The sequence below is a fragment of the Drosophila persimilis genome, unplaced genomic scaffold, assembly GCF_003286085.1.
Source record: "Drosophila persimilis strain 14011-0111.01,24,50 unplaced genomic scaffold, DperRS2 tig00000572-arrow-pilon, whole genome shotgun sequence".
NCBI lineage: Eukaryota > Metazoa > Arthropoda > Insecta > Diptera > Drosophilidae > Drosophila > Drosophila persimilis.
The window spans coordinates 1,960,685-2,032,773 of NW_020825321.1; the positions used below are offsets into that span (position 1 = coordinate 1,960,685).

A 72,089-nucleotide genomic window follows, 5' to 3' on the forward strand; every position below is an offset into this window, starting at 1 on the left:
CTATATAACAAAGACTCTCTATATCTCGCTTGTTCGTCCGACCTTAGAATACGGCTCCTGTGTATGGTGCCCTCAGTACAAAGTATACCGTAGGACCGTATAGAATCAGTACAGAAAAACTTTTTACTCTTTGCTCTGCGGGGCCTTAACTGGGATGCGGGAGTAAGACTCCCATCTTACTCTAGTAGACTACTATTAGTAAGCCTCCCATCCTTAGTTAACCGTAAAAAAATCTGATCTGTTGAGCTGCATAAACTTCACGATTCCTATTAGACTGACTGGAAATTTTATACCGTTGTTTCTTCCACTTTGTAGATCGAATTATTCCTTGCATGAACCGTTTAGGGTCTTATGCTCGGATTATAATTCCCTCTACCATATTATATCCACCACTAATTCTCTTCCTCTTATTAAATTACTAATCCTTACACACCTTTCTAGTAATAAGTAATTGTTGTGGTATTTGTATTTTGATTGCATACTTAGTTTCCTAGTAAGTTTAGTGCTAATTTTCCTCGAATGTTAGTCTAACAGCTATCTTTCCTGCATGCTCGCGTTCGGCTCGGCTACGCGCCGCGCGTTATGCGGCAGCGCCCCTCGGTCAGTTGGGATCCGCGTGAAACAGCCTTCCGTTGGTTTCACACGGGCCACTTGACGGTACAGTAACTGCATCGCCTCTTGAAAGATGCAGTCATTGCATGTCAACGTCCAAAGACAAGATACTTACTTGGCATTGTTGCTAAAGACTAGCGCTTCCCCACAGAGATTTGGGGGAGTCAGTACCGGAAATTTGTAATTCCTAGTGAATAGTACAAGTTCGCCGTCCGGGAGTCAATCCCCAGGTCCGTCAGTGCGTCCGTGATGACGGTCGGAAGGATGTTGTGAAAGGCGCCTTCTATGTTGAGGAAGGCTACCAAGGTGTCTCTTACAGCTAATGGACGCTTCGATGGTCGATTCCGTTTCGTTGGATCTTCCCTTCCGATAGGCATGCTGGTAGTCTGAGATCAGACTGGGCGGAATACTCGCCATGAGATGCAGCCCCAGGAGCCCAGCTCCATCGTTTTCAGTTATGCTCTAACAATGAGAAAATTCTTAAAAAAATCCCCAAAGAGGAAATTGTAAGCGATGTCAAACTATGAGAGACTCTAGAGCACTAAAGCGTGAAAACTATGAACCTCATCTGGATGCCGAAGAAGGACAAATTGTATGGACGAACACAAAAGAAGACAGGCTAAACGTATCACCAAACGGGTGGTATGTTCAGAATTGGCCCAAATCTTTGACCTACTAGGACTCTTTGCTCCGTTGGTAGTAAAGGCAAAAACTTTGGGAGCTCAAGCTGGATTGGGATGACGAATTTCCATTACAACTCCAAAATGAATGGAAAGAATACTGGGAAGATCTACAAATATTGAACAAGATGCAAATTCCCCGGCATATCTATGATAGTAAAGTTCCAGTTACCCAGGAACTCTACACGTTTATAGATGCATCAGAACGAGCATATGACGTAGCAGTAAACGTACGCGCAACATAAAAAAACAACCAATTGTCAGTAAGACTGCTCTGTTCCAAATCCCGTGTGGCGCCGACAGCCAAACAATCACTACCACGGTTAGAACTGCGTGCTGCAGTCCTTGGTTCCGAACTCACAAACCGAGTCCGACAGGATCTGCACATGGACATTAATACGGTTTCATGATGCCATTGGAGTGATTCCACCATTGTGCTATCCTGGATAACACATCATTATGAACATACCATACTCGAATAGGCAAAATCCAGGAGTTCACAAACCAGTCACAATGGCGTCACAACCAGTCACACATGTGCTATCGGCCAGCAAAGCACCCGATGTCCTGTCGAGAGGGATCGCAGCAAGCAGATTGGCAGATTTCAATCTTTTCTTATATGGACCACTATTCCTGCACGGACCTCGAGACAAATAGATGAGAGCACTCATCATAGAACCCAGCAATCTTAAGAGAAAGGCTAGGCATTTAAGCCATCGCACCTGGCGCACTTGGGGACGAATTATATACATGCAGACCTCGTTTTACAAGCTCCAACGCATTGTAGCATATATTTTACGCTTCTGCTACAAAACCAACAGAGCGCATACAACGATACTCTGCGCAGGAAAACTGAATCAAGCCCCAAAAAATCGAGTTTACAGCAGATTTAAAATAGTTACAGCGCTATAAGACTGTGAATAAAAAAAGCTCAATCATATCGTTAGACGATGAGCTCATCCGAGTTGGTGGTAGACTTGAAGAAGTTTTGGTACCATACAATAACCCAATAGTCAAAATGATTTTGCGTGAACTCCATGAATAGAACACGCATTGTGGAGCCCAATCATGAAAGGCGATTGCAAGACAACAATATTGGATCATCAATAATAAGACAATGGCTAGAAGAATTACTTACAGCTGTGTTAGATGCACCAAAGCTAGACCGAAGCTAATGCACCAGATCATGAGCAATCTTCCAGCACAGAGTCAAACAAGCACGCCCAGTTCTTAATGCAGGCGTCGATTACTGTTGACCAATTTCATTCCACCATAAGATAGGACCAGATAAAGCATATATCGCCGTGTTCTGCTGCTTTTCCACAAAGGCAGTGCACCTGGAGCTGGTAAGCGACCTGACCACAGATGCGTTCTTGGCAGCCCTGCGTCGATTCTTAAGCATTACAGTCACATTATTCATTGCGACAATGCAATGGGTGGAAATAACCAGCTCAAAGAAGCTATATCAAGCTCAAAGCCACTTGCTCTGATCACGCATCATTGCTTCAAAAAACAAGTAGAATTTAAATTCATTCCCCCAGGGGTCCGTCGTTTGGCGACTTCTGGGAAGCCGCGGTAAAATCAGAAAAAAATATGCTGATAACAATCATCAACACAGCCTCCTTGCCATTTGAAGAACTGAGCACAGTGATAATCGAAATTTAAGCGTTTCTCAATTCTCGACTAATTACTCCAATGCCAAATGATCGAACTGATCCAACAGCGCTTACTCCAGGATACATTTTGACTCGATGTCAAAACTGATTATCATGGAAAAACATTGTTAAAGCGCTGAGAATTGGTATCGCGCTGAAAACATTCATTCTGGAAACAATGGTCTACGGAATACCTCCAAAAATTGCAAGCTCGGCATAAGTGGAAGACCGCTTTACCAAACGTACCTGAAGGATTATTAGTTTTGGTGAAGATAGAAAACCTTCCAGTATTGAAGTGGCCAATGGGTCGCATCATTAAGACATTTCCTGGACAGGACAACCAAGTAAGAGTGGTTGATGTTAAGACAGCATCTGACGTAAACAAGCGCCCGATGACTCGTCTAGCACCGCTATTTCCACAAGATGTGGCAATAATACTTTCCAGCAACGTGATCAATGACACCACGGAAAACTATGAAACACCCACATATTGTTACCTATATTAACATCAACATTATTAGTGATGTTGTTCGTGCTTCCATTAGCATTTTCACAGTCTATAAATTCGCCATAAGCGTTCTCGGATGCATCGCAGAATCCATGCTGTTCGACCTTTTCGACTGCTGGTTGGGAGCCAATCCATCTTGTAATATGGCTTTGGTCGAGAACGGAGTAAGCCCGCACGAAACTTTGCCGGTGCTGCCACATCTCGCTTGGCAGCTCATCGTCCCATCCCAGGCCCTGCAACCAGATTTCTTGCATGAAGATCTTGGACCGGACAGTGAAAGGGGCCAACCACCCCGCGGAGTCGAACAACCTTGCGATCTGGGACAGAACTGATCGCTTGGTGTATGACGACTCAGGCGCTAACTCGGGAGGGACAAAAAAAAACTCGTCTGAAGTCGCTTTCCAGCGAATCCCGAGAGTCTTAGCCGTGCTCTCTTCATCAATCTCCAAAAAATAGTTGTGGAGAAGATGAGCACTCGGATTTCCTGACAGAATAGCTTTGTAGTTTGAAGTCCACTTCCTCAGTGGAAAGCCTGTAGAGCTAAGTGCGGCCTGCAACTCGCGGACCGCTATTCGTGCCTCATCTGTAGGATCCGCACCGGCTAGGTCATCTTCGACATACCTCAATGACCGGATAATGTAACTTGCTCTCGGAAATCTGGACTGGACCTCGCCTGCTAGCTGTTGCATTACTCGGATGGCAAGAAAAGGAGCACAACTGACTCGACGAAAATAGTTTCCTGCCCGAGGACAGGGCCAAAGATGTTGGTCTGTGAGCCTCTTAACAGAATGGACGGAAGGATATTCGCTCCAATCAAGACATCTAATTTGTGAACTCTCATAGAAGGTCGGGTCCGCACATGCAAGGTTCGACAGGTCTCGCAACGAATTTTACGAAATCGGATAGAATGGCAGGATACCCGCTAGTTCAGGCAGAACGTAGGCCGTGGCGTTTAAGTGCCAGTCTGGCCTCGTCGGGGAATGGATAGCAAAATGACAGAGCTTCGTGGACTGAGCGGATACGGTCTGACTGAGGCCCGAGACTTGTGCCTAGATAAGTCGGGACGGAAATTTGATTATATTAAAGAGACCTTCTGTAATTAACGTCGCCTCGGATCCCGGGTCGGAAAGAGGGCGGGCCAGGTGGCAAATATTAATGATTGCCGTTCTCAGAAGGACAGCTCTTTGGCCGGAGGCGAAATAATTTCGAACGCTGGGTGGCGCGTCATAAGAGCTCGGACTCGGTACGACTGTGGAAGTGGACTCACGGGCGATTGGAGTGCCACGGTGCAGCAGCGTGTGGTTTCGGTCCCCACAAATACTGCAGTTATGGGAAATTTGGCATTCCCGGATCTGATGGCCTCGAGCGAAGCAGTTGAGACAAAACTATTTTTGCTTGATGCAGCTGGAATGAGCGACATCGTTTATTTGGAGAATGTGCGTGCATAGCCGGATTGGGTGGTTGTCTCGAAGGAGTGAATCCTCCGGGGAACAGTACTCCCTTGGGAACGGAACGGGTTACTTTTGAAAGGTGCCGGACTCGGATCACTTTTCGGACTGTGTGAAGCGGACGGGTTGCCCTCGATGGCTTCGAGCGTCAGATATCTCTGGTTGAAGAAGGATTCCATCTCCTTCCACGAAAGCATTTCTTTCTTTGTGGTGACGGAATCTTCCCACAAAGCCCGGGTCAACCTCAGTAGTTTGAAGGCACAAATAGTCACCAGCAAGCTGTCCCAATTTTCGGTGGAGACCTTTGAGTGTGCCAGTGTGGATAAAACCCCTTTGATGGTACTGAGAAGCTCCTTTAGTGCGCGACTAAACTCGGAAACCAACGAAGCCAATGGAATGGAATCCAATGAAAGGGGAATATTTATTTGGTTGGTCACCAGGAGCCTGTTATTTTCGTACCGGTCCCGAAGGGCATTCCAAGCAGCCTTGAAACGGTCATTTGTGAGTCTATGGCCTTCGGAATCAACCCCTTCCCGCCTACTCGTCGGAATAAAATGCAATCTACCAAAAACCTAAAATCAAACAACACAGCAAAGGAGCTCAGTAGTCCTTTTAAAGTACCGGAGGGACAAGCCAATCTCTCTGCACCAGCGCCTGGGAAACCAGGTCCAAAGAAGACGGGGAAGGAGACTGAGTCGGTCCACCGTCTTCAGGCAGCAGCCGCATCGAGAGGGTGCCCGAAAAGCCAATCGGGTCCTTCCAAGTCGGGTGGCTCCAAGGGCGAATCGGATACCGGGGTGGCTGCCAGGCAGAGCGTAATCGCGGCTGGTAAGCGCACCGGGACCGAGGAACCCATGGGGGCCCCGGCCAGCAGCGTCTCTGCACCACGGGGAGGAAAGCCGTCGTACCAGGACAGGAGACGAGCGGCTTTCATCCTGTCCAACGAGGACCCGAACTACAGGTCGTCAGCCGAAGGAAAGGAGCTTTTCTCCTTCTCAGTACCGAAGCCAGTTCGTTTCTGGAACATCAGGCGGACAAACTGGACTCGGTACTCTGATTACCTGTCGTATTCTCCCTGAGCCCCCATTTGAGGAGGAGTTCTCCACGGAGGTCACGACCCGTCTTCTTAAGATCTTTACCGACGCCCGCAATAAGGCGCTCGACAAAGCCTGCCCCTCTGGCAAGAACAGAAGCCGGAGGAAACCTGAATGGTGGAATCCGAAACTGGGTGAACTCCGGAAAGCCTCCCGGAGACTCTTCAATAAAGCTAAGGCTGAGAACGTTGAGCAAAACTGGGCCAAATACAAGGCCAACACCCACCCTGGGCTAATTGAAGAACACCGACCAGTCGTGGACTACGTCCAGCGATGAGGCGCTAAATCTTCTCCTAAATACTCACTTCCCTGGCTGCGATGAAAACAGACCCAACTACTTCGCGCCGCCTTCTGTCGTCTCAAATGCCATCCTGAGCCTGCTTAGCAGGGAGAACTTTTCCTGGGCGATCAGGAAAAGCTTTAAAACTTACAAGTCCGCGGGGCCAGACGGCATTTTCCCTGCCCAACTGATTCACGCGGGACATAGAGCCATTAACTGGCTCAAAATAATTTACGAGGGAATTTTCTCCCACGGGTGCATTCCTGACACCTGTCTTCAGACCAAAGTCGTATTCATACCCAAGGCAGACAAGCCCTCGCACACTGCCCCAAAAGATTTCAGGCCCAGTAGTCTATCGTCTTTTCTTCTAAAGGCGATGGAACGTCTCCTGGGGCTGCATCTCACGGCGTGTATTCCGTCAAGTCTTATCTCAGACTCCCAGCATGCCTATCGGAAGGGAAGATCCACCGAAATGGCCCTACACTCGATCACATCGATCATCGAAGCGTCCCTTAACTTTAAAGAGTACACCCTAGTAGCCTTCCTCGACATAGAGGGCGCCTTTAACAACATCCTTCCGACCGCCATCACAGGCGCACTGACGGATCTGGGGGTTGACTCCAGGACGGTGAGCCTGATCGATCAGATGCTACAATGCAGGACGGTTGAGGCATCCCTGGGGGACGTCAACGTGCACCAGATTTTTCAGCAGAGGCACACCGCAGTGCGGAGTCCTCTCGCCCCCCCTATGGAACGTGGCAGTGAAAACACTGCTGCCGTGGCTGCCGTGGCTGCCGTGTGGTGGCATATGCGGACGATGTTGCTATAGCACTCTCCGGAAAATTTCTGCAGACGTTGTGTGAGTGCATGTCAAGTACTCGCACAAGTACTCTCACGCCAACCCGTCTAAAACGGAACTGGTGCTTTTCACTGGGAAGTACAAAGTTCCGGTACGGAATTCCCCTAGACTATGTGGGGAAGCGCTAGTTTTCAGCAACAACGCCAAGTATCGTGGCCTAATCCTCGATAGAAAGCTTGACTGGAAATTGAGCATAGAGGATAGAGTAAAGAAGGCCACAGTGGCCCTCTATACTTGCAGGAAAGCCATCGGACCAAAACGGGGAATGACCCCCTATATAGCTCGGTGGCTTTACACCGCCATCATACGACCGATCATGCTCTATGGAGTGGTGGTATGGTGGCCAGCATTAGAATGAAGGACATGCCTCAATAAACTCAGCAGAGTTCAACGCATGGCAGAGCTATACATAACTGGCGGCCTACTGTGCTGGACCTCCTCCCTGTAGATCTCATGGGAAAGAAGGTGGCAACACTTTCTGCCCTCAGAATGAGAGAAGCCAGACTGTGGAAAGCATCCGCGGTTGGGCACTCGGGAATCCTGATGAGACTCCCGCAATTACCAGAGAGGACAGATTACTGTATTCCTAGTGATCACCTCTCGACGCCCTTCCAGGTATCAATCCCACCTAGGGAGGACTGGGAGATGGGCGAACCAGGACCTGCAAATGCGGTTCACTTCTACACTGATGGCTCAAAGCTAGACGGCCGCGTGGGAGGCGGAGTCTACTGCAGCGAGCTGCAAGCGGCGCTTGCATTCTCGGTTCGTTCGCTTTGCAGCTACCTGCTTTGGTCCATCGATCAACGCATTCTTTCTATTGGAATTCCACCGCTTCTCTTTCGTTTTGCTTTCGTTACCGCTGCTGGAACTTTTGCTTTTGCTTTCACCGTTGGATTTGTGCTCTAGCTGCTGCTGCTTGCTGCGTTTTTTGTTGTTGTTATTTTTGGAAGCTCTAGTTCTGTGTCAACGTAATTACACTACACAACAAAATGACGACGCTCGAAGACTTAAAACGCCAACGGAGCAATATAAAACGAAATATGACTCGGATCAAATCTGTGGTAGATGCTAAATCGGAAACCCCGATATGCAATGATGAGCTTCGCTATCGGTTGAACATCTTAGAAACGTATTTCAAGAATGTTTTAAATGTCCAAGCTAATATTGAAGACCTTAGTCCGAATGATGAAGGACGGGCAGATTTGGAGGATACATACATAGCAATCAAGCTAGCCATAAAGGAAAAAATGGGAGGAGATCTGAACGCCACCATTGTTGCGCCGGACTACCACCCACCGCCAGTGAAGTCATCGTTACCAAGGTTGTCGCTACCCACTTTCGACGGAACATATGCAAACTATAAGAATTTCATTCACTCGTTCGAGCAAATTGTTGTGCGTGAGTCTGGATTGTCTAATATAGAAAAGTTTAATTATTTTCTGACCTGCCTCACCGGGCCGGCATTAAATACAATTCAGGCATTCCAGGTTACAAGCGAAAACTATCCGAAGGCCCTAGCAAAACTCAAAAGCCGTTTTGATAATTCTACTCTTATATTTTTAGAAGGTATTGAGGCATTGTTTGCACTACAACCTGTGGAAAGGTCAAACAGTCAGCAGCTTCACAGCCTAGTGGATAAGGCATCCGCTATATTAAGCTCGCTGGAGTCCATCGGCAAACCTGAGAACATTGTTCACGCTATGGTTATATATATTATAATGGAAAAGTGTGATCAGCAAACTCGGAACAAGTGGAAGGAATTGCAGGACTACAAAACTCTGCCAACCTGGCTAGCATGCACACAGCTTTTGGAACGCCACTGTTAGTTTCTCCATTCGTCTGGAAACTCGGCTGCTACTTCGTCACAGCGAAGGGCTGAATCCAATAAGTCAAATCGTCATTCTAATCACCAAATAAACTCGTCGTTTGCTATCACTAATCCGTCTTGTACACTTTGTTCTAGTTCTGGCCATAAGATCTCTAATTGCGCTCAGTTCAAGGCTATGAACAGCAACCAACGGTACGACAATTGTCTTGAAAATGGTCATAGAGTGGCGCAATGTTCATCGACTCATCGTTGCCGATCCTGTAATCGGAATCATCATTCATCTTTGCATCACTCTCAGCCGCAACAGCCACCCCAATCATCAGCAGGACAACCTTCAACTACTGAACCGGTACTCCAACCAGCGCAACCCTCCTGGCAAACGGCTCATCAAGCTGCTTCACACTCTCATATGGAGATCGCAGCAGATGACCAAATTTTGTTGGCAACAGCTATGGTTTTGGTAAAGGATGCCACAGGTGAATACAAACTCGGTAGAGCGTTGCTTGATTCATGTTCTCAGGTTACTTTTGTAACCGAAACCTTTGCACAAAAGCTTCGCCTTCGTCGTGAAAAACACCACATTGGAATTCGCAGTATAGGAGACTCCCTTACTAGTTTGAAGGCTCGTACGACTACCTCTATTAAGTCACGTACTTCCGGCTATCAGCTCACTCTCCAGTTTGGAATCACATCCCATATTGCCTACCAGCCAGATAGTGAGATCGATATATCGAATTGGAACCTACCAGCTAACACTCCATTGGCTGACGAATCGTTCTATAGGACTAAACGTATTGATTTGTTACTGGGGACCGAAGCCTTCTATGGAGCTCTAGCTGTTGGCCAGACTCGCATTGGTCCAAATCTTCCCACTTTGCAGAAGACTCTTTTTGGGTTGGGTTGTTGCTGGGAGGCTCATTCAGGATGAGTTGTACTTGCAATTGCTGCGGTTCCGCATGCATAGGTTTGGCATCACAGCCGACGTCACAAAGCTGTACAGGCAGGTACTTGTGAGTGAGAAGGATAGAAAATTCCAGTACATTTTGTGGCGAGCATCTCCAAATACGGATCTTCAAACCTACCAACTCAATACAGTGACATATGGGACTGCGTCTGCCCCATTTCTCGCAACTCGTAGTTTGCATTACTTGGCTGAGGATTGTAAGGATGCATGGCCATTAGGGGCTGCTGCTGTTAAAACTGCATTTTATGTTGATGACCTTTTGTGTGGGGCTGATGATATAGATACACTCTTCAAACTAAAAACTGAAATCACATCAACTCTCGCTCGTGGTCAGTTTCCATTATGCAAGTGGCATTCAAATCATCCAGGCGTGATGGAAGACGAATCTACCAAGGAATTAAACATTTCAGAAAACTCAGTCAGCAGCACACTCGGCGTAACTTGGCATCAACGAAGTGATGCATTTAGTTTCACATTTAATCCAAAGGAAGACTATCCCACTACCACAAAACGAACAATTTTGTCTACTGCTTCGTCGCTATTCGATCCAATCGGTCTGCTATCACCGTAAGTCATTGTCTCTAAGATCATTCTTCAGGAGTTGTGGCTTTTGAAACTCGACTGGGACGAGTCTGTCCCCCAGAATTTAAGCCACGCATGGAGCAAGTGTTTGGAATCGCTGAATTCACTGTCGTCACTAGCGGTACCTCGTTTTTGTTTGCAGCCTGATACTAGGAGCATTCAAATACATGGATTTTGCGACGCATCGATTCGGGCATACGACTGCTGTGTTTATGTGCGCACGGAGAATTCGCTTGGACAGGTCACAGTGAAATTTTTCACTTCTAAGTCTAGAGTAGCACCAGTGAAGAAACAGTCTCTTCCGAAGCTTGAACTATGCGGCGCACATCTACTTTCTCAGTTGTATAACAAAGTCAAGGCCATATTCAGTAAACACACTATCACATCTTATTTTTGGAGCGACTCACAGCTCGTATTGCATTGGCTGCAACAACACTCAGTCACCTTATCGACCTTTGTTGGAAATCGAGTGTCCGATATTCAGGATTTAACGTCTGATGGAAAATGGCGCTATGTGCCAACACATCAAAACCCTGCTGATATTCTGTCGCGAGGCTGTAACGTGAGCGAGTTGATTAAGTCTCCATGGTTTTCGGGTCCTACGTTTCTAGTCGAAGATTTACTAAACTGGCCCGCCACTGGTGGAAAACTTGATATTGACATGGACGTGGTTAACTCGGAGAATCGGAAAAGTTTGTTTGCTGCCGTACACGAGACAAATAATATCCTCAACATCGTCGATAATATCAGCTCGTACACTCACAGTCTGCGTCTCATTGCTTGGATGATTAGGTTCATAAGGAGATGTCGGAAGCAATCGACGTTTACCACAACCTCACCGACGCCAGATGAACTTCGTTTTGCCTCACAATGCCTTATTTGGAAAATTCAACAAACTCATTTTGTAGAGGACATCCGTTTACTTCAGAAGCAAAAACCATTGAAAAGCAGCTTAAAGTTACTCCCTTTTTAGAAGTCGTGAACGGATTCTAACTTATCAAGGTTGGTGGACGTTCGGAATACTCAGACCTACAAGACGGTCAAAAACATCCGTTGCTGCTGCCTAGTCAGTCCAAATTTGTATGGAACTATATTCGCCATTTGCATCTTCGGAACTATCACGCTGGACTTAAAGCCCTAGTCGCTCTCATTCGTTTGGAGTATTGTATCGTATTGTTCGCTCCTGTGTACACTGCGTTCGCTACAGACCGAAGCTGCTACAACAACTCATGGGCTCATTACCGTCTACGCAACTCGCTCCGGCTCGACCCTTTGAACGCTGTGGAGTTGACTTTTGTGGACCCATCAACACATATCTACGCATTCGAGGAAAGGGACCTACAAAAGCATACATAGCCGTGTTCGTTTGCCTTCTCACCAAGGCCGTTCACATCGAAGTAGTCTCTGATTTGTCAGCAAAGGCGTTCTTAAACGCATTGAAACGGATGGGAGGTCGTCGCAAGCTGCCGACAGACATCTTCTGCGATAATGCCACTAACTTTGTAGGGGCATCGAATCAACTGCAGGAACTAAAAAAGTTTATGTTTTTAAAGCAGACCCAAGATGAAATCTATAAATTTTGCGCATCTGACTTTATTAATTTCCATTTTATTCCCCCCAGGGCACCTCATTTCGGAGGCCTTTGGGAAGCGGCAGTCAAGAGTGCAAAGGGGCTGTTAAATCGTACGCTGGCCAACACCAGGTTCACCCTCGAAGAGTTGAGCACTGTCGTCGTCGAGATAGAATCGATCCTCAACTCGCGCCCGCTATCGCCGCTTTCGTCAGACCCAAATGTCTATAGCACTCTCACGGCTGGTCATCTCTTGGTTGGCGATCACTACCTGAAAGGTCCCTCGAGAATATCAAGCTGTCAAGTATGGACCGCTACGATGCGATTACGGCCGTCAAGCAACGGTTTTGGAAGCAATGGTCTGCTGACTACGTCAACGAATTGCGATCGCGCACGAAGTGGACAGCACCCTCAACGAACCTCACCGAGGGCACGTTGGTCATCATCCATGAGGACAACCTGCAACCGCTACGCTGGAAACTAGGCCGAGTGCAGTCTACTGTGCTTGGGAAGGATGGACTTGTACGGGTGGTGCACCTCCGCACTGCAAATGGAACATGTTGCAGGCCAATACACAAGTTGGCAATTCTTCCGGTGGTTTGAAAGCAGTCCTTTCAACGGGGCCGGGATGTTCGGTCAAACTCCTTTAAGGAACAAGTATTCAAATGACCCTCGTAAAATAGAGAGCCTACGCTCACTTTTTGTATTTACTCTCACCATAATTGTACTAAATTCACCACTGTATTCTCTCTCTTATGCCCAGTACTCAAGTACTAAGATTTGTAATATATAGTTATTCCCTAATGCTCAACTGGATCGATCGACTTTTCTCTTTCTTGTATAGACTTTGATTCGTTTGCAGAAAAAACTAACACACCACCATCTGTGAATTAACATTAATGCGGAAAACGCTCCGTGTACAAACAGAGGCCACGCACTTAGTGTGCGTCTTCTCGGACAGCCAAGCAGCTATTAAAGCTCCAGGCTCAATATCGTCGAATTCAGCGACTGTAAATGACTGCCGCAGGTCTCTGCACGAGATCGCAGAGCAGTTAGATCTCTTCCTTATATGGGTCCCCGGCCACAGGGACATTGAGGGGAACGACGCCGCCGACGAGCTAGGCAGGCAGGGTACTACGATTCCTCTCCTATCGGAGAGGAAGCAAGTAGCGATGCCCTTGGCTACGTGCAGGCTCCTAACGCACGATTTTGTTCGAGCAAAATGCCAATAGGAGATGGCAGCAAACCGTTTCCTGTAAAATCTCAAGATTAATATGGCCATATCGATCGAAGAAGCGCTCAGCAGAGCTGTATGGACTCAGCAGAGCACAGTGCTCTGCAGTTACTCGAGCCATTACGGAACACTGGCAGATCGACACTCATGCCTCCAGACTGTCAGCTCTTGGAAATCGTCGTCCTCGTATTCTCGGGGCCGCTTTCCTCACGGACATTTCGGACCTGTCCGAAATCAAACCAGGGACCTTGTCCAAATACATCCAAGCCTCCGGATGGGACTGCCCTTAACCTGCAGTAGGCTGCTCTCACGGTTCAGGCAACGAGAAGGGGCACATGCCCATGCGGTAACACAACGGACATTTTATAGGTTCAAGTGAGCTCGGGGGCGGGAGGCGCACATCCCCTCTCCCGGCTACCGTCTTAACCTAACCTACCCTAACTGTCACCACACGCACCGTGTCTGGATTGGCAACCATTTATTCTTAACTCGGAAGTGCTTATGCGTACGGAGGATACCGTGCAACGCATCAGGACTGGATATATGTGCTGCGATCGCACCATATACCGAATTGAATGGAGTGGGAGGAAAGTAGTTGACTATGTGGATATATATGTAGATGTTCGTGTATATGTATTTATGTATGTATGGAATCGGATGTTATTTTATTTGCAATATAATTTATTAAATAAAGAGACGCCGCGATTGGATTAGTTTATATATTTATAAAACTCAGACTGTGGAACATTAAGCATGCACGGAATAAAGCAACACAATAACTACAAGAATATGTCTTTATTTTTTCTTGCCAGCCGCTTGAATTGGCAGAACAAAGTATGATTTAATTTGGAACGAGAATGATGACTACATACATACGTACATACATATGCCAATGTATATATGTATGTATGTACGCGAAAGCTGACGTATTAGCTGGCTGCTTGGATAGAGCTCTCTGCGGGTGGATTATTGTAAATTCACTGTGGCGCGACTGGAGCGACTGGTGTGCTGAGGGCTAACTTTCTTGTAAGAAGAAGGGCAGTTCTTTTGGAGAAATCAACCGCGTCGGCCGTCGCCACGCAAATCTCAAACCGAGAGAAAGAAATAAAAAATTGAATTTGGCGCCCAACTAATATCAAACCCGCGTCAAAACCTGAACCAGCGGCAAAAATAAAAAAAACCAAACCAATACACGCAATTGAATATCAAGAAAAAAAACAGATCCAGCAGCATCTGGAAGATAAAGAAGACACCATACCACCACACACCATAAACCGTACAGCATACACCTACCAACAAGAAGACGTCAAGAAGCGGCTATACTAACATAGTAGAGGCCGCGGTTTCAAGCGCACTAGCCGTACAGGAACAGAGCTTCACTTCAAAACTACAGGGTATTCAGGAGAGCTTAAATAGTGTGCAAATTATTGCTCCTCAAGTGGTGGCGTACATTATTCCCTGCCCGACTTTGAGGGAAAGAATGAAACCTATGTCTCATGGAGGAAGGCTGCGCATACCGCATACAAAGTTTATGAGAAATTTGACAGTAGCTTTAGGAATACTGAGAAACAAAGTTAAGAACACAGCTGATATGGTACTCTCTTCTTTCGACACTCCCCTTAATTTCAAGGCCATTATAGATCTACTAGACTTTACGCACGCAGACAAACGACCAACATACTTCATTGAACAAGAGATATCAACGCTCCGGCAGGGAAATTTGACATTATTACAGTACTATGACGAAGTAGAAAAGAAACTAACTCTCCTTATAAACAAAACAATTATGACTAACGAAACCATTGTATTCATCTCAGGAACCAAGAAGACTTTAAGTGATGTTCCATTCTCGGCAAGACCAAAAGATCAACCCTCTGCTTTGGCATTGGCTCAAGAAGTTGAGGCTAATCATGATCGATATATGTTCGCTTCAAACTACGCCCGTAGCATGGAAAAAAAAGCTCAGAAAACTGAACAAAGACAGAGAGAATTTAGTGACGGACCCAAGGCAAAGACAACTAGGGAAACTCCCATAATATACGAAACAATAATTTTTACCAAAATCAGAACAGGTCAAACCAATGCACGTGGACACATCCTACCCAGTATCAACAAAATGGTGCGCCTCAGAGACTAAAACAACCAGGGACAAAGAAACAAGCGACCAAACAATAGTAGCGCACGTTTTACGGGACCGAAACAACAAAGAATTAACCACGTAGAAGCACTTCAACAACCCCATTTGCGTTGTAGACAAAAAAGGTACCGATGAACAGGGAAATAAAAAAAAACGTTTGGTCATAGATTTCAGGAAACTAAATTAAAAACAACAGATGACAAATATCCCATTCCCAATATAGCCTCTATATTATCCAACTTGGGTACAGCTAGATTCTGTAGACTCCCCTTTGGTTTGAAAAATGCACCGAGTATTCAGAGGGCCATTGACGATGGGCTCAGAGAGCAAATCGGGATAACTTGCTATGTTTATGTCGATGTTTTTTTCCGAGAAAATGGAAAGCCATGTCAAGCATATCGCATGGGTCTAAAACAAACTGTACGATGCCAATATGAGAGTTTCGCGCGAAAAATCGCACTTTTTCGAGGAGAATGTAGAATACTTAGGATTTGTCGTCTCAAGTAATGGTATAAAAACATGCCCCAATAAAGTGGAAGCGGAAAGTGGAACTACGAAAAACCAACCACTTTGTTCAACGTCAGATCATTCCTTGGACTTGAAAGGTTCTATAGATGTTTTATCGATTCAAGACTTTGCATCCATAGCTAAACCCATAAGTTACATCCTTAAGGGCGAAAATGGCAAGGTAAGGTAAGGACAGTGAAAGAAATTACCAGTAAATTCGACGAAAGTCAGTGCGCGGCATTCAATAAACTAAAAGACATTCTGGCATCCGAAAACGTAACGTTTCTCTATCCTGACTATAAGAAATGTTTGACCTAACAACAGATGCTTCGTCCTTCGGTCTGGGAGCAGTGTTATCACAAGAAGGGAAGCCAATTACCATGATATCAAGGACACTAAATGAACTTAACTTTGCAACAAACGAAAGAGAGCTATTCGCTATAGTTTGTGCTTTGAAAAACCTCAGAAACTATCCATACGGAGTAAAAAATTTAAATATTTTTACAGACCATCAGCCTCTAACGTTTCCAGTTTCTCATCGCAACCCAAACGCAAAAATAAGAAGCTGGAAAGCTTTCATAGACGAGTACAATGCAAATATCTTCTACAAGCCAGGAAAAGAAAACTTCGTCGCTGACGCACTATCAAGACACAACATCCATACCTTAGAAGATGATGCACAGTCAGACAGGGCTGACATACAATATATTTCTCAAGTAGGGACTCGTTAATTGAAAAAATAAGTGACGCTGTCAAAAAAGATGTCGTAAGTGATATCCACTGCGAATTACCCATATTAGCATTCATTCAACACAAATTAATAGAAACATTTATAACAACAATATACCGATACACAAAACACATAGTAAATGACATTTTAGACAAGAACAGACTACAATAGAGCCCATAGGGCGGCACAGGAGAATGTAAAACAAATTTTACAAGACTATTTTTTCCCGAAAATTACCAAATTAGCCGTCGAGGTTGTTGCAAAATTTGTCAAACGGCCAAGTACAACCGACACCCGCAAAAACAAATACTTGGGTAAACACCCATACCCTCGTATGTGGGCTAAAAAATACTTCCTCACATGCATAGACAAGCTTTCAAAATTTACAGTTGTCCAACCCATCGCTTCAAGTTGACACACAATCAGCAATTTTACAACTTATCAATTTTTACCGAAACACCAAGACGATCTATTGCGATAACGATCCTTCCATAAAGTCCGAGACAATAAAATCATTATTAAGTAACCAATATAAGCTCTGATGAGCTCGTGAGGTGGCTAGGCCCCCTAGCTGAGGCCACCGGACGGGTCGCAGGTTGCGGATAGTGAACGACCTACCTATATACAGGTCGTATAGGTAGGTCAGCTGCGAATAAGCGGACATCCCTAGGGAGAGTACCGAAAATAAGCCCCGGACAGCCAGCGGGTGTTCACGAAGTAGCAACACTGACGATGCGCTTGTGGTGCCATCTCGTATAAGTAGCTCACACACTCCTCTATCCCTACACACTACCTACCCACATCCGAACGCCCACATTCAGCTCACACCGGGCCGGACTAAGAGTGTTATTCGACCCGTGCCGAGAGTCAGCCTGGCTGGGAGCCCGGTATATAAAACTAGTCCAGTCGTTAACGGAGAGCTCAAGGACTTGGCAGCCCCCTGTTCTAAGTATGCCTTATCCGGGCAAGGTGGATGTCTGCCCGGACGGACCTTACCCCTTCTCTGCAGCTCGTGGGAAAAGAACGGAAGAATCAAAAACAAAACAAAATGAGTCTGGCACTCCCCAAATGCCAACAGGGAGAAATCCCAAACAGGGGAAGGCAGCGGCCCAAAGGCCTGGCCCCACCCGCAAATCAGCAGGGAAAACCTGCGCGGCGGAAGACGCTAGTGAGAGCCCAAAGCGGTCCCATCCCGGATCCAGGTCGGGTGGTGAATCGGCTCCCAAAACCGATACCTTGGCAGAGTTGCTATGCAATCCTGCGGCTGCTCTGCCTGCTGGTAAAGTGGCGGGGGACGAGATACCATCTATAAGCGTCCAAGCCAAGACATTCACATATGCCGACAGAAGGAGTGCTGGCAATATACTCCGTCGGCAGAACGCAAGCCAGATGTCCAGCCCTACGGACAAATGGTTAAAGAACGTTGAGTGGACCTTGAATGTGCTGCCGAACTTTGGCAAGGAAGCACCGAAGGAAGCTCGCAAGAGACTCCTTGGCCAGCACCGAAGCGCTCCAGAGTACTGCCAAACACATCGTTCGCGTAGATTGCCAGGGAAAGGACGCTGACTGGCGTCCTGGACAAAGGCAGCGCGGACTCCCAAGTCCCCAAGAATCAGTGGAAGTGGGTGGAAACGGCACTGGCCGACCGCTGCTTCGAGCTGCTGGAAAAGCAGCCTGAACACCCCCCTCCTCGTCTGCAAAGACATGGGCTAGTACCAGGGCTGCTTAAAAATCGTAGCCTGTGAAGACGAGCGCTCCGTACAGCTGTACAAAGCAGCGGTAGCGCAAGTCGGGGAAGTCTACCCAGGGGCGAAGCTCGTCGCTGTAGACTGGAGCGAAGTGCCCAGTAGACCAAGGGCGAGAGTCTGGGTGCCCGCCTCCATGAAGGAGCCGGAACGCATCCTTAAAATGCTGCAAAGATGCGACCCCCACCTCCCAACATCGGACTTGAAGGTGGTCAAAGTTAAGACGACATAATTATAGCGATAGCGACAACACGGCGGCAAGCCTAGAGCTGAAAGGGACACATCTAAAGCTGATGTCGTCCTACATGGCCCATGAGGAAAACGATCCTCCCAACGACCTTGTTTGCAAACTAGCCAGCGACAGCGAGGTCAGACATAGACCTACTAATAGGTTGCGATGCCAACGCTCACCACACTCAATGGGAGAGCTCGAACACAAATGTAAGGGGTGAGTCACTTTTCAGCTTCATCCTTAACTCAAATCTATTTATTTGTAATCGGGGCAACGACCCCACTTTTATAATTAAAAATCGACAGGGGGTTATTGACCTCAACTTAGTGTCTCACAAACTGTTAGACATAGTCAAGAGTTGGCAAGTCCTTGATGACCACTCTCGAGACCACACTATCCCAAGAGTGTCCGAAACCTAAGGACTATATTAATCCCAGGAAAGCCAACTGGGAAAAATATAGCTCAGCCCTGGAGGACTTACTCCCCTCCAAAGCACCATCATGCCCTGACACAAAAGACGACCTAGATCGCCTAGTGAACAGGTTCACAGAAGCATGCACCAAAGCCTTCGCGGCAGCACGCCCCTCTAGCAAACCTAGGGGGAAAAAGAAACCCCCCTGGTGGTCAAAACAAATAGACATCCTACGTAAAAGCAGCAGGACCCTCTTCAACAGGGCCAAAAGCGCGAACGAGGAGCACCACTGGGCAGACTACAAAATGAGTCTGTCACTATATAAAAAGGAAACAAGGAAAGCAAACAGGGCCTCTTGGCAAAAATTTTGCTCGGAAATTGAGGAAACGTCAGAGGCCGCAAGGCTTCGCAAGATTCTCTCAAAAACTAACCCCTCGGTAGGGTATCTTAAAAGGAATGACGGCACGTGGACTAACTCCAGTGAGGAGTCCCTGCACATTCTACTAGACACGCATTTTCCAGGGTGCACAACCATCGAGACGGTACATCTTCCAGGAGAGGGACCGGTAACCTCGATGGATCACATCCTCACAAAACTTAACATAAGCTGGACAATAAACAGCTTCAACCCGTTCAAATCGCCAGGCCCAGACCAGGTAATCCCGGCCCAACTTCAGAAGGCCGGGGATACGGCCATCAACTGGCTACAAGGTATCTTCAGGAAGATACTGGCTGTGGGTACAATCCCGCGAACATGGCTGAAGGCAAAGATAGTCTTCATTCCCAAAGCAGGAAAAGCCTCGCACTCAGCTGCAAAAGACTTTAGACCAATCAGCCTATCGTCCTTCCTCCTCAAAACCTTTGAGAGACTCGTCGGGCTGCAACTGAGGACAACTATACACCCTCAGTTGCTTTCAGGCGCACAGCATGCCTACCGGAAAGGAAAATGCACGGAAACGGCTCTTCATGAAGTGATCTCAGCGGTAGAGAAATCTCTGCATCACAAAGAGTACTCACTCATAGCCTTTCTCGATATTGAGGGAGCTTTCAACAACGTTGTACCGGGCCCCATTACAGAAGCCCTGACTGACCTGCGGGTGGACCGTCACTTGGTGATGCTCATTGATCAATTGCTCACATGCAGGACGGTGACATCATCGATGGGATCGTCCGCCCAGTCAAGGTATGTCAACAGAGGCACCCCGCAAGGTGGTGTTCTGTCTTCTGTTCTGTGGAACATAGCAGTCAACAAGATTGTATGTGACCTAGAAGGGGGGGGAATCTTCTCGGGGAAATACCCCCAAACACTGTGCGACTTAATGACCACAAAGCTAGCGCAACTGTCGGATTGGACAGAATCACGCGGTCTGGGAGTAAACCCCTCAAAAACGGAACTCGTATTATTCACAAATAAATACAAGGTCCCGCCCCTCAACCCTCCAATACTACAAGGATGCAGGCTCTCCTTTAGCGACAGTGCCAGTTACTTAGGGTTGGTAATTAACAAGAAGCTTAGCTGGAACCTGAATGTCAAAGACAGAGTGAAGAAGGCAATGACTGCACTCTACACATGCAAAAAAGCTATTGGGCTAAGATGGGGTATGATCCCAAGCATAGTCCAATGGATATATCAAGCTATAGTTAGACCAATACTAATCTACGGAGTTACGGTGTGGTGGCCGGCCCTATCGAAAAGGGCGATCACCAAGCAACTGGGCAAAGTCCAGCGGACTGCCGCCCTATGTATCAGCGGAGCTCTTCGCACCACCCCAAATTATGCGCTAAATGCCATCCTATGCCTACAGAGCCTTGACCTCGCAGGAAAGGAACGGGCAGAAGCAGCAGCAATAAGAGACTCAGATCAATGGGTGACACAGTGCATAGGTCACTCAGCCATATTAAATAATAGCAGTACCGTCCCCTCAAAAACAGACTACCAAGTTCCAAGTGAGTACACAGTCACTCCCTTCGACACAATCATCCCTCACAGAGACGAATGGCTCGAGGGACTCCCAGGCCCAAATGGGGCCATAACATCTTCACAGATGGATCAAAGCTGGACGACAGAGTCGGAGGGGTAATCTACTCTGAACAGCTAAACATAAGGCATTCCTTCAGACTCCCAGATCATTGCAGTGTCTTTCAAGCGGAAGTCATAGCAATCAGGGAGGCTCTAGACTGCCTACAAGCGGCTGCCGTTATGGCAACCAAGCTAAACATTTATAGCGACAGCCAGGCTGCGATCAAATCGCTAAGTGCGATTTCCTCGAACTCGGCCACCGTGGCAGACTGCCGCAAATCTCTGCACGAGATGGCTCACCAATTTGCTATTAGCCTGATTTGGGTCCCGGGCCACCGGGACATCGAGGGCAATTGTATAGCGGACGAGCTGGCCAGATCTGGCACTACAATCCCCCTTCTCCAAGACAAGGAGGATATCTGTATGCCAATGGCCACCTGTAAGCTCATTATAAGGGAGCAATACAAGCGACTAAAAAACGATATGTGGCAAACAGTGCCACGATGTCGCACAACTCGGCAAACATGGCCGACCATGGACATGAAGCGCACCTCCGAGCTCCTCAAGTTAAGCAGGAAAAGGTGCAGCGTAGTCATACGTTGCCTCACGGGACACTGGCTAATAGGCACCCACGCTAACAGGCTGGGGGCCCCACATAACGATTTTTGTCGCAGCTGTAAAGACGAGGAAGAGGAGGAGACAGTGGAACATCTGTTCTGCTCCTGCCCAGCTCTCAGCAGAAGAAGGCTTCAGCACTTGGGCTCAGCTTTTCTACACGACATTTCAGAGATGTCCAAACTATGTCCCAGGCAGATAGCGAACTTTGTGAGAGCATCTGGATGGGATAATTGCTGACAGGAAGTCTCGCAACGCAGGAAGGAATGATCCTAACCTAACCAATATAACATTCAAATTATAAATGCTCCACCACTTCATAGTACTTCCAATGGACAAGTCGAAAGATTCCATAGCACCCTTAATGACATTGCGAGATGTTTTACAGCACAAAGGAAACTTACAAATACTGTGGAAACGATACTTCAAGCAACTATTGAATAAAATAACACAGTTCACTCCGTAACGAAGAAACAACCGGTCGATGCAATTCACTCGACCTACCGTGAACTTGAGGTGGAAATCAGGAATAGAGTTCATAAAGCACAACAGCTCCAAATGAAACGAGGGGGAACGTTGTGAGTTGCTGCGTACACCGCAACTCTACAGTTATACCCGATACTAAGTCAGTATGGCTCTCCTCCGGCAGACGCCGCTAATATTAAACGAAACGACAAAGAGTGCGTGCGAGAGAGACAGAAAATCAGTCTGAGCGTGATGTCGGGCGCTGCGTAGCCACTGAAAATTGATTTGTTCCTTTTGGCTATACAAATTATCTGATCTGATCCAGATTCAGCGATCTGATAGATATGGTCATTATCTACGATTCTGCGTTTTTAGTTTTCTCGAATCTGCAATATTGTGGATGCAACAGATTTGTGTGGGCGGAAGGGGGTGGGGCGAAATTTTTACACGAAACGGTCAAGGTCCGATATCACAGGAGTGTAGATACCAAATTTGGTTGATCTGGCTCTTATAGGTTCTGAGATCCTTGAACTCATATTTTGCAATTGGCAAAACCGACCATAAAACCTGTGTGTTAGAGAGAGACAGAGCGAGAAAGAATGAAATTGTTTTCTTGATTCTGGCTATAATAATTACACGATATTGGTTCAGATTTTGCACTCTAGAAGTTATAGTCATCCTACCACAGATTTTCGCCCTTTGTGGGGGCGGAAGTGGGCGGGGCGAAGTTTTGAAGTATTCTTGTAACAGTGACATATCACAGAAGCCCGGATATAAAATGTGGTTGCTCTAGCTCTTATAGTCTTTAAGCACTAGGCGCTAATAGGGACGGACAGACAGACAGGGCTCAATTGACTCGGCTATTGATGCTGATCAAGAATATATATTCTTTATGGGGTCGGAAACGATTGCTTCTGAAACACATCCATTTTCACCACAAATCTAATATACTCCAATACTCATTTTGAGTATCGGGTATAAAAAGACACCCTGTTTTGCTCACTAGTCATTGGAATTTCGATAGCAGCATTAATTTCCATGGTAGCGGCAGCGTTAGCAGGGATACCAACGTCTCTAGCGGGAAGATGGTCACAAAGAGTAACACGAGCAATCAACCACAACAATCGAGCACAGCAAACGAACAGCTCTCTACGAACCGTATATACAAAGGCGACCGGTGTAAGAAACTTTTCTTGCGGGAAGGTGACCGAAAAGAGAAGCGCAAGCCACCAGCTACGTGCACTACCGAATATGCAAGGGCCGGTGTATATATGTTTGGATAACTTATATGGTCGATGCTACTGGTTGAGATGGCAATTAGTTTAGCCTTTTGAATGATATATTAGGTTGTGATTGCACTGACGTATTATTTATTGTACAACCACGTCGGGGTCACCAAATGTTAAGCTATTAAGCGTTTTTAATAACTGTTGTAAGTTTGACTTAAATAAAAAGTCGAGCGGGTTTAAATAAGAGGCACAATTTATTGTTATATGTAGAACGACGTATGCGTACATATATTGCAATTTATTGATAGTTTATTTATTGATGTTAGTTGTATGTATGTGGGTATATGTATATGTATGAACGACTGAACGAGCAATATAAGTAGAGCTCTAGAGCTGCAGCAAATCCCATAGCTCGGGCTGAAGCTAAGCAGAGAACGAAGCGATAGATAGAGCGCGGGCAAACGGCAGTAATAAGAAAAGCGGACAGAGAGTCTAAAGAACGGCCGCTGCTTTGCGTAAGTATTGCGGTTTTATACAGTGGGCAGTGCAAATATCAAACAGAAATGGTGATCTACGTTAGGCTGCACCACTGGCTATAATTTAAAGTATTTATGCTGATTGACCCGACACTTACTAAAAGAACTAAGCATGCAGCTAGTTTTCTGAACACCTGTCTACTATGGTAAATAAGGCCATGGGCCTGCTTGGGTTCATAAAGAGGTGGTCAAAGGAATTTGACGACCCCTATATAACAAAGACTCTCTATACCGTCCGATCTTAGAATACGGCTCCTGTGTATGGTGCCCTCAGTACAAAGTACACCAGGACGATATACGGTTTACTCTTTGCTCTGAGGGGCCTTAACTGGGATGCGGGTGTGAGACTCCCATCTTACTCTAGTAGACTGCTAGTTTTAGTTAGCCGTAGAAAAATGCTTGGTGTGATTTTTGTGCACATCTTGATATTTGATATGTGGTGACATAGACAGCCCTGATCTGTTGACCCGCATAAGCTTCAAGATTCCTCCTCATTAGAAATTTTATACCGTTGTTCCTTCCACTTTTTAGATCGAATTATTCCTCGCATGCGCCGTTTAGGGTCTTATGCTCGGATTATAATTCCCTCTACCATATTATATCCACCATTAATTCTCTTCCTCTTATTAAGTGACTAATCCTCACACACCTTTTTTAGAATTAGCAATTTTAGTGGTATTTGTATTTGTATTTTTAATGCATACTTAGTTTATTAGTAAGTGTAGTGCTAATTTTCCCCGAATATTAGTCTCACAACTATCTTTCCTGCATGTTCGCGTTCGGTTCTGCTATGCGCCGTTCATCATGCGGCAGCGCCCCTTGGTCGGTTGGGCGGTAGGAGGGCTGCGTTTTGCCTGGGATCCGCGTGTAACAGCCTTCCGCTGGTTTCACACGGGCCACTTGACGGTGCAGTAACTGCATCGTCTTTTGTATGATGCAGTCATTGCATGTCAACGTCCAGGAAGGGTGTAAGAAAAAAAAACCAACGTTGATGTTGGTTTGTCGCGGGGATCGCTGGCACACTCTTTCCTCCCTGGGTCATGGGTTCACTCGTCGGAACGTGTTGCTGGACGTGTTGCTGGACGTGTTGCTGGTCGTGTTGCTCGAAGTAGGCGCATTCTTGGACCTTCTATGAAGTGCAGTAGCAATTAGTGTTGGGTCGTTCATGAACGAACGAACAAAAATGAACTATTCATGGAAGTGAACGAACTGAATAAGTTCATCGTTCTTTTTTGTTCATCGTACTTTTCCGTTCGTTCTTTTTTCTTCATCGTTCTTTTTTGTTCATCTGTCGTTCTTTTTTGTTCATCATTCGTTTTTGTTCCTCATGTTCGCTATGTTTGAGCTGGTATGGCAGCTCTTTTTGTTTTGCTCATTTCGTTTTGTTCGCTATTTTTGAGTTGTTATGGCAGCTCTTTTATTCAAAACCATTGGTTCGCTCTGTTTTGTCGAGTCTAGGCATCAGCGTGCAGACAAGCTGTGGGCTTGGACAAGAAGTCAGAGTATGCCTGGTAGGGAGTGGAGCCGAGAGGCATCTCCTTCCACTAGTCTGGAGTGAGGTAAGCGTAGGTCTTGGCAATAGCAGCGTAGGTTGCCTTTGCGAAGTTACTGTAGTGGCGCCTGTCCAACCAAAAATATCGGATAACCGTCCCACGGTTTCCCCTTCCCTTAGACATGCACCTTGCACCACTAATTTATGGCGACAAGCTATAACCTATCTCGCGGAGTTGAGAGTATACGCAAGGAAGTTTATTTGCAGTTTTTTCTATTTTCTATCATCCTCCCAACTATAAAGAGCGTCGTCGACAGTCGAAATCCTGAAGCTGTTAGAGTAAGCTCTTGGTCCAGTTGATGCAAGGTCTTACTACTTGGTCCAGTTTTTTTGGATAGGATTCAGCCGTTGATAGAAATCAGGTGTATGTATGGCAAAACGCTATCGCCTGTCTCGCGGTAGAAAGAACCTGTCCGACACAGTATCTTTGTTTTCTACACGAATTCGTCTCTTAGACAGTGAGATTAGATAGCAAACGAGATTCAGTCTATCTCTTATGTGCATCGAAGCAGAATCATGATCCTTTTATTTAAAAACATTTTGTCGTTTGTATTCCTTTGCCTTGATATATAAATTAGTCCGTATTTAGTGTCGTAATTATCTATAAAAGATCGTCGGGTAAGAGATTATGTACGATAATCATGCCCCTAAGTCGTAGTCCCGAGAATTTCGCTCAAATAGAGAATCAGGGAATAATTTGTAGCACGTGCGCCAAGGAAGTTGACTACCTAGCTCAGTTAATTACCACCAGCTGTGGACACCAATTCCACCGAGTCTGTTTTTACCGTAAAGCTGGAGCCAAAAAGATTTGTCCTGTCTGCCACGTTAGCTTGCATGCATCGGCTTTGAATTTAGCTGAGGAGATTGCCGCAGCCCAGACTGCAAGCCAAGACCCCAGCTCAACCATGCAACAGACTAGGTCTAAGGGTAGGGCAACCGATCCCAACGCAGACGCCCCAAGCGGGTCAACTGTTAGTGAGACTAACTCGGAAGTACAAATGGAAGCAAATGCAGCTTCGACCAATGCAAGTCTACACCAGGTTATTGCCGATGCTTTGGCAGCTGCAATGCAGGCTCAAACCCACATATTAGCGCAGACCATAGAAACTGGCCTGCAGAAATTATCGATTCAGCAAACGGCGTCCCGTGAAAGTATTGAAAGTGTTCGTTCACAACCAATCAATACACAAACCATCGACGAGGTAGAACAACAAACGTTTTAGCAACTGTTCGGGGGTAGTTCGGAAAGGCAGACGGCCAGAGAGCCGCCAGCTAGATATAGTCTAGGAGGGACCCCGCCAGTCTCAGAGCTACGAGCTGATAGAATAAGCCAAATCATTTCAAATTGGAAAATACGGTTTTCAGGTCATTCCTCCATTGGCGTGGACGACTTCATTTATCGGGTAAATGCCATGGCCACCCAATCCTTAAATGGAAATTTTGAACTGTTAGCCAGATATGCGAGCAACCTGTTTGAGGGTAGTGCCAGTGAATGGTTCTGGCGATACCACAAGAGTGTCCCCCTCATTCGATGGTCCGACCTGTGCGTAGCACTCAAGACTCAATTCAAAGACGGACGTACCGACTTGGATATCCGCTCAGCGATCACGCAGCGGAAACAGAAGCCAAATGAACCGTTTGATTTATTTTATGAAGCAATAGTCGCATTGGCAGACAAACTAGTACAGCCAATGACTGAGCCCTATCTGTTAGAAGCTCTTAAAGCCAATTTAGGTCCAGAAATTCAACACGAAATCTTGTATGTACCCATCAAGAGTATCGCAGAGCTACGTCATATAGTTCGTACTCGCGAGCGATTCTTGCAGAACTTGTCCAAATCTACGACGACGTTGCAGCGTGCTGCGTCTAAACGACATATTAATGAGATGCATCAAACGTTCAGTGAGACGGATGACGAGGCTGATGGTGTAGATGATGCAAGTATTGATGCCATGACCCTTAACTGTTGGAATTGTGGGAAGTTAGGTCACCGTTACCAAGAATGTACTGGAGAGCGGAGGGTTTTTTGTTATGGGTGTGGGAAAGCTGACACTTACAAGCCCTCTTGTAGAAAATGCAATCCAAAAACGAGGGGGAACGTTGTGAGTTGCTGCGGACACCGCAACTCTAAGGTTATACCCGATACTAAGTCAGTATGGCTCTCCTCCGGCAGACGCCGCTAATATTTAACGACACGACAAAGAGTGCGTGCGAGAGAGACAGAAAATCAGTCTGAGCGTGACGTCGGGCGCTGCGTAGCCACTGCAAATTGATTTGTTCCTTTTGGCTATAAAAATGATCTGATCTGATCCAGATAGTAAGTCTGATAGATATGGTCGCTATCTATGATTCTGCGTTTTTAGTTTTCTCGAATCTGCAATATTGTGGATGCAACAGATTTTCGTTCTTTGTGGGGGCGGATGGGGGTGGGGCGAAATTCTGAGATATACGTTTTATAGTGACATCTTAAAGGAGTGTGTGTACCAAATTTGTTTACTCTAGCCTTAATAGTCTCTGAGATTTGTGGTTGCCTCAGATTTTCGTCCTTTGCGGGGGCGGAAGGGGGTGTGGCGAAATTTGGACAGGAAACGGTCAAGGTCCGATATCACAGGAGTGTGGATACCAAATTGGGTTGCTCTGGCTTTTATAGGTTCTGAGATCCTTGAACTCATATTTTGCAATTGGCAAAACCGACCATGAAACCTGTGTGTTAGAGTGAGACAGAGCGAGAAAGAGTGAAATTGTTTTCGTGATTCTGGCTGTAATAATTATACGATCTGGTTCAGATTCTGCAGTCTATAAGATATGGTCATTCTCTACGATTCTGCGTTTTTGGTTTTCTCATATCTTTAAAATTGTGGATGGCACAGATTTTCGTTCTTTGTGGGGGCGGAAGTGGGCGGGGCGAAGTTTTGAAATATTTTTGTAGCAGTGACATATCACAGAAGTCTGGATCCAAAACATCGTTGCTCTAGCTCTTATAGTCTTTGAGCATTAGGCGCTGAAGGGGACGGACAGACGGACAGACGGACGGACGGACAGACAGACAGGGCTCAATCGACTCGGCTATTGATGCTGATCAAGAATATATATACTTTATAGGGTCGGAAACGATTCCTTCTGGACGTTACACACATCCACTTTTACCACAAATCTAATATACCCCAATACTCATTTTGAGTATCGGGTATAAAAACTTGGCAGCTCGTGCACCGTTGATCAGTGCACGCAGACAGATGGTATCGAAAGCCACCAATACGGAGTAACGAGTTCAAAAACAAACTCGCTACCACTTCAACCGGCCATGTCACAAATACCAAACTTACCAACCAGGACAGAGATAGAGAATGGTAGCCAACGCTCCCTACGAATGAAGTTGCGTAGATGTGCGTATAATGTAGCACGAAAGCAAGAACGAAAAGTTTTGTTATCCGCCGTAGTTGGGAATGCGCAGGACATAAGACCGTATGCAGAGGTCCAACTATTGGGGAGAACAGTCACTGGTCTTTTGGATACAGGAGCAACAATCAGTTGCATAGGAGGGGAGTTAGCGTTGAAAGTTAGTCATGCGACCGTCAAAACCGTTAATGCATCTGTGCGAACTGCTGATGAAGCTGCGCAGAAAATTGTTTCAAAATGAATCTAAACCCAAAACATTGTAGTTAGTACCATCACTCGCTCAAGAATTATACCTTGGCATTGACTTTTGGGCTGCCTTTAAATTGTTACCTCCAGGTGTAGTAACCCAGAATGCCAAGCCCGAAGTTTCTGCCTTAGCCAAGGATGACCATATGCATATAAGCCTAACGGATTCGCAACAGGCCATGTTGTCAGAGGCTATCCAAAAGTTCCCGTCATTCGCCAAAGAAGGTCTAGGTCGAACCAGCTGGATAAGTCACGATATAGATATAGGGGATGCAAGCCAATTAAACACTATTCGGCACTATTCGGTATCTCCTGCTGTCGAAAAGGTGATGTTTGAGGAAGTAGATAGAATGATAGCGCTTGGCGTTATTGAGGAGTCCGATAGTCCCTGGTCGTCACCAGTCGTTCTCGTTAGGAAACCTGGAAAGGTGAGAATATGTCTCGATAGCCGTAAGGTCAACGAAGTCACAGTGAAGAGCGCATATCCCATGCCTTTGATCGATGGAATATTAAGCCGACTACCAAAAGCTGAATATATTTCCAGCATCGACCTGAAGGATGCCTATTGGCAGATCCCATTGACTTCAGACGCTCGCGAAAAGACCGCGTTCACCGTCCCGGGGAGATGCCGAGTGATGCCATTTTGACTAACCAACGCTCCACAAACCATGTGTAAATTAATGGATAAAGTTATACCCTCTCAGTTACGACATGAAGTGTTCGTCTATCTAGATGATTTGCTCGTTGTATCTTCTACTTTCGAAATCCATGTGCGTGTGTTATCCGAGCTAGCATCTCGGTTAAAACAAGCTGGGTTAACAATTAATGTCGAAAAAAGTAAATTTTGTTTGAAGGAAGTAAGATACCTTGGCCATGTCATTGGGGTTGGAACTATTAAAACCGATCCAAAAAAATTTTCAGCCATTCGAGAATTCCCAACACCTCGTTCAGTCAAACAGGTACGAAGGTTTTTAGGAGTAACTGGCTGGTATCATAAATTCATTCGAAATTATGCCGGTCTGGCCGCTCCATTGTCGGACACGTTGAAACACACGTTGAAAACGTAAGTTTGAATGGACGAATGAGGCCCAACTTGCATTTGAAGACCTGAAAGGTAAACTTTGCAGTGCTCCCGTTTTGCATAGTCCAAATTTTCGGATTCCATTCGCTATTCACTGCGATGCGAGTCATACTGGCGTGGGCGGAGTACTTATGCAAAAAGATGTAGAAGGTAACGAGGTTCCGATCGCATATATGTCTAGAAAGCTAAATCAATGCCAACGAAATTACTCGGATACAGAAAAGGAGTGTTTAGCAGCTGTACTGTGTGTTAAAAAGTTTCGCGCCTACATCGAAGGGCATGAATTTGTCATTATTACCGATCATGCTTCGTTAAAATGGCATATGAGTCAATCGGATTTGAGCTCTAGACTCGCCAGATGGTCGTTAAAATTACAAGGTTTTGACTTCCAAATTCATCACCGAAAAGGCGTCAACAACAAAGTGCCAGACGCCCTGTCCCGAGCCTATACTGAAGACCTGTCCGAGCTCCAAATGGACAGTCTGCTAGATCAACGCTTTCCTCGAAAAAGGGCAGAAAAATGCTGTTAGCTTGAGGTAGCTGGTACGGATACGGAGTGGATGCGTTGTAAATATGAGACGAGTACGTTGTTTGGAAAAAGTTAGCGAATAAATTTGCAATACCAACAGCAGAAGCTTCTGTTTTGTTCTGGTAATGAAGGGACGGAGGAAAAACGTTTGACTTGCGCTTAGAGTTAACGAACGAATAGAATTTTTTAGGATCACTACGAAAGTTTCTACTACATTGTGAAAGGTAATGATTATAACACTGACTATTGACGGCAAGGAACAGAGAGCGAGCGGAGGAGTATAGAGCTAAGGCCAACGTGGAGCCCGACTTCTGGTACTTTTTATAGAGCCGGGATTTATTATTATACCCGATACTCAAAATGAGTATTGGGGTATATTAGATTTGTGGTAAAATGTGTAAAATGTGGATGTGTGTAACGTCCAGAAGGAATCGTTTCCGACCACATAAAGTATATATATTCTTGATCAGCATCAATAGCCGAGTCGATTGAGCCATGTCTGTCTGTCCGTCCGTCCGTCTGTCCGTCTGTCCGTCCGTCCGTCTGTCCGTCTGTCCGTCCCCTTCAGCGCCTAATGCTCAAAGACTATAAGAGCCAGAGCAACGATGTTTTGGATCCAGACTTCTGTGATATGTCACTGCTACAAAAATATTTCAAAACTTTGCCCCGCCCACTTCCGCCCCCACAAAGGGCGAAAATCTGTGGCATCCACAATTTTAAAGATAAGATAAAACCAAAAACGCAGAATCGTAGAGAATGACCATATCTTATAGACTGCAGAATTGGTTGCTGAATTGGATCGTATTATTATTATAGCCAGCATCAAGAAAACAATTTCATTTTTTCTCGCCCTGTCTCTCTCTAACACACACGTAGCATAGGCGGCTTTGCTTAGAGTAAAACATTAGCGCCTAGATCTCAGAGACTATAAAAGCTAGATCAACCAAATTTGGTATCCACACTCCTAATATATCGGACCGAGACGAATTTGTTTCAAAATTTCGCCACACCCCCTTCCGCCCCCGCAAAGAATGCAAATCTGGGGATATTCACAAATCTCAGAGACTATTAAAGCTAGAGTAACCAAATTTGGTATCCGCACTTCTGTTAGATCTCACTATAAAACATATATCTCAAAATTTCGCCCCACCGCCTTCCGCCCCCACAAAGGACGAAAATCTGTTGCATCCACAATATTGCAGATTCGAGAAAACTAAAAACGCAGAATCATAGATAGCGACCATATCTATCAGACTTACTATCTGGATCAGATCAGATCATTTTTATAGCGAAAGGAAACAAATCAATTTGCACTGGCTACGCAGCGCCCGACGTCACGCTCAGACTGATTTTCTGTCTCTCTCGCACGCACTCTTTGTCGTGTCGATTAAAATAAGCGGCGTCTGCCGGAGGAGAGCCATACTGACTTAGTATCGAGTATAACTGTAGAGTTGCGGTGTCCGCAGCAACTCACAACGTTCCCCCTCGTTTTTTAAGTATGATAAATACTTGGAGAACCAGGGAGGCTTGGACGATACAGGTACAGTGATATCTGGAACAAACGTATTTAGGGCGGAGTAAATAAAACTATAAAACGAGTTAACAGTTGCATCTATGTTCGGTAATGAATAAAGAAACGACCAATCAACACGCGAGAGATGTAGATCTAAATCGATAAAGTTTGTTTTGCGAAAACACTTTATGTGACAAGGAGCCATGGAACTGTCAACACATCCAGATTGTGTACACTCCAGTGATATCAACAAAGTTGGATGGTAAGGATCTTCAGGGAGAGATATTGGGCTTGCTCTAGATACCGTAGCAAGAGAACCATCGTTAACAAAAACGAGGTCAAGAAGTCTGTCCCTCATGTTTTTAACGGCATTAATTTGGACAAGGGAAATATCCGTTAGCCCATTGATAACGTCATTATGGCAATTGGGAAACAACTGGTTAGCGTCATCACAAGGCAGCCTAGAAGGAAATGGGAGGTTAAAGTCCCCCATGACAATAATTCGATCATGGCACCCTAATGCAGAAACAACAATATTAATTGCTGAGAGGTGGTGTAAGTAAAGCTCAGCATCAGACCTGGGAGGAATGTAAGAGCAGGTTAAATAGAAAAATGCGGAGCGAACACGAACTTTGACTGCAACAAATTCAATTCCGTGAATGTTATTAAATGGGAATAACTCAGATGAGAAAACAGATTTAACTGCAATCAGAACCCCACCTGCAAAAGATGGGCGGTCCATTCTATAAATAGTGTAACTATCAATGAAAATTTCATGATCATTGACAGAGGAGTTAAGCCAGGTTTCGGTAAACGCGATGGCATCGAAATCAAAGGACGCGCTATTAGTATGAATTTGACGCAATTTTTCCAGCAAACTGCGAACGTTCTGATAGTGCATAGAAAAATAGTACATCAGTTTTTTGGAGCATGTTCGGTAATTCTTGGATTCGAGTTCGAATCTTTGAGAAGGAACTCATGCACAATTGTATGCTCAGGCCATATTGACGGTTCTAGAGAACTGGATAGTTAAGAATCAGGGAGAAGAATTTTAAATGATGATATGTTGCGCTTATGTTTAAATGTAAATTTAGTCACAACTATATCAACAGGCGAAGTGTTAAGTTTAGAGGAAAGATGTTGTTTAACATCCTCTGTTGTAGCCTCAGGAATAAGACAAGAAACAAATATTGCTTTCCGAGGGACCACTGCTCTAAGTTGAAGTCCCGAGCGAGATCGAGATGGTGGAGCCACTCCAAGGGCAGAGGAATTGGCAGCAATGGTTGTAGCAGGAATTGGAGTAGGAATTGGAGCAGGAATTGGAGCAGGAATTGGAGCAGGAATTGGAGCAGGAATTGGCAAGACGTCGTCAGCAACCAGCACACCCGCACTAGGAGCACTCACCGCGTCAGAAGTGACGGCCACATTGCTCGGTGTAAAGAACTCCGGAGCCACCATTGGCGGATTTACAGACAACGGCGTGGCATGACTAAACGGAAATGCTGCCGATGGATGAAGGTGGGAGGCAGGCGTACCAATCGGATTAGGTTGCAAGAGATTGGTATCATTATGCGGAATTTTCCGTCGCTCAAGAGTTTGAGCCCAAGAAACTGTGATTCAAGGGCAAGAAAATTCTCGTTGAGAGCCACAAATTGTTTCCGGACATCCAGAAACCCAGTTCGAGGAGTATGAGGATCTAAAAACCAAAATAACCGCCAACCAGACGAAAATGCCTGATGTCAAAGTAATTGATGGTTTCATTTATCGTCGTGCTGAACATGCAGTAGGAGAAAAAGTATCCGATGACCTCTGCTGGAAGTTATGGGTATCATCCGCCCTAACGTCCGTTGTGCTGAGGCAAGCACACGAACATCCTCTCTCCTCACACGGTGGTATCCACAAAACGCTGGAGCGAATACGGCGATACTATTATTGGCCGAATTTGGTCACCGATGTGAAGGCATATGTTAATCAGTGCGAGGTATGCAAATGTTCAAAACATCCAAATTATTGTTTACGACCTCCCATGGGAAAAACTCAGGGAACTAACAGATTCTTTCAGAAAACTGTATGTAGATTTCTTGGGAACGTATCCGCGTAGTAAGTCAGGGAACATAGGAATCTTTATAGTCCTGGATCATTTCGCCAAATTCCCATTTCTCAAACCCGTAAAGAAGTTTACAGCGGATTCGATCATCCGATTTATCGAGGAAGAGTTGTTTCACTGCTTCGGCGTACCCGAGACGGTAGTATCGGATAATGGAGTTCAGTTAAAATCACAGGTATTCCAGAGCTTTCTGACCAGTCCAATTGGGATGAAAAGTTGAGCCATATTGCCTGTGCACTACGTTCGAGCACACATACCGCCATTAATTCAACCCCGTACAGAATAGCTATCAGCTATTAAGACAGTTAGAAATGCTGGAGGATCGAACAGTACAGTTTTCGCGAGACGATTCGTTCAATATCATTCGGCAAAAAGCTATGCATTCAGCTCAAGAGCAGCATAGTCGCAACGAAAAAGTATATAATTTGCGTAGTCGAGACGTCTCGTTTGTCGTTGGTCAGGAAGTGTATAAAAGAAACTTCCAGCAAAGTAACTTTAGCAGAGGCTTTAATGCCAAGCTGGCTCCTACTTTCGTGAAAGCCCGGGTGAGAAAAAGACTTGGTAATAGTTACTACGACCTCGAGGACCTACATGGACGACTCCTAGGGAAATTCCATGCTAAAGATATAAAACAATGAGGTTTCAGGCGTGGATCACTCTTTTCAGTGTATCACTGCCAAGTGTGATCTTGGTAGGGGGTGTTGTAGTGGCGCCTGTCCAACCAAAAATATCGGATAACCGTCCCACGGTTTCCCCTTCCCTTAGACATGCACCTTGCACCTTTTGGGCAGTTAGGCGAAAGAAAAAATTACATAAGTTAACAGCGGCTACTGTCAAGGTGTGGTGAAAAAAAAGGGGAATGAGAAAACCAAGGGCTCAAGCGGAAGGAGAGTGGCTTGGGCATGCTCTTTCCAATTTTACTCGCGATCCCAGACGGACGTCTGAGGAAAATACTCAAGTAGTGCAGTGAAAGAAAAAAATTCTAACCTCGACTGTAATTACCGCGTGTCCATCATGGCTAAGATCTAGTCAAAAGATCAGCCGACTATTCCTACGTTTATTAAGCGAAGGCCGAACCCATCGGGTGAGTGAAAATTGTACCCCAACTGCCGGCCAACAGAAAATTAAAGTTCGTTTTTTTTTTCTTAAAAAACCTAACCATAGGTTTGGCCGTACGTAATACCGTACGAAACGCCGGTCGTAGTGCCGTAAGCCGTACCCACTACAGTCTCGTCACCTTACCACACATATAAGTATCGATCGTACCGATCGACTACAGTATGTGTTAGCCGTCTTCGACCCCAAATCTTCTCTCGGCGTGGCGTCTGCATACATGTGAGCATCACTGTAGTTACCGCAGCGTGAACCGGCGTGGGTCCACACACATACAAGCCTTGCTCGGCCTACCCCAGTGAAAAACGGTCGATGGGCTTTTATCTACGAGTGCAGTGACATACATATGTACATATGTGTGAGATCTCTTCAGAGACTTTCGTCATTGCTACGTCGCTTACGCCGCCCGCATACGAACAGTAACGCTAAAGGAGAAGACAATTACCGGTGCCGTTATACTGTTTGCGTTGCTGATGAAGTCATTCGGTGTCTCGATTATGATGGCTATGCCCATGCATTTCTTCATATTAGAATAATACTTTGGAACCCCACTATTGTACTGACCCTAGGATTAACATTAAAAGTTAATTTCGTGTGATTCGGTTTGTTTGGATTATCATAAAGAAATGTGCAGTTAGAAGGAAAGGAACTAGAACTAATACTCGCGCATATCGCCTATCTACTCTGACACACTGATATTTACAAGTTTTCAACCACCCTCATCGACCACATGGAAGCGCTTTCATCGTTGGATTTGATCGTAATGTGAGTGATAACCTGTGAACGTCTGCTATATGTGCATTCAAAATTTTACGCAAGTCGAAGCAACATTAAAGATTCCATGCCTCGACCGTAAACTTCCCAGCCGTACTGTAACGCTGACCAATCCAATTGTTCACGTGTTTGTTTTGTTCTGCTCTTTCGCAAGCAATGTAACTTTCTGCAATTCCGAATCTATCGACAATCGAACTTATGATTGGGATTACCCCACAAGCAATTGCTGTGCACTTTAAAGATGCATCCATCCGTCCCTTGTTTTTGCATTTAAACTGAAAACCACTAGAATATATTTCTATTTGTGTAACGTAATTACCATTATTCCTGAATATACTCTTTATAATTAGTTGACCCTAGTCTAATAAGATCTTTCATCATGATATTTTTACATATATAATTAATCTTAATGGCAGCATATTTGAACATATTATCCTTATTACTTTAATAGCCTTTATACATATATATCTACCATTTTAGCAGCCATGAGAGCTTGTAGGAAAGTTTAATGAATAAACTGTTTGTAATGAATTCCCGTTAATTGTTGCCGTTATTAAAGGATCATGTGGCGCCGAGATGACGTAACCTAGCAGAAGTAGAGCGTTTATTTTAGGGATCGTTACCCATTACTCAGCATATGTAAATGTCCGAAAGACAGTCAACTACACCCGACTGGAAATTCCTTATCCTTCTGGGTTCAGATAACCTTGTTAACTTCCTCAATATCGGTTGTGAAGGTATAGTGTAGCGAGAGAGACTGTTGAAATCCTGATGTTTTCCATTAAGCTCTTGGTCCAGTCCACGAAATTGGGTTAATTTATGGCGACAAGCTATAACCTATCTCGCGGAGTTGAGAGTATACGCAAGGAAGTTTATTGGCAGTTTTTTCTATTTTCTATCATCCTCCCAACTATAAAGAGCGTCGTCGACAATCGAAATCCTGAAGCTGTTAGAGTAAGCTCTTGGTCCAGTTGATGCAAGGTCTTACTACTTGGTCCAGTTTTTTTGGATAGGATTCAGCCGTTGATAGAAATCAGGTGTATGTATGGCAAAACGCTATCGCCTGTCTCGCGGTAGAAAGAACCTGTCCGACACAGTATCTTTGTTTTCTACACGAATTCGTCTCTTAGACAGTGAGATTAGATTGCAAACGAGATTCAGTCTATCTCTTATGTGCATCGAAGCAGAATCATGTTCCTTTTATTTAAAAACATTTTGTCGTTTGTATTCCTTTGCCTTGATATATAAATTAGTCCGTATTTAGTGTCGTAATTATCTATAAAAGATCGTCGGGTAAGAGATTATGTACGATAATCATGCCCCTAAGTCGTAGTCCCGAGAATTTCGCTCAAATAGAGAATCAGGGAATAATTTGTAGCACGTGCGCCAAAGAAGTTGACTACCTAGCTCAGTTAATTACCACCAGCTGTGGACACCAATTCCACCGAGTCTGTTTTTACCGTAAATCTGGAGCCAAAAAGATTTGTCCTGTCTGCCACGTTAGCTTGCATGCATCGGCTTTGAATTTAGCTGAGGAGATTGCTGCAGCCCAGACTGCAAGCCAAGACCCCAGCTCAACCATGCAACAGACTAGGTCTAAGGGTAGGGCAACCGATCCCAACGCAGACGCCCCAAGCGGGTCAACTGTTAGTGAGACTAACTCGGAAGTACAAATGGAAGCAAATGCAGCTTCGACCAATGCAAGTCTACACCAGGTTATTGCCGATGCTTTGGCAGCTGCAATGCAGGCTCAAACCCACATATTAGCGCAGACCATAGAAACTGGCCTGCAGAAATTATCGATTCAGCAAACGGCGTCCCGTGAAAGTATTGAAAGTGTTCGTTCACAACCAATCAATACACAAACCATCGACGAGGTAGAACAACAAACGTTTCAGCAACTGTTCGGGGGTAGTTCGGAAAGACAGACGGCCAGAGAGCCGCCAGCTAGATATAGTCTAGGAGGGACCCCGCCAGTCTCAGAGCTACGAGCTGATAGAATAAGCCAAATCATTTCAAATTGGAAAATACGGTTTTCAGGTCATTCCTCCATTGGCGTGGACGACTTCATTTATCGGGTAAATGCCATGACCAACCAATCCTTAAATGGAAATTTTGAACTGTTAGCCAGATATGCGAGCAACCTGTTTGAGGGTAGTGCCAGTGAATGGTTCTGGCGATACCACAAGAGTGTCCCCCTCATCCGATGGTCCGACCTGTGCGTAGCACTCAAGACTCAATTCAATCCGCTCAGCGATCACGCAGCGGAAACAGAAGCCAAATGAACCGTTTGATTTATTTTATGAAGCAATAGTCGCATTGGCAGACAAACTAGTACAGCCAATGACTGAGCCCTATCTGTTAGAAGCTCTTAAAGCCAATTTAGGTCCAGAAATTCAACACGAAATCTTGTATGTACCCATCAAGAGTATCGCAGAGCTACGTCATATAGTTCGTACTCGCGAGCGATTCTTGCAGAACTTGTCCAAATCTACGACGACGTTGCAGCGTGCTGCGTCTAAACGACATATTAATGAGATGCATCAAACGTTCAGTGAGACGGATGACGAGGCTGATAGTGTAGATGATGCAAGTATTGATGCCATGACCCTTAACTGTTGGAATTGTGGGAAGTTAGGTCACCGTTGGCCGTCAGCCATCGGGTGCTACAGGGGGACAAACGGATGACGGGTCGGCTCGCACAACTGTGAACTCGGAACTGAGGCGCAGCCGCTCCGGTTAGTAATACCCGGTGCGGTCTGCGTCTCACACCCCCCCTAGGACACAGAGGGTTGCGAGCGAACCGTCACCCGCCGTAACTGTGCACACCGGTGGAAGTGCGACTATACTCTCCCCGTGAGGGCGGCTGGAAACAGGTCCTAGCACGGTCATGTCTCTGCTAGGATGCTGGCGAATGGTAGTCGGGCGGAGAGAAGAAAACTCTCAGTGAAATTACCCCAATCCAAGGTGACACTGTTATATGCCGAGGGATGCATGGCCGGGGGGGTGCCCGGTCGCTAATATACGGACTCTGGATACCTGCCGACCTCCAGTTTAAATCAGGCTTCCCGATGCAAGCGGGCTATGCCTCGGGTGACCATCCCCTTCCCGCCTACTCGTGGGAATAACTATGCCAAATAATAATAAACATATAAAAACAAACAAAGCCGCAAAGGAGCTCGGTACTCCTCTTAAAGTACCGGAGGGACAAGCCAATCCCTCTGCACCAGCGCCTGGGAAACCGGGTCCAAAGAAGACGGGGAAGGAGACTGAGTCGGTCCACCGTCTTCAGGCAGCAGCCGCAGCGAGGGAGGGCCCGAAAAGCCAATCGGGTCCTTCCAAGTCGGGTGGCTCCAAGGGCGAAGCGGATACCGGGGTGGCTGCCAAGCAGAGCGTAATCGCGGCTGGTAAGCGCACCGGGACCGAAGAACCCTTGGGACCCCCGGCGGGCAGCGTCTCTGCACCACGGGGAGGAAAGCCGTCGTACCAGGACAGGAGACGAGCGGCCTTCATCCTGTCCAACGAAGACCCGAATTTCAAGGCGTCAGCCGAAGGAAAGGAGCAGAGGCTGTGGGCCTGCTCAATCCTTCCTCTGTTCCAGCCAGCCAAAGCCGGAAAGGGCGCAGCCAAGGCCCCCAACAAGCGGCAACGCTCAGCGGAGGACCCCGCAAATCAGCCAGGTCAAGCCCAGCAAGCCAAGCGGGTGAAGACCCACCTCACGAACCGGTCGTTCGCTGAGGTGGCGAGGGGCAAGACCCTGATCGGTGTCCTGGACAGGGGCGCCGAGGACGGCCATGTCCCCCGCGATAAGTGGCACCTGGTGGAGAACGAGCTCCAGGACCGGTTCCTACTGGAACTGGAGGAGAACGGCGGACCACCGCCAAAGTGTGAGGACGCAGGGTGGCATCAAGGCAAGGTGAAAGCCATCGCCTGCCAAGACGCTCGCTCTGCGGCCCTCTACATGAAGGCGGTGGCGGCCCTAAAAGAGGTCTATCCAGGGGCGAAACTGGAGGCCGTGAAGTGGGAAGATGTCCCTAGTCGCCCGAGAGCCAGAGCGTGGGTCTCGGCTAAGCCTGCAGAGCCTGAGAAGATCCTCAGGTTACTGCAGGTCTGCAACCCCCACCTTCCTACAGCCGATTGGAAGGTGGCAAAGGTGGAGGATATCCAAGGGCAGAGGCGCCAGATTATCCTCGTCCTAAATGAGGAATCAATAGATCTCCTCGCAAAGTCGGACGGTGTAGTGGATTATGGCTATAAGAAGGTCACCATATCCACGTACAAGTCCGATCGCAAGGGCAGGCAAGCGGAGGTCGAGCCAGACCCGGAGCTGCCGGAGATCCCGAAAGAGGGGGCCTCGTGCGAGGAAGATAACCCGGCGTCGGATGCGGCGTCCATGATGTCGGACGACATCCTGGACGACTACGCGTTCGACGAGAGCGACCTAGCCAGAGGTCTCAGCCATATCGTTGTCGGGGAGGAGCCGGAGTCCCCTGACAGCGATCCAGAAGTAACAATGGTGGAGGCGAGCCTCAGGAATGTCGTTGACGCTCCTGCAGATAAACCTCCACCATTGTAAGGCAGCATGCGCTGCTCTACTGCTCCACCTGGCCAAGGGTGGATCCGACATAGTACTCATTCAGGAGCCCTGGATCCTCGGAAACAGGGTCTCCGGTCTGAGGACTTCTGACTACAAGCTATATGTAGCTGAAACCGCAGGTAAAACTCGTACCTGCATTCTTGCAAAAAGAGAGTTGCACTTATTTTTTCTCCCAAATTTCAGCAATGAAGACCACACCGCAGTGAGCCTCGAAGGCCAGGAGCGCTCACTGAGGATCTGCTCCGCATACATGGGGCATGAACAACCAGACCCCCCTCCACACGCGCCTCTCCGGGCTCTAATCGCAGACTGCTCAGCCAAGGACATCGGCCTAATTGTGGGGTGCGACGCCAATGCACATCACTGTCAGTGGGGAAGCACTGGCACAAACGAAAGGCGTGAGTACCTTTTCAGTTACTTACTGACCACTCAGATGGTCTTATTAAACCGGGGTAGTGATCCCACCTTTATTATTAAAAACCGCAAGGAGGTCCTGGACCTCACGCTTGCCTCTCATGAGATACAGAGTAACATTGTATCCTGGAGGGTCCTGGAAGATCACTCCTTCTCGGACCACAGGTACGTGGAAACTGTTTTCTCCTCCTCAGTACCGAAGCCAGTTCGTTTCTGGAACATCAGGCGGACAAACTGGACTCGGTACTCTGAATACCTCTGTCGTGTTCTCCCTGAGCCCCCATCTGAGGAGGAGTTCTCCACGGAATGCCACGACCCGTCTTGTTAAGATCTTTACCGACGCCTGCAATAAGGCGCTCGACAAAGCATGCCCCTCTTTCAAGAACAGAGGACAGAGGAAACCTGAATGGTGGAATCCGAAACTGGGTGAACTCCGGAAAGCCTGCCGGAGACTTCAATAAATCTAAGGCTGAGAACGTTGAGCAAAACTGTCACCCTACAACAAAGAACTTAGAAAAGCCAAACGCGCCTGGCGTATGTTCTGCAGCGAAATCGAGAGTTACTCAGAAGCCTCGCACTTGCGCAGACACCACCCCCCTGGGCTACTTGAAGAACACCGACCAGTCGTGGACTACGACCAGCGATGAGTCGCTAAATCTTCTCCTAAATACTCACTTCCCTGTCTGCGATGAAAACAGACCCAGCTACATCGCGCCTCCGTCTGTCGTCTCAAATGCCATCCTGAGCCTGCTAAGCCAGGAGAACATTTCCTGGGCGATTAGAAGCTTTACACCTTACAAGTCCGCGGGGCCAGACGGCATTTTCCCTGCCCAACTGATTCACGCGGGACATAGAGCCATTAACTGGCTCAAAATAATTTATGAGGGAATTTTCTCCCACGGGTGCATTCCTGACACCTGGCTTCAGACCAAAGTCGTATTCATACCCAAGGCAGGCAAGCCCTCGCACACTGCCCCAAAAGATTTCAGACCCATTAGTCTGTCGTCTTTTCTTCTAAAGGCGATGGAACGGCTCCTAGGGCTGCATCTCACGGCGTGTATTCCGTCCAGTCTGATCTCAGACTCCCAGCATGCCTATCGGAAGGGTAGATCCACCGAAACGGCCCTACACTCGATCACATCGATCATCGAAGCGTCCCTTAACTTTAAGGAGTACACCCTCGTAGCCTTCCTCGACATAGAAGCCCTTTTAACAACATTCTTCCGACCGCCATCACGGGCGCACTGATGGATCTGGGGGTTAACTCCAGGACTGTGAGCCTGATCGATCAGATGCTACAATGCAGGACGGTTGAGGCATCACTGGGGACGTCAACGTGTACCAGATTTGTCAGCAGAGGCACACCGCAGGGCGGAGTCCTCTCGCCCCTCCTATGGAACGTGGCAGTGAACACACTGCTGCGGGAGATAGAGGGGGGTGGCTGCCGCGTGGTGGCGTACGCGGACGACGTTGCCATAGCATTCTCCGGAAAATTTCCGCAGACGTTGTGTGAGTGTATGACAAGTACTCTCACGAAAATATCGAAATGGGCAGACAAATGCGGGTTAGGCGTCAACCCGTCTAAAACGGAACTGGTGCTTTTCACTAGGAAGTACAAAGTTCCGGCACTGATTCCCCCAAGACTATGTGGGGAAACGCTAGTCTTCAGCAACAACGCCAAGTATCTTGGCCTAATCCTCGATAGAAAGCTCGATTGGAAATTGAGCATAGAGGATAGAGTAAAGAAGGCCACAGTGGCCCTCTATACTTGCAGGAAAGCCATCGGACTAAAATGGGGAATGACCCCATATATAGTTCGGTGGCTCTACACCGCCATCATACGACCAATCATGCTCTATGGAGTGGTGGTATGGTGGCCAGCCTTAGAATGAAGGACATGCCTCAATAAACTCAGCAGAGTTCAACGCATGGCAGAGCTATGCATAACTGGCGGCCTACTGTGCTGGACCTCCTCCCTGTAGATCTCATGGGAAAGAAGGTGGCAACACTTTCTGCCCTCAGAATGAGAGAAGCCAGACTGTGGAAAGCATCCGCGGTTGGGCACTCGGGAATCCTGATGAGACTCCCGCAATTACCAGAGAGGACAGATTACTGTATTCCTAGTGATCACCTCTCGACGCCCTTCCAGGTATCAATCCCACCTAGGGAGGACTGGGAGATGGGCGAACCAGGACCTGCAAATGCGGTTCACTTCTACACTGATGGCTCAAAGCTAGACGGCCGCGTGGGAGGCGGAGTCTACTGCAGCGAGCTGCAAGCGGCGCTTGCATTCTCGGTTCGTTCGCTTTGCAGCTACCTGCTTTGGTCCATCGATCAACGCATTCTTTCTATTGGAATTCCACCGCTTCACTTTCGTTTTGCTTTCGTTACCGCTGCTGGAACTTTTGCTTTTGCTTTCACCGTTGGATTTGTGCTCTAGCTGCTGCTGCTTGCTGCGTTTTTTGTTGTTGTTATTTTTGGAAGCTCTAGTTCTGTGTCAACGTAATTACACTACACAACAAAATGACGACGCTCGAAGACTTAAAACGCCAACGGAGCAATATAAAACGAAATATGACTCGGATCAAATCTGTGGTAAATGCTAAATCGGAAACCCCGATATGCAATGATGAGCTTCGCTATCGGTTGAACATCTTAGAAACGTATTTCAAGAATGTTTTAAATGTCCAAGCTAATATTGAAGACCTTAGTCCGAATGATGAAGGACGGGCAGATTTGGAGGATACATACATAGCAATCAAGCTAGCCATAAAGGAAAAAATGGGAGGAGATCTGAACGCCACCATTGTTGCGCCGGACTACCACCCACCGCCAGTGAAGTCATCGTTACCAAGGTTGTCGCTACCCACTTTCGACGGAACATATGCAAACTATAAGAATTTCATTCACTCGTTCGAGCAAATTGTTGTGCCATTACGGGACACTGGCAGATCGGCACTCACGCCTCTAGACTGTCAATCCCTCATAACGACTTCTGCAGGAGTTGTCGCGACGAGGAGGAGGAGGAATCGGTCCCCCCACTTCTTCTGCCACTGCCCAGCCCTTGGAAATCGTCGTCTTCGTATTCTCGGGGCCGCTTTCCTCACGGACATTTCGGACCTATCCGTAATCAAACCAGGGACCTTGTCCAAATACATCCAAGCCACCGGATGGGACTGCCCTTAACCTGCAGTAGTATGATCTCACGGTTCGGGCAACGCGAAGGGGCACATGCCCATGCGGCAACACAACGGACCTGTTTATAGGTCCAAGTGAGCTTGGGGGCGGGAGGCTCTTATCCCCCCCCCCCCCCCCCTCCCGGCTACCGCCTTAACCTAACCTAACCTAGGTCACCGTTACCAAGAATGTACTGGAGAGCGGAGGGTTTTTTGTTATGGGTGTGGGAAAGCTGACACTTACAAGCCCTCTTGTAAAAAATGCAATCCAAAAAAAACTTGGCAGCTCGTGCACCGTTGATCAGTGCACGCAGACAGATGGTATCGAAAGCCACCAATACGGAGTAACGAGTTCAAAAACAAACTCGCTACCACTTCAACCGGCCATGTCACAAATACCAAACTTACCAACCAGGACAGAGATAGAGAATGGTAGCCAACGCTCCCTACGAATGAAGTTGCGTAGATGTGCGTATAATGTAGCACGAAAGCAAGAACGAAAAGTTTTGTTATCCGCCGTAGTTGGGAATGCGCAGGACATAAGACCGTATGCAGAGGTCCAACTATTGGGGAGAACAGTCACTGGTCTTTGGGATACAGGAGCAACAATCAGTTGCATAGGAGGGGAGTTAGCGTTGAAAGTTAGTCATGCGACCGTCAAAACCGTTAATGCATCTGTGCGAACTGCTGATGAAGCTGCGCAGAAAATTGTTTCGAAATGAATCTAAACCCAAAACATTGTAGTTAGTACCATCACTCGCTCAAGAATTATACCTTGGCATTGACTTTTGGGCTGCCTTTAAATTGTTACCTCCAGGTGTAGTAACCCAGAATGCCAAGCCCGAAGTTTCTGCCTTAGCCAAGGATGACCATATGCATATAAGCCTAACGGATTCGCAACAGGCCATGTTGTCAGAGGCTATCCAAAAGTTCCCGTCATTTGCCAAAGAAGGTCTAGGTCGAACCAGCTGGATAAGTCACGATATAGATATAGGGGATGCAAGCCAATTAAACACTATTCGGCACTATTCGGTATCTCCTGCTGTCGAAAAGGTGATGTTTGAGGAAGTAGATAGAATGATAGCGCTTGGCGTTATTGAGGAGTCCGATAGTCCCTGGTCGTCACCAGTCGTTCTCGTTAGGAAACCTGGAAAGGTGAGAATATGTCTCGATAGCCGTAAGGTCAACGAAGTCACAGTGAAGAGCGCATATCCCATGCCTTTGATCGATGGAATATTAAGCCGACTACCAAAAGCTGAATATATTTCCAGCATCGACCTGAAGGATGCCTATTGGCAGATCCCATTGACTTCAGACGCTCGCGAAAAGACCGCGTTCACCGTCCCGGGGAGATGCCGAGTGATGCCATTTTGACTAACCAACGCTCCACAAACCATGTGTAAATTAATGGATAAAGTTATACCCTCTCAGTTACGACATGAAGTGTTCGTCTATCTAGATGATTTGCTCGTTGTATCTTCTACTTTCGAAATCCATGTGCGTGTGTTATCCGAGCTAGCATCCCGGTTAAAACAAGCTGGGTTAACAATTAATGTCGAAAAAAGTAAATTTTGTTTGAAGGAAGTAAGATACCTTGGCCATGTCATTGGGGTTGGAACTATTAAAACCGATCCAAAAAAATTTTCAGCCATTCGAGAATTCCCAACACCTCGTTCAGTCAAACAGGTACGAAGGTTTTTATGAGTAACTGGCTGGTATCATAAATTCATTCGAAATTATGCCGTTCTGGCCGCTCCATTGTCGGACACGTTGAAACACACGTTGAAAACGTAAGTTTGAATGGACGAATGAGGCCCAACTTGCATTTGAAGACCTGAAAGGTAAACTTTGCAGTGCTCCCGTTTTGCATAGTCCAAATTTTCGGATTCCATTCGCTATTCACTGCGATGCGAGTCATACTGGCGTGGGCGGAGTACTTATGCAAAAAGATGTAGAAGGTAACGAGGTTCCGATCGCATATATGTCTAGAAAGCTAAATCAATGCCAACGAAATTACTCGGATACAGAAAAGGAGTGTTTAGCAGCTGTACTGTGTGTTAAAAAGTTTCGCACCTAGCCTATACTGAAGACCTGTCCGAGCTCCAAATGGACAGTCTGCTAGATCTCAGTTCACCACAGTTTCACTCAGTTGAGTATGAGGATCTAAAAACCAAAATAACCGCCAACCAGACGAAAATGCCTGATGTCAAAGTAATTGATGGTTTCATTTATCGTCGTCCTGAACATGCAGTAGGAGAAAAAGTATCCGATGACCTCTGCTGGAAGTTATGGGTACCATCCGCCCTAACGTCCGTTGTGCTGAGGCAAGCACACGAACATCCTCTCTCCTCACACGGTGGTATCCACAAATCGCTGGAGCGAATACGGCGATACTATTATTGGCCGAATTTGGTCACCGATGTGAAGGCATATGTTAGTCAGTAAGAGGTATGCAAATGTTCAAAACATCCAAATTATTGTTTACGACCTCCCATGGGAAAAACTCAGGGAACTAACAGATTCTTTCAGAAAACTGTATGTAGATTTCTTGGGACCGTATCCGCGTAGTAAGTCAGGGAACATAGGAATCTTTATAGTCCTGGATCATTTCGCCAAATTCCCATTTCTCAAACCCGTAAAGAAGTTTACAGCGGATTCGATCATCCGATTTATCGAGGAAGAGTTGTTTCACTGCTTCGGCGTACCCGAGACGGTAGTATCGGATAATGGAGTTCAGTTAAAATCACAGGTATTCCAGAGCTTTCTGCAAAACTACGGTGTCAAACATATGTTTACTGCCGTGCATGCACCCCAAGCAAATGCGTCAGAACGTGTGAATCGTTCGGTCATTGCCGCGATAAAGGCCTATATAAAACCAGACCAGTTCAATTGGGATGAAAAGTTGAGCCATATTGCCTGTGCACTACGTTCGAGCACACATACCGCCATTAATTCAACCCCGTACAGAATAGCTATCAGCTATTAAGACAGTTAGAAATGCTGGAGGATCGAACAGTACAGTTTTCGCGAGACGATTCGTTCAATATCATTCGGCAAAAAGCTATGCATTCAGCTCAAGAGCAGCATAGTCGCAACGAAAAAGTATATAATTTGCGTAGTCGAGACGTCTCGTTTGTCGTTGGTCAGGAAGTGTATAAAAGAAACTTCCAGCAAAGTAACTTTAGCAGAGGCTTTAATGCCAAGCTGGCTCCTACTTTCGTGAAAGCCCGGGTGAGAAAAAGACTTGGTAATAGTTACTACGAACTCGAGGACCTACATGGACGACTCCTAGGGAAATTCCATGCTAAAGATATAAAACAATGAGGTTTCAGGCGTGGATCACTCTTTTCAGTGTATCACTGCCAAGTGTGATCTTGGTAGGGGTGTTGTAGTGGCGCCTGTCCAACCAAAAATATCGGATAACCGTCCCACGGTTTCCCCTTCCCTTAGCGCAAGAAAAAATGACATAAGTTAACAGCGGCTACTGTCAAGGTGTGGTGAAAAAAAGGGGAATGAAAAAACCAAGGGCTCAAGCGGAAGGAGAGTGGCTTGGGTATGCTCTTTCCAATTTTACTCGCGATCCCAGACGGACGTCTGAGGAAAATACTCAAGTAGTGCAGTGAAAGAAAAAAATTCTAACCTCGACTGTAATTACCGCGTGTCCATCGTGGCTAAGATCTAGTCAAAAGATCAGCCGACCATTCCTACGTTTATTAAGCGAAGGCCGAACCCATCGGGTGAGTGAAAATTGTACCCCAACTGCCGGCCAACAGAAAATTAAATTTCGTTTTTTTTTCTTAAAAAACCTAACCATAGGTTTGGCCGTACGTAATACCGTACGAAACGCCGGTCGTAGTGCCGTAAGCCGTACCCACTACAGTCTCGTCACCTTACCACACATATAAGTATCGATCGTACCGATCGACTACAGTATGTGTTAGCCGTCTTCGACCCCAAATCTTCTCTCGGCGTGGCGTCTGCATACATGTGAGCATCACTGTAGTTACCGCAGCGTGTACCGGAGTGGGTCCACACACATACAAGCCTTGCTCGGCCTACCCGAGTGAAAAACGGTCGATGGGCTTTTATCTACGAGTGCAGTGACATACATATGTACATATGTGTGAGATCTCTTCAGAGACTTTCGTCATTGCTACGTCGCTTACGCCGCCCGCATACGAACAGTAACGCTAAAGAAGAAGACAATTACCGGTGCCGTTATACTGTTTGCGTTGCTGATGAAGTCATTCGGTGTCTCGATCATGATGGCTATGCCCATGCATTTCTTCATATTAGAATAATACTTTGGAACCCCACTATTGTACTGACCCTAGGATTAACATTAAAAGTTAATTTCGTGTGATTCGGTTTGTTTGGATTATCATAAAGAAATGTGCAGTTAGAAGGAAAGGAACTAAAACTAATACTCGCGCATATCGCCTATCTACTCTGACACACTGATATTTACAAGTTTTCAACCACCCTCATCGACCACATGGAAGCGCTTTCATCGTTGGATTTGATCGTAATGTGAGTGATAACCTGTGAACGTCTGCTATATGTGCATTCAAAATTTTACGCAAGTCGAAGCAACATTAAAGATTCCATGCCTCGACCGTAAACTTCCCAGCCGTACTGTAACGCTGACCAATCCAATTGTTCACGTGTTTGTTTTGTTCTGCTCTTTCGCAAGCAATGTAACTTTCTGCAATTCCGAATCTATCGACAACCGAACTTATGATTGGGATTACCCCACAAGCAATTGCTGTGCACTTTAAAGATCCGTCCCTTGTTTTTGCATTTAAACTGAAAACCACTCGAATATATTTCTATTTGTGTAACGTAATTACCATTATTCCTGAATATACTCTTTATAATTACTTGACCCTAGTCTAATAAGATCTTTCATCAAGATTTTTTTATATATATAATTAATCTTAATGGCAGCTTATTTGAACATATTATCCTTATTACTTTAATAGCCTTTATACATATATATCTACCATTTTAGCAGCCATGAGAGCTTGTAGGAAAGTTTAATGAATAAACTGTTTGTAATGAATTCCCGTTAATTGTTGCCGTTATTAAAGGATCATGTGGCGCCGAGATGACGTAACCTAGCAGAAGTAGAGCGTTTATTTTAGGGATCGTTACCCATTACTCAGCATATTTGGACTGGTGCGATCACGGAAGGGTGGGCATACCAAGATGCAATGACACCGCAAGCAACTCCCGCTCGAATTCGTTCCGCTGACTCATCTCCCTAGACTGTCATTTCTCTGTAAATTTCTTCCGTCTGAACCTTGAACCGCACGCGAAACTTATTTTTATTGTCTTTGCTCCTAATGCTCGAGCTCGTGACGCGATCTCTCCCTACCCGGCAGCAACGCGTGCATGGATCTCGATCATTCCCTCCATCTGCTCGTCTACCGTTTCAGATCCTAGCCTCCTGCTTCGTTATCTGTTACATTACCCAGGGTGCCCGTCGAGCCACGGGCCGAGGTGTAGCAATCCTCAATACCAGCCATGGTAAGGAGCTTCTTGGGGACGGGAGCCGACACAATTGCAGTACCGCGGGGAGCGGGAAAACTATTCCAAAACGAGGGGGAACGTTGTGAGTTGCTGAGGAGACCGCAACTCTACATTTATACCCGATACTTAGTCAGTATGGCTCTCCTCCGGCAGACGCCGCTAATATTAAACAACACGACAGAGAGTGCGTGCGAGAGAGACAGAAAATCAGTCTGAGCGTGACGCAGGGCGCTGCGTAGCCACTGCAAATTGATTTCTTGCTTTTGGCTATAAAAATTATCCGATCTGATCCAGATTCAGCAATCTGATAGATATGGTCGTTATCTATGATTCTGCGTTTTTAGTTTTCTCGAATCTGCAATATTGTGGATGCATCAGATTTTCGTCCTTTGTGGGGGCGGAAAGGGGAGGGGCGATATTCTGAGATATACGTTTTATAGTGAGATCTAACAGGAGTGCGGATAACAAATTTGGTTACTCTTGCCTTAATAGTCTCTGAGATTTGTGGATGCCCCAGATTTTCGTCCTTTGAGGGGGCTGAAGGGGGTGTGGTGAAATTTGGACGCAAAACGGTCAAGGTCCGATATCACAGGAGTGTGGATACCAAATTTGGTTGCTCTGGCTCTTACAGGTTCTGAGATCATTGAACTCATATTTTGCAATTGACAAAACCGACCAGGAAACCTGTGTGTTAGAGAGAGACAGAGCGAGAAAGAATGAAATTGTTTTGTTGATTCTGGCTATAATAATTATACGATCTGGTTCAGATTTTGCACTCTAGAAGATATGGTCATTCTCTACGATTCTGCGTTTTTGGTTTTCTCATATCTTTAAAATTGTGGATGGCACAGATTTTCGTTCTTTGTGGGGGCGGAAGTGGGCGGGGCGAAGTTTTGAAATATTTTTGTAGCAGTGACATATCACAGAAGTCTGGATCCAAAACATCGTTGCTCTGGCTCTTATAGTCTTTGAGCATTAGGCGCTGAAGGGGACGGACAGACGGACAGACGGACGGACGGACAGACGGACAGACGGACAGACGGACGGACGGACAGACAGACATGGCTCAATCGACTCGGCTATTGATGCTGATCAAGAATATATATACTTTATGTGGTCGGAAACGATTCCTTCTGGACGTTACACACATCCACATTTTACACATTTTACCACAAATCTAATATACCCCAATACTCATTTTGAGTATCGGGTATAATAATAAATCCCGGCTCTATAAAAAGTACCAGAAGTCGGGCTCCACGTTGGCCTTAGCTCTATACTCCTCCGCTCGCTCTCTGTTCCTTGCCGTCAATAGTCAGTGTTATAATCATTACCTTTCACAATGTAGTAGAAACTTTCGTAGTGATCCTAAAAAATTCTATTCGATTTTACACTCCAGAAGATATAGTCATCTTCTACGATTCTGCGTTTTTGGTCTTATCGTATCTTTTAAAATGTGGATGCCACAGACTTTCGTTCTTTGTGGGGGGCGGAAGTGGGCGGGGCGAAATTTTGAAATATTTTTGTAGCAGTGACATATCACAGCAGTCTGGATCCAAAACATCGTTGCTCTAGCTCTTATAGTCTTTGAGCACTAGGCGCTGAAGGGGACGGACAGACGGACAGACGGACAGACGGACAGACGGACGGACGGACGGACGGACGGAAGACTGACGGACACACGGATAGACAGACATGGCTCAATCGACTCGGCTATTGATGCTGATCAAGAATATATATACTTTATGGGGTCGGAAACGATTCCTTCTGGACGTTACACACATCCACTTTTACCACAAATCTAAAATACCCCAATACTCATTTTGAGTATCGGGTATAAAAACTGAATGAAGTAAGACAAGATAGACAGTTTCAAGTAGGTGACAGTCCTTGTAAAAGCAAACAAACGATTAGGAAAATAAAATCGGAAAATAAAAGGAAGGGTGGTCCACAAGGACAATTTAAGATAGACATCAGTTCATAATTAGTTCATATTCCTCTTTACTTTCCTTTACTTTACTTTTACAACAATAGTAAAGGATACAGAAGAGTTAAGAAACCAATTCCCACAATCGCAAATGAGACATTACTTTCAAGAAACAGAATAATTATTTCAGAATTAAAAGCACTAATGTTATCAGTTACACTTGCAAAGATAGGAATTGTTAACCCCTTCCATATTAGACTCTCTCGATTTGAGAAGAATAATTAATGAACACTCTACGAATTTAACTATTACTGATTTAATAAAAGTAGCTAAAATCCAAGTTTTATTAAATAATGAATTCTTTCCTAAGCCTTACTTAGTTTGTAAAAAAATATTCTGTAAGATTAATCTGTAATCACCCTGTTCAGCACAACGGCATCAAAAATAACTTCGCCGAAGACGGGAAAATAGCCGACGGTGGTAACCATGTTATAGCTATCGGAAACTGCGCTACCACTCTTACAACAACATTCTGTAAAAAACTTCCCTTCACAACTTTTGGGCAGCAACTAGAGAGCGCAGGAACGGCTGTCATGCAGGGGATGTTGCCCAGCGATGCCGGGATTTTGGGTGCGCAACAATGTTGCAGAACGAGCAGTGGTGTGCTGAGGGCTAACTTACTTGTAAGAAGAAGGGCAGTTCTTTTGGAAAAATCAACCGCGTCGGCCGTCACCACGACAATCTCAAATTTATATATGTGTCCAGACGACTGGGACCCGGAGGAGCCACTGGAGATGGGCAAGTGATCTTCGAGCTCGATCTTCCGAGCGCCCCTCCGAGCGCGCGAGAGCGAGTTGGGACCGGAGCGCATGGAGTTGGTACAGTGCGCAGCAATATCTGCTGCTGCCCTCAACACGAAACACAAAGAAAACCAAACGTAATGAAGCTTACGAGCATTTAATCGAATACATTTATCAAATTACAAAAGTTTGAAAATAAGAGAAAAAGAAAAAAAAACGAAATCGTGGGCATTTGGCAAAATGGTGGGTAGTTTTATCATTTATAATTACTTGGTTTGAATTAAAGATATAAAGTTTTAGTAAATATTAGGGATTAATTAGCAAATATATTTCCTTGAAGTAATGTGAAGAAAATGAGAAATAATAGGTATCGTTTTTGGGAGTTTTTTTGATTGGTATTACTCGCAGAAAAGCTCAACATCAAGCAGACTCACTAATACATACATATCTTCGAATGTGTGTATAAGGTGAGAAATAGGGGGAAAAGTAAGTGTCAGGCTCAAATCTAGCTACAACGGATGCACAAATATTAAGGCAAGGGACATTTTTTATAAATTTTTGCCCTGAGGTTAGAGATGGAATTGGTCAAGAACCCCCAACAGGCTGTTTTTGCTAGCTGTGTCCCATCGATACTCAGGGAAAGGCCAACGCTAGGACCGGCCTTACGCTACGGTCTGCACTGTTGTTATTGGTTACATATATACAGAGGCGGATGGCACATTAGATTCCTTATCATTATTTGCCGACGTATCTCTGCAAGTCATTTATCTGTCCAACTCAGCATGGACTTATAAGGCGGCGATCAACCACCACGAATTCGTAAGAGTTTACCTCTTTCATTATTAAAGGCTTTCCAGGTAACTTAAAGACTGATGTTATTTACACCGACTTTAGTAAAACATTCGACTCTGTTAACCATTCCCTTTTAGCGCATAAACTTGACTGTTAAGCTATTAAGCGTTTTTAACAACTGTTGCAATTTGAAGTTAATGAAAGTCGAGAGGCTGTTTATAATTCACAATTTATTTGTATATGTAAACCAACTTAACTCTGGTCTGATGAGCTCGTGAGGTAGCTCAAAGTTGCCTAGCTGAGGCCACCGGACGGGTCGCGGGTTGCGGATAGCGAACGGCCTACCTCGGTAGGTCAGCTGCGAATAAGCGGGCATCCCTCACGGGAGAGTACCGAAATAAGCAGTCCCGGACAGCCAGCGGGTGTTAGCTAGGTAGCAGCACTGACGATGCGCTTGTGGTGCCGCCTCAATAAGTAGCTCACACACTCCCATCCATACACAATACCTACCCACATCCCAACCCCCACACCCACCTCACACCGGGCCGGACTAAGTGTGTTACTCGACCCGTGCCGAGAGTCAGCCTGGCTGGGGGCCCGGTATAAAAACTAGCCCAGTCGCTAACGGAGGGCTCAGGGACTTGGCAGCCCCCTGTTCTAATGATGCCTTACCCGGGCAACGTGGATCTCTGCCCGGGCTGACCTTTCCCTTTCTCTGCATCTCGTGGGAGCAGGATGTATAATAACAAGAACAAAAACCAAAAAACTAACAAAAAAACAAATGAGTGCGGCGCTCCCCAAATGCCAACTGGGAGCAATCCCAAGCTCGGAAAGGCAGCGGCCCAAAGGCCTGGCCCAACCGGCTCTATAGTAGGGAATACCTGCAAGGTGGAAGGTGCCTGTGCGAACCCGAGGGGGTCCCATCCCGAATGTGGGTGGCAAGGTAACTCCCGAAGCTGACACCTTGGAAGGAAAGCTAAGCAATATTGCGGCTGCCCGACCTTCTGGTAAAGCGGAGGGTGTTGACTTGCCGTCGACAAGCGCCCAAGCCAGACGCTACACATATGCCGAAAAGAGGAGTGCAGGGCACATACTCCGTCGGCAACACGCCAGCAGTGAAGCCAGCCCATCAGCCGACTGGCTGAAGAAGGTGGAATGGGCTTCGGCCGTGCTCCCGGAGTTCACCTTAGAACAGAAAAAGGTGGCTCCCCAAGCCAAGAGGCAGCGCTCGCAGGAGACATCGGGACCGGTAGCAAAGCGCTCCAGAGTGCTGCCAAATGTCTCCTTTGTGCAGATTGCCAAGGAGAGGATGCTAATTGGTGTCCTCGACAAAGGCAGCGCAGAGGGTAGAATCCCAAGGAGTCAGTGGAAGTGGGTGGAAGCGGCACTGGCCGACCGCTGCTTCGAACTCCTCCACAAAGACCCTGGACCTCCGCCAGTCTGCAAGGACATGGGGTGGTTCCAGGGCAATGTTAAGATAATTGCCTGCGAAGACGAGCGCTCTGTAAAGCTTTACACAGCGGCGGTAGCGCAGGTCGGCGAGGTCTATGCTGGGGCGAAACTCGTCGCAGTCGACTGGAGCGAGGTGCCCAGCAGACCGAGGGCCAGAATTTGGGTGAAGGCGGAAGGCTTCTCCTCAGAGACAGAGCTGATGCTCGACTTTGAGTCAATGTGCCGAGAGAGAGTCTCAGATGACTCGGACGCGGACATCACGGTGGTGGAGAATCTTGAAGATGGTCCTAAGGATCCTTCAAATAAATCTCCACCACTGTAAAGCAGCATCGGCTGCTCTCATACTCCGCCTAGACGCAAGCGGAGCCGGCGTAGTCCTGATCCAGGAGCCTTGGGTGGTAGGAGGCAAGGTCTGTGGATTGGGGACGAGGGAATACAAGATCATTGTATCCCAAAATGAAGGTAAAATCCGTACCTGCATACTTGCTAGAAAGCACCTAAATATCTTTCTGCTCCATAATTATAGCGATGGCGATAACACGGCGGCAAGCCTAGAACGAAAAGGGAATCATCTCAGGCTGGTGGCGTCCTATATGGCCCACGAGGAGGATGATCCTCCGAACGACCTTGTTCGCAAAATAGCCAGCGACAGCGAAAGGACGGACAAAGACCTACTTATAGGTTGCGATGCCAACGCCCACCACACCCAATGGGGGAGCACGGACACGAATGTAAGGGGTGAGTCACTGTTCAGCTTCATCCTGAACTCAAATTTATTCATATGCAATCGGGGTAGCGACCCCACATTTATAATTAAAAATCGGCAGGAGGTCATTGACCTCACGCTAGTGTCAAGCAAACTGCTGGACACAATCAAGAGCTGGAGAGTCCTAGGAGACCACTCCTTCTCGGACCACAGGTATATCGAGACGATATTATCCTTCGATATTCCCAAACCAACCGACTATATCAACCCCAGAAAAGCCAACTGGGAAAAATATAACACAACCCTGGAGGAGCTACTCCCTCCTAACGCCCCTAATTGCCCGAACACTGAAGACAACCTAAACCGACACAATTGCAGTACCGCGGGGAGCGGGAAAACTATTCCAAAACGAGGGGGAACGTTGTGAGTTGCTGAGGAGACCGCAACTCTACATTTATACCCGATACTTAGTCAGTATGGCTCTCCTCCGGCAGACGCCGCTAATATTAAACAACACGACAGAGAGTGCGTGCGAGAGAGACAGAAAATCAGTCTGAGCGTGACGCAGGGCGCTGCGTAGCCACTGCAAATTGATTTCTTGCTTTTGGCTATAAAAATTATCCGATCTGATCCAGATTCAGCAATCTGATAGATATGGTCGTTATCTATGATTCTGCGTTTTTAGTTTTCTCGAATCTGCAATATTGTGGATGCATCAGATTTTCGTCCTTTGTGGGGGCGGAAAGGGGAGGGGCGATATTCTGAGATATACGTTTTATAGTGAGATCTAACAGGAGTGCGGATAACAAATTTGGTTACTCTTGCCTTAATAGTCTCTGAGATTTGTGGATGCCCCAGATTTTCGTCCTTTGAGGGGGCTGAAGGGGGTGTGGTGAAATTTGGACGCAAAACGGTCAAGGTCCGATATCACAGGAGTGTGGATACCAAATTTGGTTGCTCTGGCTCTTACAGGTTCTGAGATCATTGAACTCATATTTTGCAATTGACAAAACCGACCAGGAAACCTGTGTGTTAGAGAGAGACAGAGCGAGAAAGAATGAAATTGTTTTGTTGATTCTGGCTATAATAATTATACGATCTGGTTCAGATTCTGCAGTCTATAAGATATGGTCATTCTCTACGATTCTGCGTTTTTGGTTTTCTCATATCTTTAAAATTGTGGATGGCACAGATTTTCGTTCTTTGTGGGGGCGGAAGTGGGCGGGGCGAAGTTTTGAAATATTTTTGTAGCAGTGACATATCACAGAAGTCTGGATCCAAAACATCGTTGCTCTGGCTCTTATAGTCTTTGAGCATTAGGCGCTGAAGGGGACGGACAGACGGACAGACGGACGGACGGACAGACGGACAGACGGACAGACGGACGGACGGACAGACAGACATGGCTCAATCGACTCGGCTATTGATGCTGATCAAGAATATATATACTTTATGTGGTCGGAAACGATTCCTTCTGGACGTTACACACATCCACATTTTACACATTTTACCACAAATCTAATATACCCCAATACTCATTTTGAGTATCGGGTATAATAATAAATCCCGGCTCTATAAAAAGCACCAGAAGTCGGGCTCCACGTTGGCCTTAGCTCTATACTCCTCCGCTCGCTCTCTGTTCCTTGCCGTCAATAGTCAGTGTTATAATCATTACCTTTCACAATGTAGTAGAAACTTTCGTAGTGATCCTAAAAAATTCTATTCGATTTTACACTCCAGAAGATATAGTCATCTTCTACGATTCTGCGTTTTTGGTCTTATCGTATCTTTTAAAATGTGGATGCCACAGACTTTCGTTCTTTGTGGGGGCGGAAGTGGGCGGGGCGAAATTTTGAAATATTTTTGTAGCAGTGACATATCACAGCAGTCTGGATCCAAAACATCGTTGCTCTAGCTCTTATAGTCTTTGAGCACTAGGCGCTGAAGGGGACGGACAGACGGACAGACGGACAGACGGACGGACGGACGGACGGACGGACGGACGGAAGACTGACGGACACACGGATAGACAGACATGGCTCAATCGACTCGGCTATTGATGCTGATCAAGAATATATATACTTTATGGGGTCGGAAACGATTCCTTCTGGACGTTACACACATCCACTTTTACCACAAATCTAAAATACCCCAATACTCATTTTGAGTATCGGGTATAAAAACTGAATGAAGTAAGACAAGATAGACAGTTTCAAGTAGGTGACAGTCCTTGTAAAAGCAAACAAACGATTAGGAAAATAAAATCGGAAAATAAAAGGAAGGGTGGTCCACAAGGACAATTTAAGATAGACATCAGTTCATAATTAGTTCATATTCCTCTTTACTTTCCTTTACTTTACTTTTACAACAATAGTAAAGGATACAGAAGAGTTAAGAAACCAATTCCCACAATCGCAAATGAGACATTACTTTCAAGAAACAGAATAATTATTTCAGAATTAAAAGCACTAATGTTATCAGTTACACTTGCAAAGATAGGAATTGTTAACCCCTTCCATATTAGACTCTCTCGATTTGAGAAGAATAATTAATGAACACTCTACGAATTTAACTATTACTGATTTAATAAAAGTAGCTAAAATCCAAGTTTTATTAAATAATGAATTCTTTCCTAAGCCTTACTTAGTTTGTAAAAAAATATTCTGTAAGATTAATCTGTAATCACCCTGTTCAGCACAACGGCATCAAAAATAACTTCGCCGAAGACGGGAAAATAGCCGACGGTGGTAACCATGTTATAGCTATCGGAAACTGCGCTACCACTCTTACAACAACATTCTGTAAAAAACTTCCCTTCACAACTTGTGGGCAGCAACTAGAGAGCGCAGGAACGGCTGTCATGCAGGGGATGTTGCCCAGCGATGCCGGGATTTTGGGTGCGCAACAATGTTGCAGAACGAGCAGTGGTGTGCTGAGGGCTAACTTACTTGTAAGAAGAAGGGCAGTTCTTTTGGAAAAATCAACCGCGTCGGCCGTCACCACGACAATCTCAAATTTATATATGTGTCCAGACGACTGGGACCCGGAGGAGCCACTGGAGATGGGCAAGTGATCTTCGAGCTCGATCTTCCGAGCGCCCCTCCGAGCGCGCGAGAGCGAGTTGGGACCGGAGCGCATGGAGTTGGTACAGTGCGCAGCAATATCTGCTGCTGCCCTCAACACGAAACACAAAGAAAACCAAACGTAATGAAGCTTACGAGCATTTAATCGAATACATTTATCAAATTACAAAAGTTTGAAAATAAGAGAAAAAGAAAAAAAAACGAAATCGTGGGCATTTGGCAAAATGGTGGGTAGTTTTATCATTTATAATTACTTGGTTTGAATTAAAGATATAAAGTTTTAGTAAATATTAGGGATTAATTAGCAAATATATTTCCTTGAAGTAATGTGAAGAAAATGAGAAATAATAGGTATCGTTTTTGGGAGTTTTTTTGATTGGTATTACTCGCAGAAAAGCTCAACATCAAGCAGACTCACTAATACATACATATCTTCGAATGTGTGTATAAGGTGAGAAATAGGGGGAAAAGTAAGTGTCAGGCTCAAATCTAGCTACAACGGATGCACAAATATTAAGGCAAGGGACATTTTTTATAAATTTTTGCCCTGAGGTTAGAGATGGAATTGGTCAAGAACCCCCAACAGGCTGTTTTTGCTAGCTGTGTCCCATCGATACTCAGGGAAAGGCCAACGCTAGGACCGGCCTTACGCTACGGTCTGCACTGTTGTTATTGGTTACATATATACAGAGGCGGATGGCACATTAGATTCCTTATCATTATTTGCCGACGTATCTCTGCAAGTCATTTATCTGTCCAACTCAGCATGGACTTATAAGGCGGCGATCAACCACCACGAATTCGTAAGAGTTTACCTCTTTCATTATTAAAGGCTTTCCAGGTAACTTAAAGACTGATGTTATTTACACCGACTTTAGTAAAACATTCGACTCTGTTAACCATTCCCTTTTAGCGCATAAACTTGACTGTTAAGCTATTAAGCGTTTTTAACAACTGTTGCAATTTGAAGTTAATGAAAGTCGAGAGGCTGTTTATAATTCACAATTTATTTGTATATGTAAACCAACTTAACTCTGGTCTGATGAGCTCGTGAGGTAGCTCAAAGTTGCCTAGCTGAGGCCACCGGACGGGTCGCGGGTTGCGGATAGCGAACGGCCTACCTCGGTAGGTCAGCTGCGAATAAGCGGGCATCCCTCACGGGAGAGTACCGAAATAAGCAGTCCCGGACAGCCAGCGGGTGTTAGCTAGGTAGCAGCACTGACGATGCGCTTGTGGTGCCGCCTCAATAAGTAGCTCACACACTCCCATCCATACACAATACCTACCCACATCCCAACCCCCACACCCACCTCACACCGGGCCGGACTAAGTGTGTTACTCGACCCGTGCCGAGAGTCAGCCTGGCTGGGGGCCCGGTATAAAAACTAGCCCAGTCGCTAACGGAGGGCTCAGGGACTTGGCAGCCCCCTGTTCTAATGATGCCTTACCCGGGCAACGTGGATCTCTGCCCGGGCTGACCTTTCCCTTTCTCTGCATCTCGTGGGAGCAGGATGTATAATAACAAGAACAAAAACCAAAAAACTAACAAAAAAACAAATGAGTGCGGCGCTCCCCAAATGCCAACTGGGAGCAATCCCAAGCTCGGAAAGGCAGCGGCCCAAAGGCCTGGCCCAACCGGCTCTATAGTAGGGAATACCTGCAAGGTGGAAGGTGCCTGTGCGAACCCGAGGGGGTCCCATCCCGAATCCGGTGTGGGTGGCAAGGTAACTCCCGAAGCTGACACCTTGGAAGGAAAGCTAAGCAATATTGCGGCTGCCCGACCTTCTGGTAAAGCGGAGGGTGTTGACTTGCCGTCGACAAGCGCCCAAGCCAGACGCTACACATATGCCGAAAAGAGGAGTGCAGGGCACATACTCCGTCGGCAACACGCCAGCAGTGAAGCCAGCCCATCAGCCGACTGGCTGAAGAAGGTGGAATGGGCTTCGGCCGTGCTCCCGGAGTTCACCTTAGAACAGAAAAAGGTGGCTCCCCAAGCCAAGAGGCAGCGCTCGCAGGAGACATCGGGACCGGTAGCAAAGCGCTCCAGAGTGCTGCCAAATGTCTCCTTTGTGCAGATTGCCAAGGAGAGGATGCTAATTGGTGTCCTCGACAAAGGCAGCGCAGAGGGTAGAATCCCAAGGAGTCAGTGGAAGTGGGTGGAAGCGGCACTGGCCGACCGCTGCTTCGAACTCCTCCACAAAGACCCTGGACCTCCGCCAGTCTGCAAGGACATGGGGTGGTTCCAGGGCAATGTTAAGATAATTGCCTGCGAAGACGAGCGCTCTGTAAAGCTTTACACAGCGGCGGTAGCGCAGGTCGGCGAGGTCTATGCTGGGGCGAAACTCGTCGCAGTCGACTGGAGCGAGGTGCCCAGCAGACCGAGGGCCAGAATTTGGGTGAAGGCGGAAGGCTTCTCCTCAGAGACAGAGCTGATGCTCGACTTTGAGTCAATGTGCCGAGAGAGAGTCTCAGATGACTCGGACGCGGACATCACGGTGGTGGAGAATCTTGAAGATGGTCCTAAGGATCCTTCAAATAAATCTCCACCACTGTAAAGCAGCATCGGCTGCTCTCATACTCCGCCTAGACGCAAGCGGAGCCGGCGTAGTCCTGATCCAGGAGCCTTGGGTGGTAGGAGGCAAGGTCTGTGGATTGGGGACGAGGGAATACAAGATCATTGTATCCCAAAATGAAGGTAAAATCCGTACCTGCATACTTGCTAGAAAGCACCTAAATATCTTTCTGCTCCATAATTATAGCGATGGCGATAACACGGCGGCAAGCCTAGAACGAAAAGGGAATCATCTCAGGCTGGTGGCGTCCTATATGGCCCACGAGGAGGATGATCCTCCGAACGACCTTGTTCGCAAAATAGCCAGCGACAGCGAAAGGACGGACAAAGACCTACTTATAGGTTGCGATGCCAACGCCCACCACACCCAATGGGGGAGCACGGACACGAATGTAAGGGGTGAGTCACTGTTCAGCTTCATCCTGAACTCAAATTTATTCATATGCAATCGGGGTAGCGACCCCACATTTATAATTAAAAATCGGCAGGAGGTCATTGACCTCACGCTAGTGTCAAGCAAACTGCTGGACACAATCAAGAGCTGGAGAGTCCTAGGAGACCACTCCTTCTCGGACCACAGGTATATCGAGACGATATTATCCTTCGATATTCCCAAACCAACCGACTATATCAACCCCAGAAAAGCCAACTGGGAAAAATATAACACAACCCTGGAGGAGCTACTCCCTCCTAACGCCCCTAATTGCCCGAACACTGAAGACAACCTAAACCGACACAATTGCAGTACCGCGGGGAGCGGGAAAACTATTCCAAAACGAGGGGGAACGTTGTGAGTTGCTGAGGAGACCGCAACTCTACATTTATACCCGATACTTAGTCAGTATGGCTCTCCTCCGGCAGACGCCGCTAATATTAAACAACACGACAGAGAGTGCGTGCGAGAGAGACAGAAAATCAGTCTGAGCGTGACGCAGGGCGCTGCGTAGCCACTGCAAATTGATTTCTTGCTTTTGGCTATAAAAATTATCCGATCTGATCCAGATTCAGCAATCTGATAGATATGGTCGTTATCTATGATTCTGCGTTTTTAGTTTTCTCGAATCTGCAATATTGTGGATGCATCAGATTTTCGTCCTTTGTGGGGGCGGAAAGGGGAGGGGCGATATTCTGAGATATACGTTTTATAGTGAGATCTAACAGGAGTGCGGATAACAAATTTGGTTACTCTTGCCTTAATAGTCTCTGAGATTTGTGGATGCCCCAGATTTTCGTCCTTTGAGGGGGCTGAAGGGGGTGTGGTGAAATTTGGACGCAAAACGGTCAAGGTCCGATATCACAGGAGTGTGGATACCAAATTTGGTTGCTCTGGCTCTTACAGGTTCTGAGATCATTGAACTCATATTTTGCAATTGACAAAACCGACCAGGAAACCTGTGTGTTAGAGAGAGACAGAGCGAGAAAGAATGAAATTGTTTTGTTGATTCTGGCTATAATAATTATACGATCTGGTTCAGATTCTGCAGTCTATAAGATATGGTCATTCTCTACGATTCTGCGTTTTTGGTTTTCTCATATCTTTAAAATTGTGGATGGCACAGATTTTCGTTCTTTGTGGGGGCGGAAGTGGGCGGGGCGAAATTTTGAAATATTTTTGTAGCAGTGACATATCACAGAAGTCTGGATCCAAAACATCGTTGCTCTGGCTCTTATAGTCTTTGAGCATTAGGCGCTGAAGGGGACGGACAGACGGACAGACGGACGGACGGACAGACGGACAGACGGACGGACGGACAGACAGACATGGCTCAATCGACTCGGCTATTGATGCTGATCAAGAATATATATACTTTATGTGGTCGGAAACGATTCCTTCTGGACGTTACACACATCCACATTTTACACATTTTACCACAAATCTAATATACCCCAATACTCATTTTGAGTATCGGGTATAATAATAAATCCCGGCTCTATAAAAAGTACCAGAAGTCGGGCTCCACGTTGGCCTTAGCTCTATACTCCTCCGCTCGCTCTCTGTTCCTTGCCGTCAATAGTCAGTGTTATAATCATTACCTTTCACAATGTAGTAGAAACTTTCGTAGTGATCCTAAAAAATTCTATTCGATTTTACACTCCAGAAGATATAGTCATCTTCTACGATTCTGCGTTTTTGGTCTTATCGTATCTTTTAAAATGTGGATGCCACAGACTTTCGTTCTTTGTGGGGGCGGAAGTGGGCGGGGCGAAATTTTGAAATATTTTTGTAGCAGTGACATATCACAGAAGTCTGGATCCAAAACATCGTTGCTCTAGCTCTTATAGTCTTTGAGCACTAGGCGCTGAAGGGGACGGACAGACGGACAGACGGACAGACGGACGGACGGACGGACGGACGGACGGACGGAAGACTGACGGACACACGGATAGACAGACATGGCTCAATCGACTCGGCTATTGATGCTGATCAAGAATATATATACTTTATGGGGTCGGAAACGATTCCTTCTGGACGTTACACACATCCACTTTTACCACAAATCTAAAATACCCCAATACTCATTTTGAGTATCGGGTATAAAAACTGAATGAAGTAAGACAAGATAGACAGTTTCAAGTAGGTGACAGTCCTTGTAAAAGCAAACAAACGATTAGGAAAATAAAATCGGAAAATAAAAGGAAGGGTGGTCCACAAGGACAATTTAAGATAGACATCAGTTCATAATTAGTTCATATTCCTCTTTACTTTCCTTTACTTTACTTTTACAACAATAGTAAAGGATACAGAAGAGTTAAGAAACCAATTCCCACAATCGCAAATGAGACATTACTTTCAAGAAACAGAATAATTATTTCAGAATTAAAAGCACTAATGTTATCAGTTACACTTGCAAAGATAGGAATTGTTAACCCCTTCCATATTAGACTCTCTCGATTTGAGAAGAATAATTAATGAACACTCTACGAATTTAACTATTACTGATTTAATAAAAGTAGCTAAAATCCAAGTTTTATTAAATAATGAATTCTTTCCTAAGCCTTACTTAGTTTGTAAAAAAATATTCTGTAAGATTAATCTGTAATCACCCTGTTCAGCACAACGGCATCAAAAATAACTTCGCCGAAGACGGGAAAATAGCCGACGGTGGTAACCATGTTATAGCTATCGGAAACTGCGCTACCACTCTTACAACAACATTCTGTAAAAAACTTCCCTTCACAACTTGTGGGCAGCAACTAGAGAGCGCAGGAACGGCTGTCATGCAGGGGATGTTGCCCAGCGATGCCGGGATTTTGGGTGCGCAACAATGTTGCAGAACGAGCAGTGGTGTGCTGAGGGCTAACTTACTTGTAAGAAGAAGGGCAGTTCTTTTGGAAAAATCAACCGCGTCGGCCGTCACCACGACAATCTCAAATTTATATATGTGTCCAGACGACTGGGACCCGGAGGAGCCACTGGAGATGGGCAAGTGATCTTCGAGCTCGATCTTCCGAGCGCCCCTCCGAGCGCGCGAGAGCGAGTTGGGACCGGAGCGCATGGAGTTGGTACAGTGCGCAGCAATATCTGCTGCTGCCCTCAACACGAAACACAAAGAAAACCAAACGTAATGAAGCTTACGAGCATTTAATCGAATACATTTATCAAATTACAAAAGTTTGAAAATAAGAGAAAAAGAAAAAAAAACGAAATCGTGGGCATTTGGCAAAATGGTGGGTAGTTTTATCATTTATAATTACTTGGTTTGAATTAAAGATATAAAGTTTTAGTAAATATTAGGGATTAATTAGCAAATATATTTCCTTGAAGTAATGTGAAGAAAATGAGAAATAATAGGTATCGTTTTTGGAAGTTTTTTTGATTGGTATTACTCGCAGAAAAGCTCAACATCAAGCAGACTCACTAATACATACATATCTTCGAATGTGTGTATAAGGTGAGAAATAGGGGGAAAAGTAAGTGTCAGGCTCAAATCTAGCTACAACGGATGCACAAATATTAAGGCAAGGGACATTTTTTATAAATTTTTGCCCTGAGGTTAGAGATGGAATTGGTCAAGAACCCCCAACAGGCTGTTTTTGCTAGCTGTGTCCCATCGATACTCAGGGAAAGGCCAACGCTAGGACCGGCCTTACGCTACGGTCTGCACTGTTGTTATTGGTTACATATATACAGAGGCGGATGGCACATTAGATTCCTTATCATTATTTGCCGACGTATCTCTGCAAGTCATTTATCTGTCCAACTCAGCATGGACTTATAAGGCGGCGATCAACCACCACGAATTCGTAAGAGTTTACCTCTTTCATTATTAAAGGCTTTCCAGGTAACTTAAAGACTGATGTTATTTACACCGACTTTAGTAAAACATTCGACTCTGTTAACCATTCCCTTTTAGCGCATAAACTTGACTGTTAAGCTATTAAGCGTTTTTAACAACTGTTGCAATTTGAAGTTAATGAAAGTCGAGAGGCTGTTTATAATTCACAATTTATTTGTATATGTAAACCAACTTAACTCTGGTCTGATGAGCTCGTGAGGTAGCTCAAAGTTGCCTAGCTGAGGCCACCGGACGGGTCGCGGGTTGCGGATAGCGAACGGCCTACCTCGGTAGGTCAGCTGCGAATAAGCGGGCATCCCTCACGGGAGAGTACCGAAATAAGCAGTCCCGGACAGCCAGCGGGTGTTAGCTAGGTAGCAGCACTGACGATGCGCTTGTGGTGCCGCCTCAATAAGTAGCTCACACACTCCCATCCATACACAATACCTACCCACATCCCAACCCCCACACCCACCTCACACCGGGCCGGACTAAGTGTGTTACTCGACCCGTGCCGAGAGTCAGCCTGGCTGGGGGCCCGGTATAAAAACTAGCCCAGTCGCTAACGGAGGGCTCAGGGACTTGGCAGCCCCCTGTTCTAATGATGCCTTACCCGGGCAACGTGGATCTCTGCCCGGGCTGACCTTTCCCTTTCTCTGCATCTCGTGGGAGCAGGATGTATAATAACAAGAACAAAAACCAAAAAACTAACAAAAAAACAAATGAGTGCGGCGCTCCCCAAATGCCAACTGGGAGCAATCCCAAGCTCGGAAAGGCAGCGGCCCAAAGGCCTGGCCCAACCGGCTCTATAGTAGGGAATACCTGCAAGGTGGAAGGTGCCTGTGCGAACCCGAGGGGGTCCCATCCCGAATCCGGTGTGGGTGGCAAGGTAACTCCCGAAGCTGACACCTTGGAAGGAAAGCTAAGCAATATTGCGGCTGCCCGACCTTCTGGTAAAGCGGAGGGTGTTGACTTGCCGTCGACAAGCGCCCAAGCCAGACGCTACACATATGCCGAAAAGAGGAGTGCAGGGCACATACTCCGTCGGCAACACGCCAGCAGTGAAGCCAGCCCATCAGCCGACTGGCTGAAGAAGGTGGAATGGGCTTCGGCCGTGCTCCCGGAGTTCACCTTAGAACAGAAAAAGGTGGCTCCCCAAGCCAAGAGGCAGCGCTCGCAGGAGACATCGGGACCGGTAGCAAAGCGCTCCAGAGTGCTGCCAAATGTCTCCTTTGTGCAGATTGCCAAGGAGAGGATGCTAATTGGTGTCCTCGACAAAGGCAGCGCAGAGGGTAGAATCCCAAGGAGTCAATGGAAGTGGGTGGAAGCGGCACTGGCCGACCGCTGCTTCGAACTCCTCCACAAAGACCCTGGACCTCCGCCAGTCTGCAAGGACATGGGGTGGTTCCAGGGCAATGTTAAGATAATTGCCTGCGAAGACGAGCGCTCTGTAAAGCTTTACACAGCGGCGGTAGCGCAGGTCGGCGAGGTCTATGCTGGGGCGAAACTCGTCGCAGTCGACTGGAGCGAGGTGCCCAGCAGACCGAGGGCCAGAATTTGGGTGAAGGCGGAAGGCTTCTCCTCAGAGACAGAGCTGATGCTCGACTTTGAGTCAATGTGCCGAGAGAGAGTCTCAGATGACTCGGACGCGGACATCACGGTGGTGGAGAATCTTGAAGATGGTCCTAAGGATCCTTCAAATAAATCTCCACCACTGTAAAGCAGCATCGGCTGCTCTCATACTCCGCCTAGACGCAAGCGGAGCCGGCGTAGTCCTGATCCAGGAGCCTTGGGTGGTAGGAGGCAAGGTCTGTGGATTGGGGACGAGGGAATACAAGATCATTGTATCCCAAAATGAAGGTAAAATCCGTACCTGCATACTTGCTAGAAAGCACCTAAATATCTTTCTGCTCCATAATTATAGCGATGGCGATAACACGGCGGCAAGCCTAGAACGAAAAGGGAATCATCTCAGGCTGGTGGCGTCCTATATGGCCCACGAGGAGGATGATCCTCCGAACGACCTTGTTCGCAAAATAGCCAGCGACAGCGAAAGGACGGACAAAGACCTACTTATAGGTTGCGATGCCAACGCCCACCACACCCAATGGGGGAGCACGGACACGAATGTAAGGGGTGAGTCACTGTTCAGCTTCATCCTGAACTCAAATTTATTCATATGCAATCGGGGTAGCGACCCCACATTTATAATTAAAAATCGGCAGGAGGTCATTGACCTCACGCTAGTGTCAAGCAAACTGCTGGACACAATCAAGAGCTGGACAGTCCTAGGAGACCACTCCTTCTCGGACCACAGGTATATCGAGACGATATTATCCTTCGATATTCCCAAACCAACCGACTATATCAACCCCAGAAAAGCCAACTGGGAAAAATATAACACAACCCTGGAGGAGCTACTCCCTCCTAACGCCCCTAATTGCCCGAACACTGAAGACAACCTAAACCGTCTTGTGAGCAGGTTTACGGATGCGTGCAACAAAGCCTTCAAGGCAGCATGCCCTTCTACCAGACCAAGGGGGAAAAAGAAACCCCCCTGGTGGTCTAAGCAACTAGACACCCTTCGTAGAACTTGTAGGACTCTATTCAATAGAGCCACAAGAACTAAGGAGGATACTCACTGGGCAGACTATAAAACCAGTCTAGCACTATACAAAAAGGAAACGAGGAAGGCTAAACCAGCCTCCTGGCAAAAATGTTTCTCGGAAATCGAGGAAACTTCGGCGCCGCAAGACTCCGGAAAGTTCTCTCAAAAGCAACCCCTTCGGTAGGTTACCTTAAAAAGAATAATGGTACGTGGACCAACTCCAGTGAGGAGTCCCTATACATTCTGCTTGACACGCATTTCGCCGGATGCACAACCACCGAGCCGACATACCTCCCAGGAGAGGGATCGGTAGAATCGATGGACCATATCCTTACAAAACGGAACATAAGTTGGGCAGTAAACAGCTTCAACCCGTTTAAATCGCCAGGCCCGGACCAGGTAATCCCGGCCCAACTTCAGAAGGCCGGGGAGACGGCCATCAACTGGCTACATAGTATCTTCAGGAAGATACTGGCGGTATGTACAATACCGCAAGCGTGGCTTAAGGCTAGGATAGTTTTCATCCCTAAAGCAGGCAAAGCCTCACACTCAACCCCGAAAGACTTTAGACCAATCAGTTTATCGTCTTTCCTACTCAAAACCTTTGAGAGACTTATCGGGTTACAATTACGGACTACCATAAGTCCCCAGATGTACTCAAGTGCGCAGCATGCCTACCGGAAAGGAAAATCCACGGAAACGGCACTTCACGAAGTGATCTCGAGTGTAGAAAAATCCCTGCATCTCAAAGAATACTCACTAATAGCTTTTCTAGATATCGAGGGAGCCTTCAACAACGTCACACCGGGCGCCATTACAGAAGCCCTGACTGACCTGGGGGTGGACCGTCACTTGGTGATGCTCATTGATCAATTGCTCATACGCAGGACGGTGACATCATCGATGGGATCGTCCACCCAGTCAAGGTATGTCAACAGAGGAACCCCGCAAGGGGGAGTTCTGTCTCCTCTTCTATGGAACATTGCAGTCAATAAGATTCTATGCGACCTGGAAGAGGGGGGCTGTAAAGTAGTGGCATACGCGGATGACGTTGCAATTATCTTTGCGGGGAAATACCCCCAAACACTATGCGACCTAATGACCGCAAAACTTGCTCGATTGTCCGAATGGACAGAATCGCGCGGATTGGGACTAAATCCCTCGAAAACGGAACTCGTGTTATTGTCAAAAAAATACAAGGTCCCGCCCCTCAACCCCCCAACACTAAACGGATACAGGCTCTCCTTCAGCGACAGTGGCAGCTACTTAGGGTTGGTAATTGACAAAAAGCTTAGCTGGAACCTGAATGTCAAGGATAGAGTGAGGAAGGCAACGACAGCACTCTATACTTGCAAAAAAGCTATCGGGCTAAAGTGGGGCATGAACCCAAGCATAGTCCGATGGATATATCTGGCAATAGTCAGACCTATAATACTCTACGGAGTTACTGTCTGGTGGCCTGCCCTAACAAAAAGGACAATCACCAATCAGCTGGGCAAGGTTCAGAGAACAGCCGCCCTCTGCATCAGTGGAGCTCTTCGAACTACACCAAATGATGCGCTAAACGCCATGTTATGCCTTCAGAGCCTTGACTTTGCAGGAAAGGAGCGGGCAGAAATGGCAGCAATACGTCTTAGGGACTCTGAACAATGGGTACCCCAGAACATAGGTCACTCATCTATACTAAATAAAAACAACATGGTCCCAGCAAGAACGGACTATCAAGTTCCAATGGAGCACACGGAGACTCCATTCAGCATAATCATCCCTCATAGAGACGATTGGCTCGAGGGACTCCCCGGCCCAGACGGGGCCATAAGCATCTTCACGGATGGCTCAAAACTGGACGGCAGGGTTGGAGGAGGAATCTACTCTGAACAACTTAACATAAGGCAATCTTTCAGGCTTCCGGATCACTGTAGCGTCTTCCAAGCGGAAGTTACAGCAATCAGGGAGGCTCTGTACTGCCTTCACACGGTTACCACCACGGCAACCAATCTAAACATCTACAGCGACAGCCAAGCTGCGATCAGATCACTTAACGCGATCTCCTCGAACTCGGCTACTGTGGCGAAGTGCCGCAGATCTCTTCACGAGATGGCTCAGCAATTTGCTATCAGCCTTATATGGGTCCCGGGCCACCGGGATATCGAGGGCAACTGCGTAGCGGACGAGCTGGCCAGATCTGGCACTACAACCCCCCTTCTCCAAGATAAGGAGGATATTTGTATGCCTATGGCCACCTGCAAGCTCATCATAAAAGAGCAGTACACGCGACTGATAGACAACAAGTGGGAAATAGGGCCACGTTGTCGCACAGCTCGGCAAACATGGCCGACCATAGATAAGAAGCGCACCTCAGAGCTCTGCAAACTAGGCAGGGAAAGGTGCAGCGCAGTCATACGTTCCCTCACAGGACACTGGCTAGTAGGCACCCACGCAAACATACAATGCCCCATACAATGATTTCTGCCGCAACTGCAGAGACGAGGACGAGGAGGAAACAGTGGAACACCTGTTCTGTTCCTGTCCAGCTCTCAGCAGAAGGAGGCTGCATCACTTGGGCTCTGCCTTTCTGAACGACATCTCGGAGATGTCCACGCTATGTCCCAGAAAGATCGTCAACTTTATAACACGAAACACAAAGAAAACCAAACGTAATAAAGTTTACGAGCATTTAAACGAATACATTTATCAAATTACAAAAGTTTGAAAATAAGAGAAAAAGAAAAAAAAAACGAAATCGTGGGCATTTGGCAAAATGGTGGGTAGTTTTATCATTTATAATTACTTGGTTTGAATTAAAGATTTAAAGTTTTAGTAAATATTAGGGATTAATTAGCAAATATATTTCCTTGAAGTAATGTGAAGAAAATGAGAAATAATAGGTATCGTTTTTGGGAGTTTTTTTGATTGGTATTACTCGCAGAAAAGCTCAACATCAAGCAGACTCACTAATACATACATATCTTCGAATGTGTGTATAAGGTGAGAAATAGGGGGAAAAGTAAGTGTCAGGCTCAAATCTAGCTACAACGGATGCACAAATATTAAGGCAAGGGACATTTTTTATAAATTTTTGCCCTGAGGTTAGAGATGGAATTGGTCAAGAACCCCCAACAGGCTGTTTTTGCTAGCTGTGTCCCATCGATACTCAGGGAAAGGCCAACGCTAGGACCGGCCTTACGCTACGGTCTGCACTGTTGTTATTGGTTACATATATACAGAGGCGGATGGCACATTAGATTCCTTATCATTATTTGCCGACGTATCTCTGCAAGTCATTTATCTGTCCAACTCAGCATGGACTTATAAGGCGGCGATCAACCACCACGAATTCGTAAGAGTTTACCTCTTTCATTATTAAAGGCTTTCCAGGTAACTTAAAGACTGATGTTATTTACACCGACTTTAGTAAAACATTCGACTCTGTTAACCATTCCCTTTTAGCGCATAAACTTGACTGTTAAGCTATTAAGCGTTTTTAACAACTGTTGCAATTTGAAGTTAATGAAAGTCGAGAGGCTGTTTATAATTCACAATTTATTTGTATATGTAAACCAACTTAACTCTGGTCTGATGAGCTCGTGAGGTAGCTCAAAGTTGCCTAGCTGAGGCCACCGGACGGGTCGCGGGTTGCGGATAGCGAACGGCCTACCTCGGTAGGTCAGCTGCGAATAAGCGGGCATCCCTCACGGGAGAGTACCGAAATAAGCAGTCCCGGACAGCCAGCGGGTGTTAGCTAGGTAGCAGCACTGACGATGCGCTTGTGGTGCCGCCTCAATAAGTAGCTCACACACTCCCATCCATACACAATACCTACCCACATCCCAACCCCCACACCCACCTCACACCGGGCCGGACTAAGTGTGTTACTCGACCCGTGCCGAAAGTCAG

At 46.4% G+C, this 72,089-nt stretch overlaps 1 pseudogene; it reads right to left on the bottom strand.

Moving 5' to 3' along the window:
- Positions 1–25,381: 25,381 nt before the first annotated feature.
- On the bottom strand, positions 25,382–52,062 carry LOC113566120 (annotated as a pseudogene).
- Positions 52,063–72,089: the final 20,027 nt, after the last annotated feature.